We start from the raw sequence: 72,089 nt of genomic DNA on the forward strand, positions 1-72,089 counted from the left end.
AAAAGCAGTGTGTAAGACTGGTGGAGGAGAACATGATGCCAAGATGCATGAAAAAAACTGTGATTAAAAGCCAGGGTTATTCCACCAAATATTGATTTCTGAACACTTAAAACTTTATGAATATGAACTTGTTTGTTTTCTTTGCATGATTTGAGGTCTGAAAGCTCTGCATCTTTTTTTGTTATTTCAGCCGTTTCTCATTTTCTGCAAAGAAATGCTTAAAACGATACTATTTTTATTTGGAATTTAAGTTGTATGCCCAAACTCTTTTATACCACTGTATATTAACCATTGAAACCACACTATTTATTTTATTAGCTTCATCTGTCAGTCAGTGGTTTTATGAATGTCAAGATAATTAGCATACCGCTGTCTGAGTTGCACAACCTACGCAAAACCAATGCCAGTCCTGCATTCCTTTTACACATTTCTTGTGCGTGAGAAACAGGTTACTGCTTCTATTTTGGACTCGCTATGAGCTATTATTGGATGGAATTTTGCCCCCACATTTCAGACCAGGTGTTTATTAATAGCATCTGCTTTAATGTGTCTTGAACTGATTCCAAATGCACAAGCAGTTTTAAATAAAGGTGTGAGAAGCTGAACTTGAGTTTAAAGAGAAGGACCTGCAGTGGTGGGTGTGGGATCATATTAGATACATAAAGTTTTTTTTTTTATTGATAGTTTCCATCATTCCAACTTACAACTGAGGTTAATTTGAAAAAAAAAACAGACATCATATTTATATACAAAGTAAATTTTGCATGAACTGGCAAAATTCTCTGAACACTAAAGCCCCAACCTGGATGGGATTAGTTTCTCAGGGGGTTCTGGGGTCATTTTTTTTTTCTTTTATGGGTTTTTTTTATCCTCTGTGATTTTATTCCCGTCCGGAACGACCATGTATGTGTTTTTTTTCAGACGTCTTCTGAGAAAATTACTGGCTGAATTATATATTGTTTTTCGCTGAACTCCTCTTCGTGGTCCTCAGGTAATTTTAGTCCTGTCCGGACACACATCTCTGAGTTTCGTCTCCATGCGTTTAATAAAATAGCTATTTGTCCACTGCCACACACTGTAATTGCACTTTGGGCACTTGGGCGCTTCCACGGAGATTCATGTTAACAACGTAACAGTGAGTGGAAATGGAGGAGCTACTGAACGCCGCGATGTCATGTGACCGAGAAAGCCAAAAAAAAAAAAAAAAAAAACTCACTGGTCTTCCTGTTTTTTCAAATGCAGTTTGGATGCAAGTGTTTTATCACTGAGTAGAAGTGTGAAATATTTTTCACAGACTTTCCCCCTGAGCATGCCAATGCGTGCCAATGCATGCCAAGATGCATTAAAACTTGGGAGAAATGTTGTCCATAGTTTATAGAATAAAACAACAATCTTGATTTTACTCAAATAAATACCTATAAATAGCTAAATCAGAGAAAATGATTCAGAAACTGAAGTGGTCTCTTATTTTTTTCCAGAGCTGTATATATATATATATATCCGTTATTGGCTGGACCAAACAAGACATTCAACATTCAACACTCCACCTGAACCACTGCTGAACTGGAACTGAACCTGTTCTATGACACTCCACCGCCACCTGCTGTTGGAGGGAGAAGCTTGCAGGCATTTTTCACAATGTATTTAAAAACAAATTATTACTTTTTAATGTTTTTAACAGTTATTTGATGTTTTTTTAACATGTATAAAATGTATTTATATTGATATTTGTTCATTTTATTTTAGTCACACTTCAGTACCACTCAAAAGTTTATAAACAGGTTATTGTTCAATGTTGTTGTTTTTTTTTATTTCTGTTTTTAATTTATTTTCCACATTGTCTTTAATTAATAATTAATATTAAAGACATTAAAACAATTAAGAGACATATGGAATTACGTAATAAACAGTAAACAAAGAGTTTGTTTTCCAAAGGACACACACATGGTGATTTGTGATGAACTGGAGCTATATTTTTTGGGGGCTTTATATTTTACATATTCTATATTACTCTATATATAGTCTATATATCTTTAAGCACTTCACTGCTAGCTGTACTGTGTATAACTGTATGTAGAAAAAAGTAAACGTTCACTTCCACTCTTTTACTTTTAAAATAAAACAACTCACACAATTCAAACAGAAGCTGCTCTGTAATGTAGATTTTTTATTTGTACAAGTAATTTAAGGACAGTTAAACAGAATCCACACGTGAAAGAAAGCTTAGGCCTAACCTGTTCAACAGGTCGGCTGATAAAGCATTTTTTGGTGCACTGCTAATGATAAATGTCATTGATACAAAATGGCATCAACTTTTATTAAGACAATTAAATAACAATAATAAAAAAAAAAAGATTTGAATAGTTTTGCAATAGTTTTAATCAACAAAAACTGATACAGAATGTATACACTATATCAACAACAGTTCCACACTGCAACTCTTTACAATGTGTAAATTGTACAGATGTTTTTTTAGGTTTAAACAGGACTGGTTTTGTAATGGACTCTTTAAACATATCTTAGCTGTTGGTGAAAAGGTATTATTGTTTTTCATGTATTTCCAGAAAGTACCAGTTGTTCTTTACAGTCTGTTAACAGTTCATGATAAATGGACCAATAGAACGGGTCAAACCAGGTATCTCCATTTTTGTAGTTTTTCTTTTTAACATACTGTAGTTATAGAAATAGGTTTTAACATTAAAAAGACTTTTATTCTCTGACCACTGCTGTAAATTGTTTTGTAAAAGAGTTTTGTATTGTCCACAGTAAAGTATTGGAATAAAAAATACACATCCATTGAAAGTAAATTTGATAAAAATGAGTTTGTTCTCATGTAAGTTAGAATATCATTTTTCCTGTATTTATTTCAGTAATTCAGTTCAAAATGTGAAACTCATATATTATATAGATGCATTACACACAGAGTGATCTATTTTAAGCTTTTATTTATTTAATGGTTACGGTGGCCGAGAAAGCCCAACGCAGTGCAAATTGAAAAGCGCTGCAAAAGCACAAAACACATCCATCAAAATAACAACACAGGCGCAGCAAATAGAAAAACGCGCTGCAAAAAGAAAAACGCGCTGCAAATAGAACCACAACACAACGGAAGTGAGTCACAACACAACAGAATTTTCCCGGGGGACCTTAAAAGATACTGTACATACATCTTTTAAGGTCCCCCGGGAAAATTCCGTTGTGTTGTGACTCACTTCCGTTGTGTTGTGGTTGTATTTGCAGCGCGTTTTTCTATTTGCTGCGCCTGTGTTGTAATTTTGATGGATGTGTTTTGTGCTTTTGCAGCGCTTTTCAATTTGCACTGCGCTGGGCTTTCTCGGCCACCGTAAATGGTTGATGATTATAGCTTACAGCCAATTAAAACGCAAAAATCAGAGGAGTGGAGGATCAGTGGAGATGTGGATTTCATTTTCCAGCAGGATTTGGCACACTGCCCACACTGCCAAACGTACCAATTGGTCCTAAAATATAATATTCAAATTTTCTGAGACACTGATTTTTGTGTTTTCATTGGCTGTAATCAACAATAAAAGTTGTTGTAAAGAATTATGATAAATGTGAGAGACGTAGGATTTTCATATTTATAGAAAATTAGATGTTAGACGTTTTTTTTCTTGACACCACTTGTGTTTTTGTATGGGTGTGTTTAGTATATAAATGTGTATATAGCTGTATATAATATTTTATACAAAACTAGATTTTAATGCAAACAAAAGCACAGCAATAAAAAAAAGTACATCTTCATACTTAACAAATAACCACACCTCAGACTCTCCTACAAAGCTGTACTGTAGTTCTAACTAATACAGTCTGCGAGTTTCTGTACAATATAAGATGAAGTGATACTCACCAGTCTGAATATGCAATACACTTGCAGTAACAGTTTCTTTATGAAGTGCGCTAGTTACCAGGCAACAGCAGGATTTTAAGAAATGAATTTGGAGGGTTTTAGACATTTTTGAAGGCCATTAAGAGCAGAAGTACCAGTTTACTGTCTTTCTTGTCCTTTTATATGATATATTACGAGTGTTGCAATTCTTAAAGTGTATGCATGTGAAATGTGATATGTTTATACTGCATATATCTCACTGGGTCACTGTATACTCTTGAGACTGTAAAGTTTATACTGTATCACTCATGTCTGGATTAAATTAGGGTGACTATTGTAGTGTGATTTTTTTCTTTGGGGGACTATACATCATTTCTCAGGATGAAACTTCCAGTTAACTCTTCACTTCAGATTTATAAGCCATGGTAAGCTGTAATGAAGAGTATGGAGCTCCACTGGTGACCTCTTCTTAATCAATTGGCCTCATTCCCTGCTAAAAAATAATAGCCTGCCTAAGCTGGTTTAGCTTGTTTACCATCTTTGCTCAACATGGTTTGAGTTTGATGGTTTAGCTGGTATACTAGCAGGTACTACTAGGTACTGTATATCAGTCATGATACACTGAATGTCTAAATATCTAAAGATAATAAAGCATCATAACAGGGATTGTTGACCAGCCTGGTCAAACTACTCAAACCAATTTAACCAGCTTGATCATACAGGTTCATACCAGTTTAGTTTTTCTAAAAGACTAAATTGATTGATTGGTGACATCCTGTTGCTCTCCAAAAACATATTTTGTCACTGGAACTAAACACGTGCAAGACCAGGCAATGCCATGAAGAAGATTTGTTGGTTGGACATGTTGACCCTGTGCCATTCCAATGGTTATTGATAGTTTCTGCTTTTGACTCACAGTCTCTGACTGGTCCAGATATTAAACCTGCTAGATATTTGTTGGGTGAGACTGTGATTCATTGGAAAAAGCTCAGCAAATGTCTTTTAGCAGTTCACACAAAGAGTTTTGTTGGAAAACTACTGTCTACAAGTTGAAAATTGGGCTAAGATTGTGTGAACTAGGCATTACCAGCATTAGGATGTTTTCACTTGGGGGACCAGTGATTTGAAACCAGCTTAACCTTCAATAGCCCTGTAAAAAATTCAGCTCAAGATCAGATTTGGGGGTTAAAGCTGGTCTTGAGCTGGATTTTCCAAAAGATATATCTAGTTGTGATTATTTTATGAAGAAATCAGGTCACCAGCAGGGCTCCATTTCATCCCTCTGCTGAAACAGACTATTTTTGATAAAGCAATCTTGGCCTGATGCGGAGACGCATTTACCTGGGAACAAAACGCACTCTGAAAGAGTTGGCTTCTCACCGAGAGAAGTCAGCTCTTGCCTGCTTTCCGTAGAACAGACTGGTAGATTTCAGATTTTAAAAACCGGGGGTAGCAGTCCCTCGCCATGAGGCTGAAGATCAGCTTCTGCGCCGTGTCGAAGGAGTTCAAGTTGGGCTCGTGGATGTTCTTTGTGATGTTGGCTCGGGTTCCGCAGTCGATGTTAATCTGAAAAGCCAGTTACAGAGGCTGAGATGAGTTGAGTTCACAGACTTCGGCTATTAGCTATGGTTGGTCAAGTTCGTCAAGTCAAGAGACATCAGAAACATGGTGCAACATGGGAAGAACAGTACAAAATAGACTACATAAAGTGCAGATCTGTGTGTGTTAAGGAGTATGATGGCCTTTGGGAAGAAGCTGTTGCAGAGCCTGGCTATTGTGGCTTGAATGCTCCGCTACCTTCTGCCAGATTCTGAAAACTGTCTGTGGGTGGGGTCATCCATGCTCGATTCTGGATCTAATCTGGTACAAAATGTTCACAAGGCTATTATTCTTCTATTTAGTGGATTATTTTAAGGATTATCCACCTCATTTTATCGGAAAGAAATTGTATTCAGAATGGCCTTAATTGGACTACTCTTTTCTGATTGAGGTGTTCACATGGACATGCTCTATTCTGATTGAGATTTTTTATTACTGATTATTAATGTTATAAAAGCTATAAAAGCTATAAAGTATAGATACATCAGTTGATTTCTTAAAATCACACTTGCTGCATATTTTAGCTCTTTAAAAATGGTTTTTAGTTTTGGAACAGCCTTAATTGACTTAACGACCAAGAAATACAGCCCACCTAGGAAGCAGCCTAGACTTTGGAATGCAACTATGGAGCCAACTTAGCAACTCAAACAATTTCTCAATTACTACGTCTGTAGTTCATTAAAGTGTAGTTCAATTAGTCATCTCTGTACCTTCTGAGCTGGTACTGTATGTAAGTCATTTCTTATCTAACTTCACTTTAAAAGATGGTACCCCAAACACTGCCATTATAATACCATTATAATCTCCCCTGCCTCCAGACTGACCTAATGGTCTGAGAAGACAGTCATGGTGATGTTGAGCTCAGAATAAAATCAATATTAAATCCAGACACTAGCTCACGCTCCACAGATCTCGTTATTTTGAACCCAGCCGACAGTCCCGCTCATATCGATTGATCTTTCTGTGGAGATGAACCGCTGTTGTTGAACGTCCTGCCACAGTTCCTCCCCCTCAGCTGAAGCAATCGCACTGCAACCTACCTGCCTGGGGGCCTCCACCTGCACGTACTCGGAGTAGATGCGGTTGGCTGCGCTGATCATCTCGGGCGTGTTCTTGATCTTCTTGTAGTCCTCGCAGGCCAGCCAGAACAGGATGTTCTCCTCGCTGTACTCGGACCTCAGGAACTCCTGGAACGCCAGCTGACCGGCTGTGAAAGAAAGATATCCAACACACTGAGGGGAAACCGAGGAGATATAAAGTATGGTGGCTGAGAAAGCCCAAAAGACTGCAAATTGAAAAGAGGTGCAAAAGCACAAAACACATTTATCAAAATTACATCATAGGTGCTGCAAATACAGAAACACGCTGCTAATACATCATCAACACAATGAACTTCTTCCGGGGGACCCCAAAAGACCCCTAAACTACATCTTTAGTAAAGTGGGGGACTTCACTGAGGACTATTATTTGCAAACAAACTTCTGAAAAGTTAATTCTGTTGAGTTGTGAAACATTTCTGTTGTGTTGTGGCTGTATTTGCTGCGCATTTTTCTGCATTTGCTGTGCATTTCTGTATTTGCAACTCTTGTCTGTATTTTCTTTGCATTTTTGTGTTTGCAACACTTTTCTGTTTTTGCTGCTCTTTTCTGAATTTTCTGCGCATTTCTGTATTTGCAACTCTTTTTTTGTATTTTCTGTGCTTTTCTGTATTTGCAACTCTTTTTTTGTATTTTCTGTGCTTTTCTGTATTTGCAACTCTTTTTTTGTATTTTCTGTGCTTTTCTGTATTTGCATCTCTTTTCTGTATTTTCTGTGCATTTCTGTATTTGCAACTCTTTTCTGTATTTTCTGGAATTTCTGTATTTGCAACGCTTTTTGTATTCGCAACTTTTTTCTGTATTTGCGACTCTTTTTTGTATTTTCTGTGCATTTCTGGATTTTCAACACTTTTCTGTATTTTCTGTGCATTTCTGTATTGGCAACACTTTTTTGTATTTACAGCTCTTTTCTGTATTTGCAGTACGTTTCTGTATTTGCTGCGCCTGTGTTTTCATTTTCATGAATCTGTTTGCCGCTTTTGCAGCTCTTTTCAATTTGCAGTGCATTGGGCTTTCTCGGCCACTGTAGAAAAAGCCTTTGCAGGTTGATTCTAGAAAAGCCCTCTGTAATGAGATCTGTGTGACCTTGAGAAGATGGAAAACTCTACATTTGAATGCTGCTGCTGAGATTTGAATAAGCCAAAAGGGACCTTCAAGAGCAGGATTTATTTTGACTAATGTTTGTTTTGTGTGTTGTTTTCCACCAAAAATAGGCTCCTGCTGTTTGTTAGCCTAACTCTGTAATAGGAATAACCCTGTATGTCACTCTGGATAAGAGTATCAGCTAAACGGCATAAATATATACATGTAATACAGTACAAAGTTACAACATAGTCCTATAAAATCTAAAAAAAATTGTTTTATTTTAATCAACAATGTCTATAATTGACTACATCGGTCATTTAAATAATTGCAAATGATTGTTTGATACTTTAATGCAAAGTTTAAGCAAATTAGTATTTTTACTACTATTATAATAAGAAGCAGTATTACACACAGAGTGAGCTATTTTAAGTGTTTTTTTTTTTATTATTATTGATATTGTTGATGATTATGGCTTACGGCAGCCAATGAAAACTGAAAAAACATCAGTGTCTCAGAAAATTAGAAAATCATATAAGACAGATATGAACTTTTGGCTGTGTGGGCAGTGTGCCAAGTCCTGCTGGAAAATGAAATCCACATCTCCATAAAAGTTGTCAGCAAAGGGAAGCATGAAGTGCTGTAAGATTTTATGAAAAATCACTGCACTGACTTTGGATTCAAAGCAAAACAGGTACCACTTTAAAATAAGACTACCTTTATAAAGGGTTTATAAATGGTTTACAATTAGTTTATTAATGGTTATTAATTAGGTTGTAAATGCCTTAAAAATCATTAATAATCAGTTATAACACATACGTAGAAAGAGAAACAATGACCTGTTGTTTGCCAAATAGTGAGCCGTCTGTATTGTTGCCCTTTCTACGTATGTGTTATAACTGATTATTAATGATTTTTAAGGCATTTACAACCTAATTAGTAACCATTAATAAACTAATTGTAAACCATTTATAAACCCTTTATAAAGGTAGTCTTACTTTAAAGTGGTACCGCAAAACATTAAAGCGAAGTGAAGTGAGTACTCTGTGAATAAGTGAATAACATTATTTCATTACAGTGGCACCTGTCAAAGGTGTATGTACCTGTGATTGTTAACGGACCATTCTTACTAGTGTGTGTGTGTGTGTGTGTGTGTGTAGAATTGGACCATACTAAAAAAATATATATTTTAATGGGGAAATCCATCAACTTTCCTAAATTTCTGCATGAATCAGCGTTTGAGATGTAAACAGTCATTCAGGGTGGGGTTTGGTGTGAAAGGGTTGCTTGTAGAGAAATGTACCAAAAATATAGTCATTCCAATTATTTTCCACCAGTCATTAACTATCCACCAGTGATCCTACCACCACCATGTTTCTATATAAAACACCATGGATTTTTTTATGTTATTTTACCAATGGTATAATAGTGATAAATTCACTGTTTGGAACTATTTTAGAGTGGATGGTATGGTGCAGTGGATAACACCACAGCCTACCAGTGAGCTATGATGTGTGGAGACTGGGGTTCAATTCCAGATCTATGTAATTATGCTGTGCTACATCAATACAAATCTTGGGGCAAAACTCCTAACGCTACTTTAGAAAAACCTTTAAAAAGTCGCTCTGGATAAAAGCATCAGCTAAAATGCTGTAAATATAAAAGTAAATGTAAACTATTTTGACTCATGATTGTGTTTCAATACATGTGAACTTTTACAAATCAGGGTAGTGAATTTATAAACATTTATCTCATCGCTTAACATCTATTATTTATTTCTTAGAAGTAGTTTTAGAGGGATTTTGCCACCATTGTAAATTAATCGAGTTTCCCTAGGACTTTTCTTTTTTGTCTTTATGATTTAAATATGCAATTCCACAATTCAATTTTGACTGCAAATTTGGTGGAAACATCCTCCTTTAAAACATCTTCCTCAAAGCTGCTTACCTTTGCAGCCCAGCAGCCTTTCGATCGAATCGCTCCAACATGCGGCATCTTCAAGGGGGTCCTTGGAAAAGCAACACAATCTACCCTTGAAAATTACATTGAGATCTTTCACTAGTCACATAGACTGCACAACCATGGTGACCTCACACTGAAACTGTAGATTAGACATTATATATTAACAGTTAACTGTCTATACATCTATAGTGCATATTTGTATTCAGTACTGTGCAATAGTTTTAGGCACCAAAGCAAATTACACTAATTATCCCAGTTGTCTCAGGAATATGAGTGTTTTTACCTGAAAAAAAAAAGCACCACGTATGATTTAAACAGATCGGGATTTAAAATAAACAGGAAATTCTCATTTTTAACTAAGTATGTCATATCCTGTGAGCCAAGCTGCTCAGCAAGCAGGTACATATGTATGTTCAGTTCCGTCAGCAGCTCACCTGATATACCAAATTTACCAAAAAATTACCAAACCAGGTGTTGATTAACCCTTGTGTGGTGTTCGGGTCTGTGGGACCCGTTTTCATTTTTCATCAAATGATACTAAAAAAATATTTTTTCTAACTCAAACTCATTGGCATTGGCTCATTTTTTATGAAAAACATATATCAAAACACATTTTCGATAAACACACACTGTACACCCCCCCACACACACACACACACATTTATATTACATACAGTCTGTTTGGCCGAGGGCTAATAAACATTGCTTCATTTGTAAATTTGAAACTAAACAATTTTCTACTCATATCTTGAGTTTAATTCATTTTCTTTTACATTTTATTAAAAAACTAATAAAAAAAGAGTAGCACTTTTTGAAAGAAATGTAACATAAGAAAGGTAAAGGGCAAATATTAACCATGTAAGCTGTTTATATTGCTTGCAATTTAGGTGAAGCAAGCATGTGTAAATTAGCATTTTAATGTAGAATTGCTTAATTTTGCTGAATTAAATACAAGTAACAAAGTAAACGAGTAACAAAAAATATGAACACCACACAAGGGTTAATATGATAAACCAGACATAACTTTATAAAAAAACTCTATTAAACTCGGATAAGGAGAGATTAGGAGATGTTTTAAGGAATTTTAGCTTTTTGTATAATTGCTTTTTGTATTTATAGTAATGCTAATAAACACTTACTTCACAGATAAGAAGCTTCTTCTTAACTTAAAATTCCCACAGGTGCCTAAAACCTTTGCACAATACTGTATATGTATATATATATATATATATAGATATTTATATATTCTGAAATACACAGCAAAGCAAATGCATACGTGATCCATCCTCGCCGTTTTAATCAGCTCTTAAAGTTTCATCCCAAAGTTCGATAAGCAATGCAAATTGAATCCTAAACAAACTCACTTTATGGCCATCTCCGCCACTACGGTCCTCAGCATCTGGCTGCAGCCCGCTCTGCCAGGGTGTGGGACTGCGGAGGGTCTAAACTAGCTCACCTCCATGTATGGAACACATGGAAATCAACATGCAAAGCTGGGCTTGGGAGGGTCACCTCACCGCAGGGCCCTGCGCCGAGGGAAAGCCTCGGAGAGACTAAGTTAAGACACGGATGACGCCATGCTCAGAGATGAGAACAGCCGTGTCCATCAGAACGGGGTGGGGGGGTTATTAATATTATTATATTATTATTATGAGGAGAGAGGAGATAGATGAGTGAAGGAAAATGGTTTAAATAAGAGAGGATGATCCAGCGCTGAAAAAACACTGAGTAAAACGAGACTGAGGGATGCACTGGATGAATAAATGAGTGAAAAAGACAGGATAAAGTATCATTTACAGAATTCATTGAAATCACTGCTCATACACAGTACATAGAAACATCAGTAATACTTTCTAGGAATGGTGTGTCTATTAAGCTATATAAACACACTCATAATTATCATATTACAATGCATTCATAAGGCATTATAAACAAGGCTATGAATAAGCTCTGGAAAAAAAATGATGAGTTTCTTTGATTTTACCAAATTAAAAACCTCTGGAATATAATCAAGAGGAAGATGGATGATCACAAGACATCAAACCACCAAACTGAACTGCTTGAATTTTTGCATCAGTAGTAAAGCAGCATAAAGTTATCCAAAAGCAGTGTGTAAGACTGGTGGAGGAGATCAAGCCAAGATGCATGAAAAATCCAAGGTTATTCCACCAAATATTGATTGATTTCTGAATTCTTAAAACTTAAAACTTGTTTATGAACTTGTTTTCTTTGCATTATTTGAAGTCTGAAAGCTCTGCATCTTTTTTTGTTATTTTCGCCATTTCTCGTTCCTAAACAAATTGGGCAAAATGTTGTCTTTAGTGTATAGAATAAAACAGCAATGCTCATTTTATTCAAACATATATCTATAAATAGCAAAATCAGAGAAACTAATTCAGAAACTGAAGTGCTCTCTAGAGCCATCTACCCACCCAGAGAAAGCAAGGGTATTTGTGCTTTCTTAGGGCTCCGGCAGCTGATGGCAAGCCGCATGACTGGGATTCGAACCAGCAATCTCCCGATTATAGTGGCAGTGCTTTAGTCTGCTGAACCACTCAGAGCCAATAAATGTGATTTTCAACTGATATACTTTGGCATTAATGAAGTGAGGTTTAGTGTGAAACGGTCAATTATAGAGAAATTTACCAACTTAATCTGAAATATAAACCATATTCTGGTTTGTTTTACTAAATAACTCCATGTTTTTTATTTATAGTTTGAATGACTTTAGTATTAATCTACAATGCAGAACATTTAAAAAAAGAAAAAAACATGGTTGACTGGTTCTGTATGTGTACCAGCTACATTTTAAAGTGGCATCAGGCAAATCAGAAAGTATATTTCTGACAGAAACACTCTAAATATCATCATTTTTATCTCAAGAATTTAACTAATTTACTATTTTAACTTTTAGGGCATTTATTAGCATTAAAATAGTAATACAGGTGTACAGTTCATAGCCTGCACATACTGGACCATTCCAGGTGAACTCTGGGAAACCACAGAGCTTAAACAAGCCTGCTGAGAACCTGGAGACCTGAAATGACCCCTAATCTCATAATCATACGCTTACAAATTCACAACCCCCCACCCTTCACCTCACACACCCCCCTCCCATACTGTATATTCCAGCAGATTTTCTGCTCTCATTAATCACCAAGTAAGAATGCAATCTCTATTATTTTCAGATCTACTACCAACATGGGATTAAAATGCTCTGACTGGAAATAAAAGTAATCAGCGGTGGTCACGTTCGGTTGGTCGACGCACCAAAAAGCTGTCAATCAAAGAATTGAATCAAAGGAGTGATATTAAAATCGCTGAATGGAAATCTGGGCCTAGGCAAATGGAGTGGGGTTGAAATCACCCTGTCTCCTCCTATTTGCCTATTGTCAAACATCAGCCTCATATCTCCATGTCAACATGCAGCAGAGTGCGGTGTCATAAAGTATTTTCCATTTTCCGCCCATTCCTTCATAAGATTCCTGAGGACTGGAAAAATACATTCCAATAATCGTTTGTTAGTTATGGTTGGTTGATTGATTGATTGGTAGGTTGGTTGGTTGATTGATTGGTTAGTTGGTTGACTTGATTGATGGATTGATTGATTGGTTGGTTGGATGGTTGGTTGGTTGATTGATTGGTTGGTTGGTTGGTTGGATGGTTGGCTGGTTGGTTGGTTGATTGATTGATTGATTGATTGATTGATTGATTGATTGGTTGGTTGATTGATTGGTTGGTTGGTTGTTAGGATGGTTGGATGGTTGGTTGGCTGGTTGATTGATTGATTGATTGGTTCATTGGTTAGTTGGTTAGTTGGTTGATTGATTGATTGGTTTGTTGGTTAGTTGGTTGGTTGGTTGATTGATTGATTGATTGATTGGTTGGTTGGTTAGTTGGTTGATTGATTGGTTGGTTGGTTAATTGGTTGGATGGTTGGTTAGTTGGCTGGTTGGTTGATTGATTGATTGATTGATTGATTGATTGATTGATTGATTGATTGTTTGATTGATTGGTTGGTTGGTTGGTTGGTTGGTTGGTTGATTGATTGGTTGGTTGGTTGGTTGGATGGTTGGTTGGTTGGTTGATTGATTGATTTATTGATTGGTTCGTTGGTTAGTTGGTTTGTTGATTGATTAATTGATTGGTTGGTTGGTTGGTTAGTTGGTTGATTGATTGGTTGGCTGGTTAATTGGTTAGTTGGTTGATTAGTTGGTTGATTGGTTAGTTGGTTGGTTAGTTGGTTGGTTAATTGGTTATTTGGTTGTTTATTTTTTTGGTTGATTAGTTAGTTGGTTAATTGGTTGGATGGTCATTTGATTCAAATTATTAATTTTACTGAATTTTGCTACATATTAACACCAATTCACTTTCATATAGCAGTATGTGCAATGGACAATTGTTTGATCTGATGTACCGTGTCCAAGTAGCATTGAATTCTTTATACAGATCTTTTTTTTCTATTGATATGATTGGGACACAAAAAGATTATGCTTTCTTCTTATTTCCTAATGATACAACTTCACTTTAGCAACACCCAACTAACCACTTGTGCTACCAGAACAACCACTTGTTGACTTCTTTACAGCCATCAGGGATACCATAGCAACTGTCTAAAAACACTAAGCAATATCCTAGTGAACTCTTAGCATAGAAACACCATAGCAACTACTGAATAACTAAAATCTCTGTTGATTAACCGTATCTCTGCAGGTTTCCTGGGCATGTAAATGTCTGCAGGCAATGGAAAATACAAGGCCGGTCGGGATTTGCATGCATAATGACCGACACATGGCCTGGAGAATTTGATTTCCAAAGAAGGTGGTGGTTCTGAGAAGCCCTGAAGTTTCTCAAAACACATATATACACACACATTCTCTCTCCCTCTCTCTCTCTCTCTCTCTCTTTCTATTATACTGTTCCTCTTCCTTTTATTTCTGTAGAACATTTTCTTGTTAATAATTCCATAATTATGATGCCATTTGTGTCTTACTGTCCTTATATGGAAAAAAAATAAGAGACCATTTAAAAATTATGAGTTTTTTTGATTCCACCAAATTAAAAGCCTCTGGAACCTAATCAAGAGGAAGATGGATGATCACAAGCCATTAAACCAAGCTTAAATTTTGCACCAGGCGTGTTAAAGCATAAAGTTATCCAAAAGCAGTGTGTAAGACTGGTGGAGGAGACCATGAACATGATTAAAAACCAACCAGGGTTATTCCACCAAATATGAAAGATTTATGACCTATTAAAACTTTATGAACATGGATGTGAATTGGCAACTGCAGTCTTAGGTGTGAAATACTGAATTTATTTATTTAAATTTAATCCTAATTTAATTAGTTTAGTCTTCGTGCATTTTTTTTCCTCTCCAGCAGTGTTCATTTTGTTGTCGAAAGACGAAAACGAGACGAAAACTAAATAAAAACAGCATTTAAAAAATTAAAATGAGACAAAATTAACTGACATTTTCGTCAACGAATAAAAACGAGACGAAAATGTTTGGCAGGGACGAAATCCAATCAGAACTGATTTAGTTCTGTGAAAGGTAGGGACCAGTTAGGAAGAGATCCAATCACTGCTACTTTAGCGTAGGTGGTACGCTAAAATAGTTACGCTTTTGGTATTTGTATTTTTATAAGTTTTGTTTTATTTTGTCCTTTCTAGTTACTTTTGTTTAAGTCTATCTATCTATCTATCTATCTATCTATCTATCTATCTATCTATCTATCTATCTATCTATCTATCTATCTATCTATCTATCTATCTATCTATCTATCTATCTATCTATCTATCTATCTATCTATCTATCTATCTATCTATCTATCTATCACGTAGACCCAGGCAGGGAGACGAGGAAAGCGGACACAAGTGCAGGTAAGAACAAAAGGAAATATTAAATAAATAAATAACAAAGATAAACAAAGAAACAAGTAAACACGTAACAAAGATAATAAACCAAAATAAACGAGGGAGACTAGAGAACATAAACAAACTAGAGATAATAATAATGATAAACAAACAGGGAATATATATAAGGAGCAAAACTAGAAAATAAACACAAAGCAGGGTATATACAAGATAATAACAAGGGAAACTAGAAATAAACAGGACTAGGAAGACTAAACTGAGCAGGGCAATAAACAGGGAAAATAACAGGGAACAGAGGCTATGAAAAACGGAGAAACTACGAAGCACAGAGAGACAAAACAACAGGGGAGGGTGCAAAGACCGACGGAGACAAAGTGGTAGACGAGGGCTATTTAAAGAAACAGGAAACACTATAATTAGAAACACCTGGGGAAGGGGCGGAGCTACAAATGAGAAACAGGTGATGGAAAACTACTGACAGGAGACACAGAGGGGCACAGGTCACGTGGCGAAGACACACAGAGACATGAGACAGGGCTAAGACATGACACTATCTATCTATCTATCTATCTATCTATCTATCTATCTATCTATCTATCTATCTATCTATCTATCTATCTATCTATCTATCCTTCCGTTACATTTTAGTCGACTAAATTGACTGTAGTTTTAGTCGACTACATTCTTGTGATATTTAGTCGACTAAAACTAGACTAAAACTAAAAACATTTCAGATGACTAAATTATGACTAAAACTAAATGCTATTTTCGTCACAAGACTACGACTAAAACTAAATCAAAATTTGTTTATTTACAATTATCACCGCTCTCCAGTTGATTTTTTCAAGTCTCTGATTTTAAGCTTGATTTGCAAGTCAGTCAACATTTCCCTCAAGTGAGACTCGGTATGGTCTGAGCCACCGACTGCAGACTCTGTTTCTAGGTACTACGTACTGATGATCTGAAAGTGTGATGGCTTTCATATTGTGTTTTAATCTGATTTGGAATCTGCCCAGCCGCTTTGTTGCTGTGATGTATGACTGAAAGCGGTAATCCTGTGTGACATTCAGGTTCGGAGAGGAATTTGGGCTGTTGAGCTCAGACACCCTGGGATAAAAGCTCGGTGGAGGAAATCTGGCTTATTTGGATATGGATTTGTTTACAGCACCTGTGTGTGTGTGTGTGTGTGTGTGTGTGTGTGTGTGTGTGTGTTTGTGTATATGTGGGAGTGTTTGAGTGAATGAGAGAAAAAAAAGAGAGAGAGAGAGGGAGAGATTTTCTCTTTTTTCGCTTTGCCAACAGAGAGATGAGTCACTCCATTGGATGAGCTCTGAAAAAAAAAGAAAATGAGGCTTTAGGTGATTTAGAAAATGGGAAATGTACTCATTTCCGTGTTTCCGGCCAACACATTTGTCATATGGAACCTTACAACAATGACTCGTCACAACGTAATTCCTCTGTCAGGCATTAGGTGGAGCTGTGGCTCTTCTTTCAGCTTCTCCACTTGGTCGCCCATGGTTTGAGGTGTCCAAAAACCCTGCAAAACCCTAAAAATACCTCCTTTTTCCTACGGAACCTTCCTTCTCTCCTCCGTGAACCAGAAACTGATTTTGTGGCGCTATCTTGCCACATGTTCAAATACTGTCTGAGATAATAGAAGTATCTTAAACTTCTTCTTAAAAAAGGCTTCCAACAATATATCACAGTAGGGCTCTTAAGGGCTGTCACTATGATCGCGTGATTGAGTGGTTCGAATCCCAGCCATGCAGCTTGCCATCAGCTGCTGGAGCACTGAGAGAGCACAGTTGGTCTTGCTCTCTCTGGGTGGGTACAGTAGATGGTGCTCTTCTTTCCCCTCATCACTCCTAGGGTGATGTCGATCAGCTGCACCTGTGAGCTGCTGTATCAGAACCGAGTTGCTGCGCTTTCTTCCGAGTGTTAGCGCTGTGATGCTACTCGGTAATGCTACAGGATCAGCATGTGCATCACATGTGTCAGAGGAGTTTAAACATCCAAACACTTGCTGACTGTTTGCAGCAGCTGTGATTGGCTGGACAGTGTTAAAGGATCTGAAAGGGAGGGTTGTAATTGGCTCAGTTTATCAGTAGTCAACATCCTATTGAAAGGGATCAGTTGTCTCATTTCCCCAATTACTACTGGTCCTTCTCTCCTTTCCTCTTCTTTTTTCTCCTCCTCCTCATCCTCCTCCTCTCCTCTCCTGGTTTCCTCCACCTTCTTCCAAGATAAAAAAAAGGAGGAGTAGCAAAAGTTTCTGGAGGCAGACTACCTAGACTTCTCTAGGCCTTTCTCTAGAGTTGGTAATGGATTACAGCCAGTACCCGTGTGCAGTACTGGACTCCGAAAGATCCACAGCTTCATTCATACATCAGCAGACCCATCCAAAAACAACCGAGTGAACTGAGAGGGAAGATGATTCTTGCGCTTCTCTGCCAACAGCGCTATCCAGCATCTCCCCAGTGTGTTTTACCTCCATTTGAAATGTCTCTGTGAATGCTTCAGTTTACAAATGTTCCTTTGATACAGGTCGATTTCGCCCTAAGCAAGGACACAGCGCCAGATCTGACGCTCGGAACAAACTTTGCTCAAGTTCTGATCAGAGAGACACACACTCAGCTTGTGTTGTCTTGGTTCTGTCAACTCCCGGTGTTGTAAGTGGGTTCAAAGGGACACCAGAGTATATGAACAGAGCCTGTACATTGTTTTAGTCGCTTTATTGCCAGCTCCTGCTTGTTTTAGTCCTGTTACTGCTCACTCCTGCTTGTTTTAGTCCTGTTACTACACGCTCCTACTTGTTTTAGTATCGTTACTGCCCGCTTCTGCTTGTTTTAGTCCTATTACTGGTCGCTCCTGCTTGTTTTAGTCCCATTACTGCACGTTCCCGATGGTTTTAGCCCCGCTACTTCATGCTCCTGATGGTTTTAGTGTCGTTACTGCCTGCTCCTGCTTGTTTTAGTCCTGTTACTCCCCGCTCCTGCTTGTTTTAGACTCTGCAGCTTGTTTTAGTCCTGTTACTGCCTGCTCCTGCTCGTTTTAGTCTCGTTAGAGCACGCTCCTGCTTTTTTTTAGCCCCCTTACTGCCCGCTCCTGCTTGTTTTAGTCCTGTTACTGCCCGCTCCTGCTTGTTTTAGTCCCGGTACTGCCTGCTCCTGCTTGTTTTAGTCTCGGTACTGCCCACTCCTGCTTGTTTTAGCCCCCTTACTGCCCGCTCCTGCTTGTTTTAGTCTTGTTAATGCCCGCTCCTGCTTGTTTTAGGCCTGTTACTGCCTGGTCCTGCTTGTTTTAGTCCACTCCCGTCGTTACTGACCACTCCCGCCAAAAATTGTTTTAATCCCGCATCCACCCGCTGCATAAAATGCCAATCAGCAAAAGTTCTGGCCTTCAAAGACCTGTAAGTAAAAGACCTGCCACTAAAAAGTCTACCTACACTTATTATTCTTAATTAGAAACATCTGTTTGTTTAAATGTGCTACTTAAAAGTGTCTAAAGTACAGAATAATTCTGCATGTGCTCCTGTATAGCTTTAATAAAGTCTTCAATATTAAATGTTCAAAACAAAAGAACATAATAAAAAGAAAGAAAACACATTGAATGAGAAGAGGTGTGTCCAAAATTTTGACTGGTATTGTACATATCGTATATATTCACATTCTGAATGCCTCACCTATATTTTTGGTTTTATATAAAAAACACTGTACTGACTGTACTAACTCTACTACACTGTACTGACTGTGATGGAACAGTGATGGAACCGCAAACATTCATTTGAAGGACACAAAATGTCAAGAGGCCAGTTAAAAAAATAATTAACTCTGCTTAAAATTCAACTCTGCGCCAACGGCCATGAAGTTCTCCATTTTATTGAATAGTTCTTTCTTCAGGGTTAGTTTTTACAGCTTTACTGTAAAATCCCCAGATTAATAAAACATTCATATTTCTGTTCATGTTTCTGGCTGAGAGACTGAAGTCAAGTGTGAAGTGGGCCATTCTTACATAAAGTCGAGGCAACTGTGCATGTCAAGGTGGTTTTAACAATAAGAGAGTGTTATATGTGATATCTGAGAAAAGTCTTAACCACAACAGTTTAACTTAAAATGAAATTTATGCCAGATTTGGCTATTACACAACAGCTATGCCTGAAATAGTCTACATCATTTCAGATGAAGAAGTGCGTTCAGTTTATCTCAGAACATTAGAATATTATATGAGACCAATTGGTAATTTTGGCAGTGTTGGCAGTGTGCCAAATGCTGCTGGAAAATGAAATCCTGCATCTCCTCATCTCCAAACCATCATTGACCATCAGTAAATTTGCATTTTATTTGAAAAAAATCAAGGGACCAGAGTCTGCTTCAGGTCTAGTGTGAAGTTTCCACCAATCAGTGATGGTTTGGAGAGACATGTCATCTGCTGGTGTTGATCCACTGTGTTTTATTATCAAGTCTAAAGTCAGTGCAGTTTTGTTTTCCCACAAAATCTTACAGCACTTCATGCTTCCCTCTGCTACTGATAACTTTTATGGAGATGCAGATTTCATTTTCCCGCAGGACTTGGCACACTGCCCACACTGCCACCAAAAGTACCAATTGGTCTTAGATAATATTCTAATTGTATAAGACTCTGATTTTGCATCAACAATAAAAGAAAAAACACTTAAATAGATCACTCTGTGTGTAATACATCTATATATTATATGATATATTATTATTATATATTTTTAACTGATGGTCAGTAGATGTGAACAAAGCAGTTCAAAACAGGAGCATCCGAGCCTCCACTACTAGACTCTGCAACAGCTTCATCCACTAGGCAGTCAGACGCCTTAACACACAGAGACAGAGCTGAACCCCACCCCAAAAACCACACACCCAACACACTCACACAAAACTGAACTCTTTACCTCAGTAACTGCTGTGATTATATATGTTCTATATCTTACAGTATGTTACACCTCTCTGCACCTTATCCTCACTATACACTTTATTATACACTTTATTATACCGTATCGGTACTGCACTGTCATGTCTTTTAAATTGTCTCGTCTTTTGTATTTATTGTATTTATTGTTATTTAGTGTTATAATTATGTTGTGTCATTTTTAGTATATAGTGTATATTTATTTTTGTGTATTTAGTGTCATTAGTTAATGGTATATTAATGAAAGTTATTATAAAATAAAACCAATCATTTTAATAAAGTAACTTTTCAATATTCTATTTTTTTGAGATGTGTAGCACTTCTGTATAACCCTGGTGGTACTGTGGAAATAAAGCTCTATATAAATATATATTGGCCAAGTATGATTAAAATATCTGTCTCCCCGTCTGATTTATTCTGCTTTTCTTTGTTTCCTACAGTTAAAGGTGCAGTTGAAGATCAGTCTCCACTAAAAGCATCTCCAAAAGACAACCTTGATCAGCCACTAGGGTTCAGTACTGATCTCTCTTCCACGCTTCAGTAGAATGGGCTGTTTTTAATTATGCTTGTTTTTAAATCTTTTATCTTTTTCTTTTTTTTACACAGCGGCATCTTTTAATCACATCTACCTTTTTTACTTTCTCATCACGACATCTGATCAAAAAAAAAAAGTTTCCTTCATACAGGAGCAGTTTCTCAGGATCTGTGGAAACTTCTGTTCTCTGAGGGACAGAAATATTAAACGCACATTATTATAAAAGATCCAAATAGAAGTCAAGGCTTTTTTTTTTAACAAGTGGGAACAGGATGAATGCACAGGGGGAAAGGTGAGAATTGAAGATTGAATTAAAGATGTTTAAAATGCTGTGAATAATGCGATGTTAAAGTTTTTTTTTTTTTTCATTTTTAGGATTTTTAAATATAAAAGCTGCTATAACTTTTTAGAGGCCAATTTTCTTTCTTTTTTTCCCATTTTCTCCCCAATTTTACTCAGCCAGTTACCCAACCCACTCATTAGGACTGCTCCCCCTACTACTACAGGCTTCAGACTCCGCCTCTTTTTGAACTGCTGTTGATGCTGTAGTATTGCCGAGTAGCATCACATCGCTAACGCTCGGAGGAAAGCGCAGCGACTCAGTTCCAATACATCAGCTCACAGACGCAGCCTTGTGCTGATCTGCATCACCCTTTGGAGTGATGTGAGGAAAGAGTCCAATCTACTGTACCTACCCAGAGAGAGCAAGGCCAACTGTGCTCTCTCAGGGCTCCGGCAGCTGATGACAAGCTGCATGAGAGGGATTCAGACCAGCGACCAGCTGGACCCCTTGGTGCCCATATAGGACAATTTTCTAACAAGTATTTTTGTACCTGTAAATGAGGCAAAGGGTCCTAATCAAGGTTTTTCTGTATGTGTATCTGGACTGGTTAGTTCTGCAATTTAGCGAATGCACTAAATGATTTCCCATAATATACTGTAGCTTTCTTCTGTTTTCATCATTTTTGCAGAGCATTGGCTGGACATGGATGCGTGCATGTGCGTCCTTGGATTTTAGGTCTTTGAATGCGTGAGCAGCATCCTTGGATTCCTTTTATTTATGATTATGAATAAGGTTTAACCTACAGTTACAGTTTATCTATTAAAAACTGGAAAATTCAATAATGCTCTGCATATGGATGTGAATTCAATGAGATGATAGTAAGATGACCTTAGCATTTTTTTAAACAGACATTCACTGAAAAATGAGTTTGAATCGAGTCAAAAAGTCTTATTTTGTCTCTGTTTGCAAATTACTCTAACTGGACCATGGGTCAATAAATCTGAAGCAAAACCACCTCTTTTGTAATGCATTGGGATGTGCATTTGGAATGTGGTTTCTAGCCATATACATGTTTTTTTTTTCATTTATACAATTTAAATCTAAAGTTTTATGAGGCATGAAAGTGTAGCATATTTTCCACAGCAATAGCTCTCCCACTTTACTGTTTTCAACCATGAAAATCTGTCTAAACCAGCGCAGACGAAGGCCTTTAACATGACCATTAACTCCATATAAAACACTCATTCTTTCTCTCGCACTTTCCTTATGTGTTCTGACAGCTTTTACTTAAAATCAGAGCGGGAAAAAATGTCTCCTTCATGCGAGCTGATCTTAAAGACGGACATTAAACATATTCGTCCTGGTTTTGTTCTAAAAAAAATGAGGATTTACAGCCGTTTAGAGCCATAAACAAGCCTGCCGTGCTTAACAGCTTTCAGCTCTGCTAGTTTAAGAGTAATGAAGTTTGTGTTTGGCGATGGATTCCATGAAGTAGCTTTACACGTACCGTTTGTCTACAGCATTAATATTGTATCCGAGACTGCTTCGCTCATGAAATATAGATTTGTGCTGTGGCTTAATGCCTTTCTTTTTTTTCTTTTGAGGCACAGTAGCCTAATACAGTATCTGAATACGGTAATGCCGCCTTTGTTGTTCTTCTGCTTTCTGAATAAAAGCATCTTATTATATGCATCCATAATTGATGCCCTCCAGCCTTGGTGGCTTGAATGATCAGGCTATCAGTCAGGATCAGGAGAAGCCTGGGTCTCCATGTGTGTCCTGATGATCCAGATTAGGGCACAAAAACAAAGTCAGGTGTGGGTCCCTTCCAATCACAAAGAGAAGAGAGGTGTGCAAGAACTGTCAGTTTTTACGTAAGCTAATCTGACTGAGAGAGATTTCAAAGCTAACAATGGCGTATTAGCCGAGCGAACGCGGCGTTTGTAGGAGAAGGTATAAATTTGTTAGCATGGCTCGGGCTTTGATTTGCAGAGCGCCGGCAACCTTACATCATCTTTAGAAGGGTGGAGACGCCGTTTGAAGTCTGTTATTGCCGTGCGTTTGATTCATACACACACACACACACACACACTGGAATCTTTTATTTTATAGAAGCACCTGCCCTGCATAGAATACACAGCCTCCAAGTGAGTCTCCAGACAATGTTCTCACATGAAGCTCCTGTGTGTGGGTGGAGCGTGGGCTATGTGTGTTTCAGGTGGGCTTTGGATGTGAGTGGGTTTGTACATGTACTGTAGATGTTTTCACTGGGATCCAGTTGGTTAAACTTCTTAAATGGACCTCATAATTACAGCCCACTTTAGTCTCACATTGGTCCCATCCAGACCCCTAGCTGTGCGAGGTACAACCACTTCTTGTGCCATGACTTTCATAAAATTTTGCTTGTATAACGCCTTTTTTTAGACAAAAGTTACTTTATTTCAGTAATTTAGTCTGTTCAGAAAATTAGAATGTAAAATTAAGACCAACTGGTACTTTTGGCAGTGTGGGTAGTGTGGGCAGTGTGCCAAGTCCTGCTGGAAAATGAAATCTGCATCTCCATAAAAATTTTCAGCAAAGAGAAACATGTGAGTAAAGTTTCCTAAGAAAACATTGCACTGACTTTGGATTTGATATAAAACAGTGCATCAACACGGTCCTAAAGTGACAGGTCTAAAGCGCTGCTACTAAGATCGTGCAATCGCTGGTTCGAATCCTGGCCATGCAGCTTGCCATCAGCTGCCGGAGCCCTGAGAGAGCACAATTGGCCTTTCTCTCTCTGGGTTTTCCTTCCACTAGGTGCGTGGGTGGAACCATTGGGCTAGCTAATTTGGAAATTTGGAAAAATGTAGAAAAAAAAGGAACAAACAAATAAAAGCTTTGTGTTGAAGCAGAAAACGAGTAAAAATGCATAAAAGAGATGCTGGCAACCAGCGATAATTCAATATATTTATTGAAATATATTTTATTTTACAATGATTTATGACACAAGGTTTTATATATACAATTTACAAGTCAGAGGAAAGACTCTAATCATGTAGGCAGAAATAGCTTAGCATGGAATCTCCAGCAAAGAGAAATCAATTAAATAATTTATGGATAATGTTAGTATTTTGACATGAAAATGCTTCCTAATGCTGTGAATGTTAATGTACACATGTAGCAGGCGTCTGTCAAGTCAATGATGGTGCAACAGGGTCTCCTGACAAGCTACAACCAGGGCGTAGTGGCGTCACCCCGCTCGTTAAAGACGAAGGATCGGGACCTCCTCCTGGTCATCGCTACAGGACCCTTCCTCTTGGTCAGGCTCAGGTAGATGTCCGAGGCGAGGAAGCGCGGGTAGCAGTCCTTCTTCATCAGGGCGTAGATTTTGGTCTGTGCTGCATCAAAGCAAGACTGGGTGGGCTGGGCGATGTTCTTTTGAATGGTCTGCTTGGTCGAGTGATCGATATTAATCTGTAAAACATGAAGAAAATCAAAAATTAAACTTGAAAACAACTCGGATGTGTCTGCATTGGTAAAAAAAAAAATAGTGAAAACACTGGTTGGTTAGCAACTGAATACAGGTAATAGTGTTATGTATTCAGTAAATTTAAGCCACAAAATATATTTTAAAACTATGATTGTTTCATTTAGTTCAGACTCTTATTAAAAAAAACAAAAACAAAAAAAAAAAAAAAACACTAAGCATGCAGCAGAACCAATCAGAATCTCTATTTTATATGTGGATAGAACAACATTTTAGAGAATGAACCAATCAGAATATCTATTTCCACTGGGGGTGGGACAACAGAGAGACAACTTTAGAGAATAAACCAATCAGAATCTTTATTTCCAGGGGAGTGGGACAACAGAGAGTCAATTTCAAAGTAAGAACCAATCATACTATCTATTTCCACTGGGCGTGGGACAACAGAGAGTCAATTTTAGAGAATGAACCAATCAGAATATCTGTTTCCACTAGGCGTGGGACAACAAAGAGTGAACTTTAGAGAATAAACCAATCAGAATCTCTATTTTATATGTGGATAGAACAACAGAGAGTCAATTTTAGAGAATGAACCAATCAGAATCTTTATTTCCAGGGGAGTGGGACAACAGAGAGTGAATTCCAAAGTAAGAACCAATCAGAATATGTGTTTCCACTGGGGGTGGGACAAGAGAGAGTCAATTTTAGAGAATGAACCAATCAGAATCTCTATTTGCAGGGGGTTGGGTCAACAGAGAGTCAAACTCAGATTCAGCACAAATCAGAATCTCTATTTTAAATGGTCAGACAACAGAGAGTCAATCAAATACCGACTGACATAAAAAAGAAAAAGGAGAAAATTCCAAAAAAGGAGCTTCAGGGAAAAAAGCTGAGGGTCCAAAAACTCCTCAACTACTGGGGTCCCTAAAGACCCAAAGAGGACCTTCTCAGTACATCCAGCATCTTTCAGTATAAGAACTGTTCCTCTCTTTTTCTGCGATCCTTTTGATCTGAGAATCTGTGAACAATGAAGCTCCAAAAAGAGAGAGAACCTGTCCTGAGAGCTGAACCTGCAGAACAGAACGAAACAACCTACATACTAAATATACTTGAATAGATGTAAATGCTTTAGAAAATGACTAAAGTTGTCAAAATTGTGTGTGTAACACTGGGTGGTGATCATCCACTGCAATGACCGAACCAGTGCTCTAATTGCTGGAAGTAATTAAATCTTAATAGCATTTTTTTAATTTTCCAAAATATAGTATAAGAGCTGTCCTGGACAATAGAGATTTTAGTCAATCACCTGAGTATTGATTTCATCTGTTCGCCTCACTATATATACAACATATATACATGTTTGGTTTATGCACTTCACAAAGCGTTTTTTCTGAACACTGTGGAAGACCGGAGGTGTGCTTTTTATCAAAGATAAGTATTTTATATCATGTTTTACTACAACAAAAGTCAATTTTACACCAGAGTTCTCCTTTAAGGGAGATGTAGTAATAGTGTTGTTGTACTTTCCTGCATTGACCATCACAGAATTTAAAGGGGCGCTCACAAAGTTTTTCGTTGCATTGAGTTCATAACCAGTCATTGTATGGTGGCCCCAGGGAATTGCTTGGTTTGCTTGCCTTGTTGCGACGGGCCTGCAGAAAAGCCACCATGGTGTAATAACGAGAGCGGTTACAGAGCCAAACTGGGTTTGTTTCTAAAAGCTATTTGCATTTCTCTTTTTTTGGCTTACTCACTGGTGTGTTTCTCATGCTAAGAGAGAGTGAGTAAGTGAGAGAGTGAGCGAGAGTGCGCGAGAGCGTGGGTGGCTGAGTGTAGAGGTTGGGTGGGGGGGGGGGGTTTCGCACCACCCAGCTGTGACACATGCAAGCAGGAAAACCACACGGTCACATCTTTGCCTCAGTCATGCGGCGGTGCAGCGCTACGGACGCTGTGCGGCCAGCCACACGGCTCAGTGCGTTCTACACAGTCATGCAGTTCCGGTGGGCTTTGCTTCGGGCCCGTCTCCACAGACCCTGCAACGACTGTTTGACGAGTAAATGAACTGAAACTACAGTTCTGAGTCCCGAGGTTTCACATCACTAACACAAAACAATACAAGGTAGGCTTTAGTGTAGCATTAAGGCTGTGAAGTTTCAGACAGTTCATACTTCTTTCTATTTCCTATAGTATCTATAGCCTGTATATTTTCAAATGTATGCATTCTTATGTACGCATTCACCATCACAACGTGACCCATACATCTGGGAGTACAAACACACCAGACAGTTCTGGGAGAGAATTGCAAAACCATTTCTCTCAGGCAATGCATTGGCATTTCAGAATGTCTAAAGCGAACTTTAAAAATCTTTACGCAAGAGTATAAGGTAGTATAGTGTAGTATAGGGGAGTAAATGGCATTATAAGGTAGTACAGGTGAGTGTATGTTTGTATAAGGTAGTATATGTTAGTACAGGTAAGTATGATGAAGTATGATAGGGTAGCATGGGGTAGCACATGCAAGTATACGGTAGTATAGGGTAGTACAGGGGAGTATAGGGAAATATAAGTAGTATAGGGTGGTACAGGCGAGTATAAGGAAGTATAAGGTGTTATAGGGTAGTACAGGGGAGTATATGGTAATATAAGGTAGTATAGGGTAGTACAGGGGAGTATATGGTAATATAAGGTAGTATAGGGTAGTACAGGGGAGTATAGGGAAGTATAAGGTATTATAGGGTAGTACAGGGAAGTATAGGGTAGTATAAGGTGTTACAGGGTAGAACAGAGGAGTATATGGTAATATAAGGTAGTATAGGGTAGTTCAGGAGAGTATAGGGTAAACTAAGGCAGTATGGGGTAGTACATGCAAGTATAGGGTAGTATAAGGTAGTATGGGGTAGTACATGCAAGTATAGGGTAGTACAGGTTAGTACAGGGGAGTATGGGCTAAACTAAGGCAGTATAGGGTAGTAAAGGCAAGTATAGGGTAGTATAAGGTAGTAAAGGGTAGTACAGGCAAGTATACGGTAGTATAAGGTAGTATGGGGTAGTACAGGCAAGTATAGGGTAGTATAATGTAGTACAGGGGAGTATAGGGTAAACTTAGATAGTATAGGGTAGTACAGGCAAGTACAGAGTAGTATAAGATACAGTATGGAAGGGTATTAAAGAGGAGTATAGCGTAATATAAGGTATTATAGGGTAGTACAGAAGAGTATATGGTAATATTAGGTAGTATGGTGTAGTACAAAGGAGTATAGGGTAAAATAAGGTGTTATAGGGTAGTACAGAGGAATGTAGGGTAATATAAGGTAGTATGGTGTAATAAAGGGTAGTATTATAAGGTGTGTATACCGTAGTATTACATGGTATTATAGTATAGTACAGCAAAGTGTAGGGTATACGGGGTATAGGGATGAAGCATAGGGAGTATGAAGGGTTAAAAAATTAAAAATATATGTGTATATGTATGATATACATTAGACATGATTCTAATGACACAGAAATAGAGGAAATTCTTTTTTTTTTTTACAGGTTTTCATTCAGTTTTCCACTGATGTTCTTCCAACATGTTAGCTACATGCTAACGACAAAGCCCCAGACAGTTTGCCTGTGTTGAATCAAGGCTCACAGTCCGAGTTTAACACTTAGAATATCATCCTCTACAATCTCTCACCTCTTTGGGGGCCTCTGTGTCGATGAACACGGCGTACATCTGCTTGGCCTTGGACTGCAGTTTGGTAGTGGACTCTGTGCTCTTGTAGTCCTCACACGCCAGCCAGAACTCAATGTTCTCCTCACTGAACTCGGTGCGCAGGAACTTCGTGAAAGCCTCCACTCCATCTAAAGCAGGAGAGCAGCATACGGTGATTAGCTTATAAAGTTATAAAGTGATTTAGCTGGAAAAAATCTGATTTCTGCATAGTCTGAAGCCTTTATATGATAAAGAAAATAAAAAATCCATGTCATTTTGTAAAAGTTTAACTTTTGGCAAGTTTTGAGGAACAAATGGCACAAAATTCTGATTAAAACTTATTAATTGCACATAAAGTATTTTAAAAATCAGGGATTTGATGAAGTTGTGCAGCGTCTAGAGTTCAGAGGGTCTGGAGTTTCTCAGTGTTGCTCAGTTCTGCTCCTGTAATGCTCATGAATCACTCTGGTGTTCCACCTGATGGAACTTGTCAGCTAATTAGCAGGCGCTGGGTTTTGTTACAGTAGAGGGAATGCTAAGCTAGACTGAGCTGCTCTGGTCAACAATATGATGTCTTATGAAGAATGATGTAAGAATGGCCTAAAAAGCTGTAAGGACATTATTTTAATTATTTTCAAGTTCTAAAAGATGATAAATTCCATCCAAAAGCTGTTGTTGTTAACTTTTATTGGATATAAACTTTTTGTCTTTTTGCCTTTGTGTGTCTTTGCTATCATAACGATGGGAAAAGTACACTGTGCATGTCTCAAAATGACCTAAAAGCATTTAATAATTATTTTAATTAATCCTGGGTATGTTGCGTATCATGCAATAAACCAATCAGCCTGTCATTTGCCATTCCCTTTAAAAGCCAGGTGTGCTCTGACTTTGGCAGATTGCTATTTCTGGGGCGCAGCTACCTGAAAAAGCCTGAAACTATGTCCAACACTGCTCCAGGGTGGACAGCTTAAGTTTTACCTTAAATAAATATATACAGATAATATGACAATAGAGATTGTCAGTATATACAAACAATATGAGAAGTACTAATTGAAATTAAAATAATTAATTGGCTAAACATGCAGCCACTAGTGTATTTAGTCCCTCAAAAAAAAATAAAATGGCGTTAGTACCCTATTTTTTTAGACTATAAAGCACACTTAAAATAATTTAATTTTCCCAATAATTGACAATAAGTGCATTTGGTGCACCTTATGTACCGTATATAAAGTCTACCAGTCAGGTATTAAGGAGCAGTAAAGCCACTCCAGTGAAGTACAGCATTATATAAGGGTGAGTTTTCAGTGAAGTTTCTCCAGCTCTAAGGCTGGGTGCAGCAGCATTAGCATTAACCGCTAACCACGCTAAGCGGTAGCGCTTTCACTGTTCAGCGGCGAGCATATTGGACTGTAGTGTTCTAACTGCTATGTTAGAACAAGCTACATGGGACAAACCGCTAGCTGATAGCACCCTGGTTTACCAGAACATTCAGGATTCCTCAGTCTTTGCATCCTGCTAGCACTGCTGTTAGCGGCTAATGCTAATGCTGCTGCACCCAGCCTTAGTATTGGAGAAACTTCACTGAAAACTCACCCTTAGACAACATACTGGAAATCGAAGCTTACTGTAAATAAATGGAAGCGCTTTAATCACCCAAATAAACAGGTTTCAGGAGAGAAATCTGTGTAGATTAACATCCAGTGCTCATTTTACTTTGAAATAATTATGTTTTTATAAGAATTATTATAATTCTTGTTTACTTAGGTACTTCCTCCAGCTTTCCTATTAGAAGGGAAACATGGTGACACCCTTGCTCACTTCAATGTAGGCATCCTAAGTAGTGATGCTTAAAGCACCTTATAATCTGGTGTGTTTTATATTTTGAAAATGAGAAGTATTTGATGTGACGTTCTTCTTAAAGCCCAGGATGACAGGGTGGGATTTATTAAAATATTTTAATGCATAATAAATCATTTATAATAAATTATTTATGTACTAGGACAAAACTGAACCTTCCTACTTTTAAAGGACATGCTGGGTACATAGTCAGGCCTGAAAAAAGCCAGAGTTTTCAACCCAGCAAACCGTGACTGTGTTATTTTTTTTTTGCATCAACCCGACAATGCAGAAGTGATGATGAGCGCTGGTTTGTGTGCAGACAGGCCTCCGTGCGAAGAGGCAGGGCGAGCTTCCTCACGGCAGGGCCGTTTCAGTAAATGTTATCTTTGTTTGCTGCTTGTACAGCGCTGAGCTGCGCTGAGCAAATGTCAAACTACCTCAAAATGTCTTGTGCTATCCTAATCGAGTCCCCCGGACCTTCAGCTCTCCACAGGGGCACCGCAGACCCCCACAAGCTGGACCTTTGTCTTTCGTTTGTTAGGGAGCACCAAACAGTGGGGTTCGGTGGTCTCAGATCAGGCTTCAGAACATCACTCAAATGTTAAGCTCCAATGCATGACCGGAGTTTACAGAATCTCACCTGGATGACCCAGCAGATCTTCAAAGGAATCACTCCATCTCAAAGCCACCTCAGGTGGGATGCTGCAGGTCACAGGAATAAGAAGTCAGTCAGTTTGTGTCTTGTTAAGTCTGTGGCTTGTTAATATGGTACATTATATATTAGGGGTGTGACGAGACACTAATATCACGAGACAAGACGAGACACAATACTGGTTTCACTAAAACGAGATGAGACGAGATTAAAAAATACAAATTTAAAGAAAACGTCAAAAATGAAAAATGGCTTTTTATTTGATAAAAAATTAAATGGCCAAAATGCAGCCAGACATACAACTTAAAAAGGGGGTTTGCAGCCTGTGCGACACATACTGTAGGGGCGCTGCACTAAAGGGGGGGCCAAATCAAAGCCCCAAATAAATTTTCTCTCGGGAGAAACAGCCAATCAGCTTGCTGGTTTTGCGGAGCATACACCACAAACAGTACATAGTTGCACTCCTGCTGTGTTGCCAGATCCCGCTTAAAAAGTCCACACTAAACTATTTTTTCCCGCGAGACAGGTTAAAGCTTGACGAGAAATATTGTCACGTTTTAATCTCGTCACACCCCTATTATATATATATATATATATATATATATATATATATATATATATATGTGATTATTACACACAGAGTGATCTATTCTAAGTGTCTATTTATTTTATTCTTGTTGATTATGGCTTACAGCCAATTAAAAAAAATAATAAATAAACCAGTGTCTCAGAAAATGTTTATATTATACAGTATAAGACCAATTGGTACTTTTGGCAGTGTGGTCAGTGTGCCAAGTCCTGCTGGAAAATGAAATTCTGCATCTCCATAAAAGTGGAGGGAACAGAGGGAAGCATGAAGTGATTCTGTAAGATTTTGTGGGAAAACAAAACTGCACTGACTTTAGACTTGATAATAAAACACAGTGGATCAACACCAGCAGATGACATGTCTCTCCAAACCATCACTGATTGGTGGAAACTTCACACTAGACCTCAAGCAGCTTGGACTGTGTGTCTCTCTACTCTTCCTCCAGACTTAATAGATCCTTGATTTACAAATGAAATGTAAAATTTACTGATGGTCAGTGATGGTTTGGTGTCCAAGTCCAAAGTCAGTTCAGTGTTTTTCCAGAAAATCTTACAGCACATAACATTTCCAGCTAGACCAAAACTAATAATATGGAAACATTAAAAGTAACATTGTCAAAACTAAATATTCAACCTTTGACACAAGTGATGTTTCAACAATGTTACCAGAATGTTTTAAAAATGTTCTAAGAAAATCCAGGAAACTTTACAGAACTTTCTAAGAAGTTCTAAGAATATTAATTGTAACATTCAGAAAATGTTCTACACTAAGCAAAAACACAAAGCCGGGCAGATACAACATACAACAAGTGAGCTGGACTTACTGGTTGGTTTTAGCTGGTGGATTTTTCTCAGGGCTGACGTTTTCATGAGATCCAGACCTGGCCAGCAGAAGACTCAGTCTGCTTTTTTTGTCCTTCTCCTTTTCTTTATCTTTATTTCTACACAGAGACAAACAATAAAGCACAAGGATGAGAATGAACAGTACATTGTATGTTTGGTCCAAACCAAAGCAGCCAGTTTAAAAGGTGCCACAAACTATGTTGCAACTCGAAGAACAAAAAAAACTAGATCTACTGAACCGTGATTCAGTTTGATTGTAGTGTGAAAACGCGATTCTGGATGGTTTGGACTATGTGGAGTCTATGTATATATGTCTATGTCATTATCAGTACAGTAATGGCGGCGCTTGGAGCTGAAACTAGCATTATGGGATGTAAACAGAGGTTTTTAATAAGCTTCTTGTGCACTTTTTAAGTTATTAATGCCTCGTTTTAAATGTCAGGGCTCTCCAGATTTTAGCAAGGAGGTGTGGAGCTACTTTGAATTATTAGGGCAAATTACGGGGCACAAAATTTCTGAATCTCAGAAAGCTGTGGGAGAGCGATGGTGGCATCTTCAACAAAGTGAAGTACTTTTTTTTTATTTTAAAAGTCAATTTTACATCAGAGTACTTGTTTAAGTGTAGGCTTACATAGAGTGTATAATGAGTTAAAATGTATTTTTTGCTTAATCAACTTGATAAAAATAGTTGTCAGGTTAGATTTGTTTGTTACGTTTTTTTTGTTGTTAGAATGTTTAGGCTGATATGAAGCACTAATAGTTGTTTGGCACATTCACACAGCCATGAAAAAAAAATCTGATCTAAACAAACCAAAGCAGATCTGAGCAAAAAATCAGATTAAATCCACTTCAGATTTGTAATGTGAACATAGCCATTGACTACACTGTACAAAAAACTAAAAAAAAAAAAAGAAAAATGGTTCTGTTTGACATAAGCTAAAAGCTTTTTTTTTTTTAGATTTATGGCAAACACACGTCCTTTAAAAATGTGTTTCAATGTGTATCAAACACAGGGGTGGCTTGTGACAAATTCAAGAGTGTGGACATACTTCCCCTTTATAGCTATTCTTCTTTTAGCTGCACTTAGTGAACTAGCACTACTGTGCTCTTCCAGTTGTGTGCAAAGACGTGCACATTGTCCTCCAGTTAAAATTAAAAGTCTCTTTCTGAGGCTGTTTTTAAGAATATTTTAGGTGCTTCTATGAGTTTTAACCTGGGCTAAGTCATTTAATCTAGTTAAAATGTCTTATTGTATGCTAGCTATAATCATTATCCTAAAAAAAAAAAAAATACATAAATCAAGTAAAAATAAGTAACTTTTTTTCTAAATAATTTTAGAAGGATATATATTACATACAGTACCAGTTACAAGTTTGGACACACCTTCACATTTCACTGTTTTTTTTTTTATTTTTTATTTTATTTATTTTCTATATTTTAGATTAGTCAATTATGTAGAACATATGTCCTAATGCAATGTAGTTAATCAGCCATTTATCAACTATGTATTATTTGTAGTTGTAGTCTGATTGAAGTGAAACCAGGAGTAAAGGCATTAAGTTATCCAAAAGCAGTGTGTAAGACTGGTGGAGGAGAACATGATGCCAAGATGCATAAAAAAACTGTGATTAAAAACCAACCAGGGTTATTCCACCAAATATTGATTTCTAAACTCTTAAAACTTTATGAATATGAACTTGTTTTCTTTGCGTTATTTAATGTCTGACAGCTCTGCATCTTTTTGTTTGTTTGTTTTGTTATTCCAGCCATTTCTCATTTTCTGCAAATAAATGCTCTAAATGACAATATTATTTTTTGTTTGGAATTTGGGAGAAATGTTGTCTGTAGTTTATAGAATAAAACAACAAAGTTAATTTTACTCAAATATAAACCTATAGATAGCAAAATCAGGGAAACTGATTCAGAAACTAAAGTGCTCTCTTGTTGTTTGTTTTCTTCTACTATTGCTCAAGTTAAATCAGCAATAAATAGCAATAAATAAAAAAAGAAATTTGGTACCAAGTTTTTTTTTTTTTTTTGCAAATGGTACATTCAGCATGAATCACATTGGACAGCAGGTGACAAAGCAAAGCTTCCTTCCGGCTTTGTATCGTCTAAAACTCTTTTTTTTCCTGCATCATCTCCATATCATGATGTGTTTATACACTTCCAGTAATAAGCAGCATAGCCTGGATTCTAAAAACGTGCTAAATACTGTCATTGTGATGAAACCAGTCTGGATTAGCATTGTTTTTGCTCAAGTTGAGTCAAATGCGAATAAAGGAAGCTTCTCTCTTCAGCTCGTTCTGTGCATTAACAATGCATTAAGCGATATCAGCCTCACATACAACGTTCTTATCAGTCCAGTATCTTTCTATCGATGGACGTCAGCGTTTGATTTCGTTGTAGGTAAAGCAAGCTTTAAAATAACGTACCTTGAGTTGCTGTCTTTCATTCTGGAGGCGCGCAACTCGGTCTCGCCGAGCATTTTGAAATACGCTTCCTCCTTGGGGGCAGAGAAGTTGAATTGAGGAAACAGAAAGACAAAGGTCTCCATGCTCTTCCTCTATCTGGCTCGCTCGCTCTGACTCTCTCACTTTCTCTCTTTCACTCTCTTTCGCTCTTTCTCTCTCTCTCTTTTATGAAGGTAGACGCCAAGACATCGAACTTTTATAACTGTGCAAACTTCTGAACCCTGAGATTGGCATCAAGTGTGTTAGGAGGTCATTTCCCATACCTGTGACCATGACTTCCTGTCGAGGGAAATGCCCCAGAGTTTACCGTCAACCTGCTGTGAACGACTTTCCAACTCATACAGCTCTAAAGTGTCAACAGAAGGTTTGAATGCAGCTGAGGAGATACAGGAGATACAGTTGAAGATGCTGATGTTGATGCTGTAGAGCTCTGTGATGAGTATTTCTCAGTCCTGGTCTTCAATGCCCAATTTTTCTGAATATTGTTGTGTTTTTCCTGCTTTAACACATTCACTTTAACTCAATAGACCCTATTTTAGTGAACAATCAGTGTGTCTTTGCTATCGTAACGTCAGGAAAAGTACAACTTGCTCGTCTTGAAAAGGCTCAAAAGACATGCACTAACTTTCTTAAGTAATCATGAGTGTGTTTTGGGCGTAATGTGAAATAAACCAATCGGCATGTCACTAGACATTCCCTTTAAGAGCCAGGTGCACTCTTGTAAGTTTATTTCGAATTTTTATCCCATTTTCTCAGCATTTTAGAAGGCCAATCCCCCTATCCCCTATCACTAGCACATGCCTTCTCCAACGCATGTGAAGTCAGACTCCGCCTCTTTTCATACTTTGCCGAATAGCGTCACAGCGCTCTTGGAGGAAAGCACAGCGACTCGGTTCTGATACATCAGCTCACAGACGCAGCCTTGTGCTGATCGACATCACCCTAGGAGTGATGAGAGGAAAAAGCTCCATCTACTGTACCCACCCAGAGAGAGCAAGGCCAACTGTGCTCTCCCAGGGCTCCGGCAGCTGATGGCAAGCTGCATGAACAGGATTTGAACCAGCGTATGTCTCCCGATCATAGTTTCAGGACCACTCAAAGCTTATGGTGCATTGGTATTTTAACGATGCAACGCGTTCATGCTGTGAAGGTGCAGCAGCATGTTATTAATATGTTATGTTGGTAATGTTATTTTATTTGATATTCTGTTTATTGCTGATGTTAAATTCTGGTTTTGCACTGCTCTGCAATCATGTGTGTCTAGTGAGGGTGTATGCACGATAAGTGAGTGTGGCACACCTGTGTTGCCAAGATAGCAATAAATGTCTGACGGTCGACTGTTGTCAGGGTTTTAAACAGTCAGTAGTGCACCGGTGTTTTGCTTTGCCAAGATAGCAATACACCTGAAATGTAACTAAACACACTTTATAGCAAACCCACCACAACCATCAGCGTAGATATATTCACAAGCACAGCTGCTATATTAGCGATGCAGGCGCAAGGCATGGCAATAGAGTGTTCACTGTGTTCAAAATAGCAATGCGCATCACAACGCACAAACAGTGTAAGAGAGAGCCCAACGATGGTGAGAACCTTTCTGTGTCATAAGTAATGACATGTATTCACCCCTATGGATGATGGTTTCTTCTTTTGGTGCTAATGCTGTATAAGTAGAGTGTTGGGTGTGACAATAATTCCATTAAAAAAAATAATAATAATATATTTTGTGTAGATATTGTGCAAGTTTGTTGAAAGTTCAAAGACAATTTGGTACTTTTAGTTTGGTACTAAAAATTAAAAAAGGAAACTTTTATATATATATGTATATATATATACTGTATATATATATATATATATATATATATATATATATATACATATATATACATGGTGTTTTCAAACAGGTAAAGGGCAAGGCAAAAAGAGTAGTTTATAACACAGAAAATAGGTTTGGTAACAGTAAACAAACGATGGAAAGGACAAGGCAAAACAGTCAAAAAGTACAAAAACTACAGTCGATAACTATAGTAAATAAACTAAATTAACGCTTAGTAAAAGAGCTAGTAAATTAGATTCAATATTCGGTGAGGAGCATAAGAAACCGAAGTGTCTTTATACTAAAATAGACCAGGTGTGGGTAATCAGAAGCACGGAGAGCGTGAACACCGTAGTGTCAAGTGATCCGGAAGGTCCGGAGAGAGTGCATGCTGGGAGTTTGAGTCTTTAACGTAATGAAACAGAGTGTATATAGACTTTTGACCACTACTGTATATCTTTATTTTATTGATCTTGGTTGAAGCATGCTCGTGTTTTCTACTGAACATATATGATTATTACTGATCGCTTCTTAAGGCTTTTCTGATAGAGAAGTTGCTTATGTTGACATGTGAAACGTGGTGACCCACTGGCCCACTGTATTTCAGTCGTGTTTATTGCGCAAAATGTTGGTGGTGTGTTGAAATCTAGATCAGTCTAAGTAGGTCATTATACTGTTTTTAAATGCTGAGTTTACTTTAAGCACTTAAACTAGACTAGAAAACTGATTAAGTAGCTTTTACCTGTTTTTTATGAATTGCTAAAACACTTACTGTCAATGTTTTTTTTTTTTTTTAATCTTATTTTCTCAAAACAGCAAATACAAAAAATGTCCAACTAAATGTTAGAAACAATGCATTTTTTTGCATTATCATTATTTTTTTTTTTAAATGCATTATTTGCATTTTCCATACTGTCCCCACTTTTTCTGGTTTAAGATTGTAACCCTTAATCAAAATTGAACACTCCTCAATCAGATTATCAGATATTTCCTCGTTAATTCATCATCAGTTAAAACTGTGCTAGGTGTATGATTCTCATTTTTCAGTTTACTGAATTCTGGAAGTTGTGGCTTGAGGTGTAACACTGGTGTCGTGGTAGAAGGACTTTCATAAACAAACCATAATTTCCACACAATGCCTCATGAAACACCAGTAAAACCAAAAAAAAAATATATATATATATATAAAATATATATATACTTCAGCTAAATGTTATAAGGCTTAACCGGACAAACAGAAGCCACTAAAACGCATATGAACATTTACCTGATGTTTTATCATTAATAATTTGTTATTAAACAGGAAGGGGTTAAAAGTGTAAAGATATGATAGGTGGGAAATGACTGCAAGGTGCAAACTGTGAACCGAATCTTTTACTTTAACAGGAAGTACAGTGATGTGGAGGATACAGCTGGTAACAGAGTTTACAGAACATTTAACAAAAACACAACTAAATAACGTAGTTTTCTCTTTCTCAAACTCTCTCTAAATTATTATCAGTCTATCAATCTCTATTGCTCTCTCTCTATCTTGCGCTCTACCGATATGTATTGCTCTCTCTCTCTCTCTCTCTCTATTGATATATATTGCTTTCTCTCTCTCTCTTTTTCTCTCTCTCCCTATCGATATATATATTGCTTTCTCTCTATATCTTTCTATCGACATATACATATATATATATATATATTGCTTTCTCTCTATATCTTTCTATCGACATATACATATATATATATATATATATTGCTTTCTCTCTATATCTTTCTATCGATATATATATATATATATTGCTTTCTCTATATATCTTTCTATCGATATATATATATATATATATATATATATATATATATATATATATATATTGCTTTCTCTCTATATCTTTCTATCGATATATATATATATATATATATATATATTGCTTTCTCTCTATATCTTTCTATCGATATTATGGCAAGCCAAACAGGAAATATATAATAAAAGCTGATATATATATAATGAAAGCCGATATATATATAATGAAAGCGATATATATATAATGAAAGCCGATATATATATAATGAAAGCCGATATATATATAATGAAAGCGATATATATATAATGAAAGCGATATATATATAATGAAAGCGATATATATATAATGAAAGCCGATATATATATAATGAAAGCCGATATATATATAATGAAAGCGATATATATATAATGAAAGCCGATATATATATAATGAAAGCGATATATATATAATGAAAGCCGATATATATATAATGAAAGCCGATATATATATAATGAAAGCGATATATATATAATGAAAGCCGATATATATATAATGAAAGCCGATATATATATATAATGAAAGCCGATATATATATAATGAAAGCGATATATATATAATGAAAGCCGATATATATATAATGAAAGCCGATATATATATAATGAAAGCGATATATATATAATGAAAGCCGATATATATATAATGAAAGCTGATATATATATAATGAAAGCTGATATATATATATAATGAAAGCTGATATATATATATATATATATATATATATATAACGAAAGCTGTTAAGACCCTTTAAGAGGTAAACGGGTGGTCCGCACAGTCAGCCTGAGAGACTGAAGGTGGCGTTGTGGTTCAGCCGGCCGCAGCTCCTCGCGCAGGGGAGGCCGACCACCGGCAGTCAGCGCGGCGCATTCTCTCCACGGAGGTGCAGCGCGACCGGCCTCGGACTGGCTTTAAAGTGTCAGGGGGCGAAGGTGGCAAAAAAGCACCGGCCCGCGAGCTGCTTTCACTTTCCCCGAGCCGGGGACGGTCTACCAGCGTTCATTATATATATATATATATATATCAGCTTTCATTATATATATATCAGCTTTCATTATATATATATCAGCTTTCATTATATATATATCAGCTTTCATTATATATATATCGCTTTTATTATATATATATCAGCTTTCATTATATATATATCAGCTTTCATTATATATATATCAGCTTTCATTATATATATATATCAGCTTTCATTATATATATATCGCTTTTATTATATATATATCAGCTTTCATTATATATATATCAGCTTTCATTATATATATATCAGCTTTCATTATATATATATCACTTTCATTATATATATATCGCTTTCATTATATATATATATCAGCTTTCATTATATATATATCAGCTTTCATTATATATATATATCGCTTTTATTATATATATATATCGCTTTCATTATATATATATCAGAGTTTATTATATATATATATCAGCGTTCATTATATATATATCAGAGTTCATTATATATATATCAGTGCTATCCTTACTTCCTTTTCCTGATGATTTAATTTCCTGTTCCTATTTTTCCCCCCAAGCTAGCTGCTGTTGTTAAAAAAACTTATGGAGTGTTATTTGTAACAATATCATATAAATAAATGAATAAAGAAATAATTGCTTAAAATGTTAAATAAATATTTAAAATGAGATTTAATTAATTAAAAAATAATTAATAATTAGTTTCCCAAATCCCTATATTTCCCTATATATATACGGAAAAAATAATTAATAATTAGTTTCCCAAATCCCTATATTTCCCTATATATACATATATACATATATAGGGAAATATAGGGATTTGGGAAACTAATTATTAATTATTTTTTCCGTATATATATAGGGAATTATAGGGATTTGGGAAACTAATTATTAATTATTTTTTAATTCCTATATGTATATATAGGGAAATATAGGGATTTGGGAAACTAATTATTAATTATTTTTTTCCGTATATATATATATATATATATATATATATATATATATATATAGGGAAATATAGGGATTTGGGAAACTAATTATTAATTATTTTTTAATTCCTATATGTATATATAGGGAAATATAGGGATTTGGGAAACTAATTATTAATTATTTTTTCCGTATATATATATATATATATATATATATATATATATATAGGGAAATATAGGGATTTGGGAAACTAATTATTAATTATTTTTAATTAATTAAATCTCATTTTAAATATTTATTTAACATTTTAAGCAATTATTTCTTTATTCATTTATTTATATGATATTGTTACAAATAACACTCCATAAGTTTTTTTAACAACAGCAGCTAGCTTGGGGGGAAAAATGGGAACAGGAAATTAAATCATCAGGAAAAGGAAGTAAGGATAGCACTGATATATATATAATGAACTCTGATATATATATAATGAACGCTGATATATATATAATAAACTCTGATATATATATAATGAAAGCGATATATATATATAATAAAAGCGATATATATATATAATGAAAGCTGATATATATATAATGAAAGCTGATATATATATAATGAAAGCTGATATATATATAATGAAAGCGATATATATATAATAAAAGCGATATATATATAATGAAAGTGATATATATATAATGAAAGCTGATATATATATAATGAAAGCGATATATATATAATGAAAGCTGATATATATATAATAAAAGCGATATATATATATAATGAAAGCTGATATATATATAATGAAAGCTGATATATATATAATAAAAGCGATATATATATAATGAAAGCTGATATATATATAATGAAAGCTGATATATATATATAATGAAAGCTGATATATATATAATGAAAGCTGATATATATATAATGAAAGCTGATATATATATAATGAAAGCTGATATATATATATAATGAACGCTGGTAGACCGTCCCCGGCTCGGGGAAAGTGAAAGCAGCTCGCGGGCCGGTGCTTTTTTGCCACCTTCGCCCCCTGACACTTTAAAGCCAGTCCGAGGCCGGTCGCGCTGCACCTCCGTGGAGAGAATGAGCCGCGCTGCCTGCCGGTGGTCGGCCTCCCCTGCGCGAGGAGCTGCGGCCGGCTGAACCACAACGCCACCTTCAGTCTCTCAGGCTGACTGTGCGGACCACCCGTTTACCTCTTAAAGGGTCTTAACAGCTTTCGTTATATATATATATATATATATATATATATCAGCTTTCATTATATATATATATCAGCTTTCATTATATATATATCAGCTTTCATTATATATATATCGGCTTTCATTATATATATATCAGCTTTCATTATATATATATCAGCTTTTATTATATATATATCAGCTTTTATTATATATATATCAGCTTTTATTATATATATATCAGAGTTCATTATATATATATCGGCTTTCATTATATATATATCGCTTTTATTATATATATATCAGCTTTCATTATATATATCAGCTTTCATTATATATATATCACTTTTATTATATATATATCAGCTTTCATTATATATATATCGGAGTTCATTATATATATATCGGCTTTCATTATATATATATCGCTTTTATTATATATATATCAGCTTTCATTATATATATATCAGCTTTCATTATATATATATATCAGAGTTCATTATATATATATCGACTTTCATTATATATATATCAGCTTTTATTATATATTTCCTGTTTGGCTTGCCATACGATATATATATATATATATATATATTGCTTTCTCTCTATATCTTTCTATCGATATATATATATATATATATATATATATATATATATATATATTGCTTTCTCTCTATATCTTTCTATCGATATATATATATATATATATATATATATATATATATATTGCTTTTTCTCTATATCTTTCTATCGATATATATATATATATATATATATATATATATATATATATATATATATATATATTGCTTTCTCTCTATATCTTTCTATCGATATATATATATATATTGCTTTCTCTCTATATCTTTCTATCGATATATATATATATATATATATATATATATATATATATATATTGCTTTCTCTCTATATCTTTCTATCGATATATATATATATATATATATATATATATATATATATTGCTTTCTCTCTATATCTTTCTATCGATATATATATATATATATATATATATTGCTTTTTCTCTATATCTTTCTATCGATATATATATATATATATATATATATATATTGCTTTCTCTCTATATCTTTCTATCGATATATATATATATATATATTGCTTTTTCTCTATATCTTTCTATCGATATATATATATATATATTGCTTTCTCTCTATATCTTTCTATCGATATATATATTTTTTGCTATATCTCTTTCTCTAGAGAGCTATATTGCTCTCTCTCTCTACTGATATATATATTGCTCTCTCTCCATCTCTCTCATGCTATTGATATATATTGCTCTCTCTCTCTCTCTCTCTCTCTCTCTATCAATATATATTGCTCTCTCTCTCTATCTCTCTCACTGTATAGATCTATATTGCTCTCTCTCGCTCTCTCTCTTACTTTCTCTCTTTATCCATATATATTGCCCTCTCTATCTCTCTCTATCTCTTCCTCTATCTCTCTTACTCTATCAATCTATATTGCTCTCTCTCTATCTCTCTCTCTGTGGTACATTAATTAACACTGAATGTTTCAACTAATTATTAATTAACACAAGTTAGGACATTATTAATTATAACAGATGTATTTTCAATCGTTATTATTTACAATATTCTTGACCTACAAGAACCCAGACCCAGTTTTCAATATTGATTTAAAATAATTGAATCAGTAATATTAATTGAGCTGCTTATTAATGTTTTTGATCATTTGTTCTTATTGTGATTAATGAGGTCAAATGGCATCTTTAAACATTTTAGTTCAAGTTAAAATATAACAACAAAAAAAATAATTAATGAATTCAATTTCAATTTAGTCATAATATCTGAAATATTTAGAAAACCGGAAACCAGTTCCCTAAAAAAAACTAAAGTTAATTCAACTTATCCAGGCTTACAGTGTCCCATGCCATTGGGCCATTCAGATAAGAAATTAAAATGTATTATAAACACAACCAAATATTCCCGGGACATTCCAGGATTTCTGTACATTTCCTGTCCCACCACTTAAATTTCAAATGTACGTATCCAAAATACCCAAATGACTATTTTTTGTGAACAATGTACTTGTTATGAGACAAACTGTAAAATATGGTGGAAAAATAAGCTCCTTAGATATTATTCAAAAGACCGAATACCTTTGGACCACCTCAAAAAATGGCCATTTTCTCTTGTCCCACTCATTGGGTGACCAACTCCTTTAGCAAATTTAACAATTAAAATAAGCTCTAAATAAATGACTTCCTCTTGTATATTGTTGATCTGCATCTCCTTTACTTATGAAAACAACTTCTTTGGTCTACATTGTTTTGCATGTTACAGTTTTTATGCTGTTAAGTCGTGTCCCACAACATGCGCTCAACCCTGTTACCATAAGGAATTTTACCTGCAGAGAAAGAGTTAAAAATATTTGTCTACTGGCACAAAGGAAGTGACATCACAAGGACATTTTCTGCCCACATGGGAAGACCAAGAGTAAGTGCTCTAACAATTTTCAAGTTTTTTTTCCAAATATATTTGTCCAAGTTGTGTGAGTCACTCAGTGAACGCAGCCTGTTACTCATATTGTATCAATTTTTTTCTTTATATACTTATATAACCATGTTTGTCCTTGATCTTGTATACATAGCTACATTTTACAGTTAGCATCTGTTCCTGGGTTAAACCACAACTTAGCTTAGATTTGCAACCCTGTTACTCGCAACCCTGTTACTGTAAGTTACCAAATATATTGCATAATCTAATTTAAAAAACTGATTTGATACCTGAGCTTGACGAATCAAACTTTTTGATAGTCTATTACCTGTATTTAATAAATATATGACTAAAAATGATCAAATTGAAGATCAAATTTTCAGAAGTGACCACCCCTGAAATGTACCAAAATCCTGGAATGTCCCTCCCGCATATAAATTCTAATATTGTCCCCTTTTCACTCTGAGACTGTAATTACCAGTAACAAATCGCTATCAGAGAGAGTCTTTGACTTTTTTGACTCCGTTCTCGTCATTAATTTCATGCAACAGCGCTTAACTACACATCCCATTACTCCAGCGACTTCATCAAAATACAGCCGTGCTGACGAGCTGCTGTCTGGAGGCCAGACTCAGACTCAGGAACTTCTGAGCTCTACGTTTGTCTCGGCCCCACCAGCACACTCAGAGGTCAAACTAATTGAAGGAAGAGACGCTTCCTGAATTCCCCGTTCCCGGCCGAAGCCTCTGCAGCTGCATCGTAATCGGAGACAAATGGGTTTGGACGGAACAAACGGCAGCGGGGAATAGAGGCATCCTCAAACTGAGAGGCAGGAGCGGCGTCTCAATCAAAACAACCGCGCCTCCGTCAAACAGGAACAAAGACCCTGCAGAGTAAACCACAGCCTTCTAGTGCCGGCGCTGCAGGAGATCCTCTGAATGATAAAAACGCTGCTTTATAGCACGTCTTTATTGGTATTTAGGCGCTTTAGCTTATGCACTGAGAATAGAGAATATGCATGCTGGAATTTTAAGCCGTTCATGCTTCTATATGCTTTGATATTCTTTGATATTTGTGAATTCTGTCTGTTCTGTTCAGATTGCAGCAGTGATAACAACTTAGCATGCAGGCCCTGCTGCTGATAAGATGAGCTGATGTCTTTCAGTGGTATTGTCAGGCCGCTGTAATTGTTTACTCTGTTGTTGTGTCAGACACTAGTGAATACTAAAAACACTTGAGTAAAGTGCATTTGTGCATTTTTTTATAGGAAAAATTATGTTTTTCCTTTAGGTTCCTATTGAAAAAAAGTAGATTTAAGTATACTAAGTATTATTATGCTATAAAAGTGCAATAAAGTGTTTTCTTGTAGCCACATTATTATTAATAATCAGTATATTTAAAGAGTGCTAAAATGGACCAAAGTCTTGCTAATATTGTGCTAAGTGTACTTAACTGTACTAAAATGGAACTATTTTAAATATACTTAACTAAAACATTTAAACTAAAACTTATACTACTTCATGTATGTAACCACATGTTTTAAATATGTGCTTACAGCAAAATCATAATAATAAATTATAATATATATTTTCAATATACTGTACTACAATTTTTAGCGTGTTACAAATTTACTTTACATTTTTAATTTAACATTTAAATGTGTTATTTAACACGGTAACCTATACTTTACTTATATTTATATTTTCCTCGCTATATTTACAGAGCATTGAAATACATTTAAACTGTTATGTTAATTTATGTTAGAAATACCTAAATATATATTTTTTTGTATTATTTACCAATGTAGTAAGTTAACTTACTTTCTAAAACATTGTCCAAGAATGTACAAAAGTATATTATATCTATAGAATCTATATATTATATATAACATGCTGCTGCTGATACGTTCTGAGCTGATGTCTTTCAGTGGTATTGTCAGGCTGCTGTTATTGTTTACTCTGTTTTAGGCAGTAGTGAATACTAAAAACACTTGAGTAAAGTGCACTCGAGAGTCGCAAACATGAGAAAACTGCCTTTTATATGGGAAAAATGTTGTGTTGCCTTTAGATTGCCCATTATTGCAATGTATCATGATGATGTTCTCTCTACAGTAAAATAATCTGTGTAAGAAATATGTTGTGTTAATCTGTGCCACTAATATACATTAGTGTAAAAAAAGTATGTTTTTTTTTTAGTTTTTGCATTTTTTGTCTCTTAAATGTTTAAAATCGTCAAAAAAAAAATCTAATATTAGTCAAATACAATACAAGTAAACACATAATGCAGTTTTTAAATGAACATTTTTATTATTAAGGGAAAAAAACAATCCAAACCTACTGTGGTATATTAAAGTTCAATTTCTCTAGCCACACCCAGGCCTGATTATTGTAAAATAAAAGTGTTTTAAGTATATTTTTTAAAGTATACTTAACATGGAAAAATACAAACTTTTTAAAAATATATATATATTTTTTACTTAAATACATACTAAATGTACTATTTTGGAACAACTTAAGTATATTTTAGTTGTAATTATGCTATATTTAAAAACACCATAAAACATTAAATTGTGCAAACTTAAGTAGATTTAAGTATGTGTGTTTTAAACACCTTTTTAATACACTTGAAGTATATTGTAAATGTACATATTGATGCACATATTGTGTACACCTTAATGCTACTGGAAAAAAATACACTGAAGTGCACTTGAAGCAGTATTTAATTTCACTATATATATATTTTTTCTATCAACACAATGTTTAATTTAAAGCATATTGCTTAAAAATACATTTTACGAAAATACAGAGAAAGTAAATTTAATGTGTTTTAAGTTGAAAATGCACTTTTACCTAATACACTATTCTTTACCTAATTCTAACATACTTTTAATGCACTTAAGTATACGTATACTTTTCACAAGGGATCAGTTAAACAGAACCTGCTTGACAAAGGGAAGTAGACTAAAAGATACTCAAAAGTTTAGGCATATGTGAAAAAGACAATAATTGAGATCTATCAGTCTGAAAAAGGTTATAAAACAATTTCTTCTCCAGAAAACCACAGTGAGAGACATTATCCACAAATGATAAAAAACATGGAACTGTGGTGAACCTTCCCAGGAGTGGCCGGCCAACCAAAGTTACTCCAAGAGTGCAGCGGCGACTCATCCAAGAGGTCAAAAAAGAACCCACAACAACATCCAAAGAACAACAAGCAGGCCTCACTTGTCTCAGTTAAGTTCAGTGTTCATGACTCCACCATTAGAAAGAGACCAGGCTAAAATTGGCCTGGCTGGCACAGTGCCAAGACAAAAACACTAGCTTTAAGCATAAAAACATTAAGGCTCATGGAAAAAAATCCATTCATTATTATAAACATTTCACCCTGTCCGTTACTTTAGAAACCACTCTGAATCTCTATGGTAACCATTTGTTTGCATCCGTTTAATTATAAAATAAGAGAAATCCTCTTTTTTACGAGGAACTCCTACAGATCACTGTTGTCTGAGACGGTTCTCCTAAACAGAGATAAAATAAACAGCTGAAGTTCAAGTATTAGTCAGAACAGAAAGGTGGAACTGCAGCCAAACTTCCTGTTCTGAACATCCAGCATCCTCCAGCCTGAAACAGATGGTTAAAAGCCTCTATTCTTGTGTTTTTTTAGAATACTGAAAAATAGTGGAGGTAAATGCGGGTTTACAGGTGTAAAAGTCTCATTCAAGTTTCATTTTCCAGCAGGACTTGGCACACTGCCCACACTGCCAAAAGTACCAATTGATCTTGTATAATACTGTATAATATTCAAATTTTCTGAGAATTTCTGTTTTCATTAGCTGGAATCCATTATCATCATAATTGTGAAAAAAGTAGATAAAAGTATACTAAGCTAATTATTATGCTATAGTGCACTAAAGTGTTCTTGTAGCCACATTAATATTAATCAGTATAATTAAAGAGTGCTAAAATGGAACAACTTTTTTTTTACTTATTCTACTTTAATTATATTATCAAAATAGTACAAAAATCTTACTTAAATTGTGTTAAAGTGTACTTAACTAAAAAGTACTAAAATGGAACTATTTTAAATACACTTAAGTAACATTTAAACATACTTCTTCATGTACAGTATGTAACCCCATATTTTAAATATGCTTACGGTAAAATTATAATACATTTATAAAATTATACACCAGGTATATTAGAAATGTACTAAAAATTGATGTTAAAATATTTATTATGTATTTTAGAAGTATATTGAATTACATTAAAGTAAAAGTATATATTTTAATATACTACACTACAACGTTTAGCATGTTACAAATGTACTTTAGATTTTTTATTTGACATTTACATGTTATTTAACACTGTATTCTATAATTTACCTAGATTTATATTTTCATTGAGCATTGAAATACATTTTATATGTTAAATTAATGTAATACCTATATATATATATATATATATATATATATATAGCAAGTCTTTGTGATGTATCAAGAGCCACAGTATCCAGGGTAATGTCAGCATACCACCAAGAAGGACAAACCACATCCAACAGGATTAACTGTGGACGCTGTAAGAGGAAGCTGTCTGAAAGGGATTTTCGGGTGCTAACCCGGATTGTATCTAAAAAACATAAAACCATGGCTGATCAAATCACGCAGAATTCAATGTGCACCTCAACTCTCCTGTTTCCACCAGAACTGTCTGTCGAGACAATAAATTATTATAGTCTAAAACCAGGTTTAGTTTCATTGTCCAAACTCCTCTCTATATATAGTATATATATATATTTTTGTTTGTTTCACCAGGGTTGGTCCACCTTTGCACATGTGTTGGTGTGAAAGTGAGACTCTGGTCCAGTTCCTCTTTTAGAATGGGGTGTCGGCTGTGATGCAGCTCTATTACTGAGAGGTTCTGTGTTATTGTCTGAGCAGATCCTTAAACCTGCAGATATTCAGAAGTTTCTCCTCCAGAAGCTTTTATTCATTACTCGCTCGCATCAAAGCTGCAGTCAGACGCCATCCATTTGCTAACGCTGTCAAACGTCTTCTTACAAATGAGGCCCAGGCAGAGCGGGGGAAAAAGGGGAAGTGTGAGATGGACAGAAATTGAAACTGAAATGTGCTGACGCCGAGAGCTCTTTCCTGTCTCGACAGCTCGTTAAAGCCACGCCGCAGACCTCGTCTCGGATCCTCCGGCTCCCTCCGTTTGTGTTCTGGCGGCGCCGGTGCCGGCGTTAACCTGTCGGACTCCGAGCGAAAGGCTCTCGGCTTTGCTTGAAGAAAGCCGTCGCGTTGTGCTGAGTCTGGGAACGCTCTCACAGCTGGGTTTTATCTGTCAGCAGAGCACCTTCCTCAGTGCAAAGAGAAAGAATACAGGCTGGAAATGAGTGGCTCCTCGCGGAGAGGCATCTCTCTCAGAGCTCTGAGCTCTGAGCCGGAGCGTGCCCGCTATCATCTTTTCACAAACGCCATGGTGGCATGCAATTAGGCCTCCTATTGTGCCTCTCTACCCATAGCTGCTTTTTCATCATCCGCAGTGGGAGATGTTCCCTCTCGGAGGGCTGGTTTTACATGCTGACTGACATCAATCCCAGAACACCAAAGGAACATTGCGCCATGCAGTGTTTATAAGGTTAAAAAAATGTAAAAAGTGGTTCTTCTTGAAGGTGTGGAGGAGCTACAAACACCTGAAAGGCCTTTATGGGCTACGAGCTTTAGGGAACCCATAGAAGTTTTCTCAATTATATTATTGCAGTTTTTAAAAAAGACAATACGAAGACAAAGACTAAAAGCAAATGCTCGCAGCACAGGTTCAAATACAGCGTCCGCAAAAAGTATTAGTGGGCTCTTGGTCCTTAAAAAAATCACCATTTAGAAACTTGATGAACGATGAATGAACTTTCACTTAAAATGAAAAGAGAAGAAAAAGTCTTCGAGACAGATTTATAAAACATAACTTTTTACTTTACTTATTTTATATTTTATACATTTTTTATGTTTATGTCAAATTTGTTTTTTATGGTATTTTAGAATGTTCTGTTTTACATATATATTTTTATTAAATGTTGATTTAAAATGCGTACTTTTATTTTTTTATTTATTTATTTTTATTTTTTTTTTTACTATTTTATTTTATTTTACTAGTGGCATCACTAGTGATAGGAGTATATACAGCTGACTAGCAGCTGGTTGGGACAACTGGCCTAGCTAAATAGATAAAGAAAAATAGAAACAAATTGAAATAAATTACTAATAATCTGGAGAAATCTTTGTGCACAAGGTACAAGGCTCACAATAAATATTGGGTGCTGGTGATCTTCGGGCCCTCCGGTGGAACTGCATTAAAAACAGGCATGATTCTATAGTATACTGGAAATCACTGCAAGGGCTGAGAAACATTTCCAAAAAATGCAATTCTCAAAAGAATGGATGGATGGATGGATGGATAGACACAGAAGGATACCATATAATAATACAGATAAAGAAAAAGAAAAAAATGCAATTTAAAGTATAAAAACATAAAAGTAGAGTCCCTATTGTCTGTGTAAAACAACAATGTACACCTTTTGCTATGCATATTGAAAAGATGACTGATGTCAGTCATACAGACAGTGCAATTATGCAGTTATGTAATAATTTACCAGTGCAAATATGCAAATATGTGAACAGTGCACAATAAATGCAGGTTAAAGCTGTAAAACTGCTTGCAAAGAATAAAACAAATGTCAACACAATCCATAAATGCAGCCTTCAGTCTTCTCAGAGCCAAAACTGGACAAAATGGACAACGAGACAGATTCAAAATGTCAAAACTGTTCTGTGGTCAGATCTAAAATAATCTGTAAAAAAAATCGGTAACACTTTCTACGAATGTCATCTCTATGAGACTCTATAACCACATTCATAACATATTATAATGCATTCATAAGGCATTATAAACATGGCTATAAATATTTATAAAAAAATAACTCATTACAACCATGTTTATTAAGAATTATAACTTGTGATCATAATACATTATAAGCTGTGTTTACAATATATATGTTAAAATAGTGTATATATATATATATATATATATATATATCGTTAATAATATAGTCCCACAATGAAAGTGTGGCACTTTACTGAGAGCGCACAAAGACCTGTTATAATACTTTATAACTGACTATAGTTAATATTATACTCAAGACCAGAATACTTTGAGTTGTTAGAAATATATTTATAGGATTATTGAGGGTGTGTTTATAAGTTGGAAGCTTTTTAGTCATAATACAGTCTGTAAACTGGGACTGAGTTCCTTGGTATCGATGTATAACATGTTATAAACACAGCTATTAATGATTTATAATCACAGTTCATGATGCGTAATAAACTTGGCTATGATGAATTATACATTTGTATATATATATATATATATATATTATATATATATATATATATATATATATATATATAGATATATATATGTATAGCCATGTTTACAATGCCTTATGAATGCATTATAATGTGTTATGAGTATGTTTATAGAGTCTTATAGAGATGACATTCATAGAAAGTGTTACCAAAAATATTTAATTGTTTAAATTAGCTTTATTAAAGAGAAGACAGCAGCAATTTTATATGAAATTGACTTATGGCTTCTTTTTTTTGTATGATGCTGATTTAACTTTGCCTGCAGTTTGTCCTAATATACGTCCATCATGCCAGAAGATATAACTTAATGAAGATGCAACGACACCTCTAATAGATTTCCGATTAGTCACATTAGAGGACGCAAAAACACACGATGTGTAAATGTGCACCCCCTCCTTACTGATAACTGCCTTCCCCTTTTAATGAACCTGTTATCTATAAAAGCATCAACAGCATTTCTCATAATCAGCTGTTTTCTGATACTACATCTAAAGATGTTTATCTGCCGGGTGACAGTGTGCGGATGTTACGACTGGGATCTCTCGACTTCTGCAGCTCTTACAAGAAAGCGAGAGGCTTCCTGTAAGGCCTTTTTCATTTCCCATACCGAGCAACACAGCAGCGCGAGAGCACAGCCTAAAAGAGAATTGACTTCAGATGATGTCACTTCCTTGACAACAACGTTTTAGCACCTATTGAGTCTGACTGCAAATGAGGAAACAGGTTGAGCTCGAGGTGCAGCTCCGGTTAGGCCTAAATATATTTACTGTATATTTATAATGCATGTTCCAGTCATTCACGCATGGTGACTCTAACTCTAAAATACTGGTAAAGTGTTTCTTAAGGTGTTTTAAATGCATTCTGGGAAGTTTTAAAAAACTTTAAATACAAGGGAATACAATATAAAAAAGCACAACTTGCTGCTCCCAAGGCTTTTTCACTGTCTATTTTTTTTTTATGTTTTATTTCAAATTCTATACTTAACACACTTCCCTTATCACTAGTAACCCCCAAAACACCATGAGGGTGAAGACTAGCACATGCCTCCTCCGATACATGTGATAGTTTAAACATTGTTAAGGAGCATCACAGTGCGCTCGGAGGAAAGCACAGCGACTCTGTTTCCAATACATCAGCTCACAGATGCAGCCTTGTGCTGATCTACATCACCCTTTGGAGTGATGAGGGGAGAGAGCACCATCTACTGTACCTACCCAAAGAGAGAACAAGGCCAATTGTGCTTTCTCAGGGCTCCGGCAGCTGATGGCAAGCTACATGAACAGGATTCAAACCAGCGAACTTCTTCTCTGATTAACCAATAGCCAGGCGATATGTTTGCATGTATGAATATTCATGAGCAAGAACCGAAGTTCTATCACCCTCCCCAAATCCCCTCCACTCCTCCACAGGAATAAAAAAGCAGCATTATATCGAATCACCGGAGCACTTTTTTTTCACGAAGAATAAATGCTCACATGACATTTATTCATACTAGAGACCAGGAGGGTGAAGACTAGCACATGCCTCCTCCGATACATGTGATATTTTGAGGAGCATTGCAGCGCTAATGCTTGGAGGAAAGCGCATTAACTGGGTTTCCGATACATCAGCTCACAGATGCAGCCTTGTGCTGATCTACATTACCCTTTACACCCTTTACTCCCATCTACTGTATCCACCCAAAGACAGAGCAAGGTCAGTTGTGCTTTTTCAGGGCTCCAGCAGCTGATGGCAAGCTACATGAACAGGATTCGAACCAGCGAACTTCTTCTCTGATTAGCAAATCAGAGGGTGATATGTTTGCATGTATGAATATTCATTAGCAAGAGCCGAAGTTCTGTCACTCTCCCCATCCCCTTCACTCCTCCACAGGACTAAAAAAGCAGCGTTATGTTGATTCACCGGAGCACTTTTTTTTTCACAAATAATAAATTCTCACATGGTTTTTATTCATACTAGCGACCACAACTAGACACAACATTTAAAATGTAAAATATATTTAAAAAAAAACGATGGAATAAGGCTTTTAATGGTCCTTTAACAGTTTTTTTAAACCTGGTACAGGTTGGAATTATTTGCTACACTTTTTGTTTAACCCTGTTCTGTTTATTACTACAGTGCTTTGTAACATTTCAGGGGCTTTAGAAGCGAAATGCTGAGCCCAAAATCAGCCTGAAGACACGTTCCCCTTCATCAGCACTTCTGCTTAATGCAGGCAACAGTGATAAGTGCTCAGTTCAGACAGTAGTGCACAGCAGGCCTCGAGGCCGCCTCCCTCTGTTTACACACAGACGTTACACAATTGAACTCTCGAACTTGATGTTGCATTAAGAGCTTAGTCAGGCTGTTATTACCAGTATTAAAGACACATTGAGGTTATTTGAATTTAATTGTTGTCTATAGGCTTAGGCTTATTCGGCCCACAGGCAATAAGGCGAGTGATTAGATCTTTTTGTTATTATTTATTTATTTTCAGGCCGATTAAAACGAGGCATTAAATAAAAAGCCATCTTTTTTTTTTTATCAGCACGCTGGATTTTATAATGGTTGTGTCTCCAGCTCCTTGGAAACTCTATTCTATCATGCTGCTGGTTTTGATGGATGGCTGTACATTTATGATTAAACTCTGATGAATCTGCACTTGTGACAGTGCTGATTGATTGAGGGTTACAGTAGATTCAGATATATTGTTTAAAGCTTGACAGAGACATATACGCAAGGTCTGTGACAACATTGCTAGGCAGTGTCGTCCCCAGTTAAAGCCCAGTCTAAGCACTTTTGAGTCAGATCTATCTAAGACCACCATATTTATCTTGATATGTGAGCAAACTGCAAGCTACAAGGCAAATTCAGTGACACAAAAAAGTATGAAGTCGTTGCAAGTCAATCTGTGACACGGCCTTGAAAAATCAGAATGAATTAGATGCTTTTCCCCATTTTATTGTGTATTTTAAACAGTGACCTAATTCAAGGACTATTTTAGAGTCGGACGCAGCTCCCTTGTCAGCAGCTCTAACTCTCTAACGCAGCTCACTGGGCTCTCCAGAAACACTGTCTATGTATTGACACAGTAAAGCAAATACACAAGCAACTACACATCACATTAGCCCTAAACACTTTGGCCCTACAATTTTTTTTTTTTTTTAGCTTTTTACAGCTACTGCATTCGCGCAGTACAGCAGTAAATTTTTACGAGTGAAAATAAGAAAATTAACCAAGGGTTGCATAGTGTGCCTTTTAACAACACCAGAGCATATTTCACCTCAACCGAAGTCACATATATAATAAATATACTGTACATTTACATTTAAAGCATTTAGCTGTTAGATGTTCTTATCCAAAGTGATCCAATATAGCCACGAAACTTCCCACATTAAAATGACAAGTAATATTTATTCTTATTTAATATGTATTATTCTTTATGTCCATAGCAGTGACATTATTTGTTTATATATTTGTATATATATTTTTTTATATTCTGTATAACTTTTATATAAGTTCTTTTATTTCATAAAGTATTCCTAAAAAGTAAAATAAGCATTTTAGCATTATGGAGCAAAGAAATGTGGTTACTCATTATCTGGGATGCTGCCATGACTTAGTTCAGTTTGCAGATTTTTTATTTTTATTTTTTCAGATTTTTTCTTTCATCTTTTGGCTAATAAATGTCTATTCTGATGGACAATAGGTCTCAATCTGTGTTATGTGCAATAAAACATCATTTCCGGGGTCTAAAAGTGTTAAGACTATCAACATTAGCATTAGCAGTGCTATGCACTCCAGTAAGATTTGGAGCTAAAGGCTAGCATCCTAACTCGACAGCCTAAAGTAAGGTGACTCTGTAACGGCGGGGTGCTGTCGCGCCGCGCTGAGTGATGCACTAGCAAAGAGGTCGAGACAGTTTTCTCTATCGCTGGTCTATAAAAACGCTGCAGTCCCGGCGGTAATCAGACCCAAGTGCCAATAGTGATGGATTCCTCCAGCCAAGAGGCCCCTGGGTCGGACCACCCGCCCATACGAATCAGAATTTACATGCCAACTCTCCTTGATCAATGCACATTTTCTCCCCTAAAACAGCTCCCCGTCCCCCTTCCACTCATTTCACTGGAATTGAAAACCACTTTAGCGCAAATCGAGTTGACTCGCCAGTCGGGTTGCTCATTTAGCTGCTCGTGAATGAGCTGTGAAAAGAACTGGTCGTGTGAAAATCTCATATATATATTTATATATATTGGCAATATATTCAAATTCAATATTTCAAATATATGACTTATTATATAATATATATGTAATTACCAGTACATCCAACACTTATTTGTCGAATATTAACATGTATTTACACTGTCTGGTCCAGTTCTAAGTCTAGGTCAGGTTTAGGTTCAGCAACAGTATGTGCTGAAAGAATGAGCTGGTCAGCTGACTACCTGAATATACTGAATATAGACCAGGTTATTCCTGGATCAATGGATTTATTTTTTCTTCCCTGATGGACGAAACGGGAATATTCCGAGATGACAAAATCAGGATTAATGGGGCTCGAATGGAAAAAGTGAAAGAGTTCAGGGAGAATGAGATCATCATTTCATTTTCACACATGGATTGAGAGAGAGTTCACCACAGAGTCCAGATCTTAACCTCATTGAGAATCTTTGGGATGTGCTGGATGGAGAAGAGCTGCTTTGTGCAGGGGTCAGACTCTACCATCATCAATGCATCAAAGATCTTGGTGGTGAAAAAATAATGCATTTAATGTGGCTTACATGCCTTTCTTATTGGCTCTTGTTTAAATATGAGGTGCGTTCCATTCTGTAGATAGCTAGATAGCCTAGATAGTCATTGCCTTCTAAGGCAGCTCTGACCGCCTAATGCTCCTAGCACTAGTTGGTCAGTAGCCCAAGTAGCTTAGCAGGCTAGCGGGGTTAGCTTAGCACGCCAGTGGCGTTTGATACTTGGTAATCCCACTAGCACTAGCACTCACTGGCACTAGCACTGGCTTACTCTGCATATCCGCTGAGACGCTAAGCTAACAGTAGCTTCAGACTGTCAGGTCTTACTTTAAATTAAGTACAGGCGAAAACAACTCTTGAAAATGACTTAAACTCGTCTAAAATGTACCAGTTTAGTTTAATAAACACACTCAGCAGTAAGTAAAAAACTAAAATTGAAGAAAATTATAATAATTACAAAATGAATTACTTATATTATGAAACACATTGAATGAGATAAAGAGGTATGTCCAAAATTTGGTGTGCTACTACATATGTATGATTTATTTATTATGCATAAGTCATGGTGCATGTACATCATCTGTTACTAAGAGATGCTCATTATAGGTGCATTACATCAATTAATAAATTAACTTTTCATTAATATTTCATCTATTTTTATCTATTTATGTTTTTTTATAATTGATGTGAGATTTCAGTATCTGGGGGTTGTTACTCTTCTTTTCCAGCACATTTTGAAGCCCAGCAGAGTTTATAATAATAGTGTTTAGTGTTTAACTCCCAGTTTCGTCCCTCCAGTACATTAATGGGGAGCACACGCTGGCAGGGGTCCACTGCAGTAGAGCCAGGCCGCCGCTTCTCAGCCATTTCAAACAAATGGTCTCTCTCTTGCTGTGTTTACACCCTTCTGTATCTTCCACGCAATTAAAATTTGATTAGGCCATTTCTGTTCTCTGACGATCTCGTGTCACACTGTTCGGCGCCTCAAGCGCTTTTCTCTCTTTCGGGAGGGAATTACAAGACAAGCGTTCAATTAGAGCAAAAACGGCACTCTGGTTCTGGAGGACGCACGGTTGAAATTGGTCATGGGCCATTTCTCCCTTTAATGAGGCTCAAGCAAACAAACAGATCTGCATTGTGTGTTTTTTATTATTATTATTAGTATTCCTCTGGGCGTACAGTGTGGGGTTTGCATATGTTCTACAGGGTCTTTTTTAGGGATTTCTGCAACTTCAGTCACTTTGGCTGGGTTAAATTTTGAAATTAAGCATGAAATTTACCATCAAGTATTGTAGTCAAACCTCCTCATATGTGCTGAATTCTTTAAAAAAGAAACAGTGTGGACAATTGAGGTTTTTTTTTTGCAGTATTTACATTCACTTATTTTCCACTGCAGACAGTATTAACCCATATTTTATTTGCTCAACTTCATTCCATTTATTAATAAATCACCAGTCAAATGTTTGGATACATACTTCAAAGAGCACTTACTCTCCTAACACCTCTAACAAACTACCTTCTACTACCAGATCAGGAGAATCTCTCACTATCTTTAATAAACTCCTGAAGACAGAGCTCTTCAAAGAGCACTTACTCTCCTAACACCTCTAACAAACTACCTTCTACTACCAGATCAGGAGAATCTCTCACTATCTTTAATAAACTCCTGAAGACAGAGCTCTTCAAAGAGCACTTACTCTCCTAACACCTCTAACTAACTACCTTCTACTACCAGATCAGGAGAATCTCTCGCTATCTTTAATAAACTCCTGAAGACAGAGCTCTTCAAAGAGCACTTACTCTCCTAACACCTCTAACTAACTACCTTCCACTACCAGATCAGGAGAATCTCTCACTATCTTTAAGAAACTCCTGAAGAAACAGTACGGACAATTGAGGGTTTTTTTTGCACTATTTACAGTCACTTATTTTCCACTGCAGACAGTATTAACCCATATTTTATCCGCTCAACATTATTTAATTTATTAATAAATTACCAGTCAATTGTTTGGACACACCTTTTCTCAATCCCATAAAATCCCATAAAAAGGTCAGTTTCCTCTGCTGAGAAGCGCAGTAAGTAGAGTTGCGCCATTAAAATAGCAATCCGCCAAAGTCAGAGCTCACCTGGCTCTCAAAGAAATTGTCAAGTGACATGCTGATTGGTTTATTGCACATTATGCCCAAAACATGCCCATGATTAATAAAGAGAATTAGTACATACGCACAAGCCATATTTTTTTGCGTCCATACGATACCAAAGACACACAACCACACCCTAAAATAAAGTTGACAACTCGCCTATAGATCTCTAAAATAGGTACCCTTTTATCTATACTTCTATCTACCTGAGTAATGAACGTAAATACTTTTGACACTTTTTATTCTGCAGTCAAAGAAACACCATAACATTGTCTAACCTTTGAACACTTATGTTGTAGAGCTGTTTGAAGTGTCACAGGATATTGATTATTAATTATATCAGTTTTATATCTCTTTTTATCTCTTTAATTACCAAAATTACCAGACCTGTGAGAGCCGTCCATGCTCAGTCTTGTTCAAGGGCAGACTCACTTCGGGTCTTATGTTGCTGCCTCATCATTTTTGACAGTTCAGCGCCTCCACAAAGTAACGCCCCGAGACGCCGATGCCCCGAAACGTCCATCTGTCAAGCAGAGCCTTCCCCGATCGACAGGGTCATCCCGGCAGATTGAAATCGCTCCATGTTTCACACCTTTTCAGAGAGAGATGAAATGGCGGGGGTCAAAATGTGACGGCTATTCTCTTCACTCCAGCGCTTTTCATCGCTGCGGCCGGGTGGAGGGTGGTGGTGGTGATGGTGGTGATGGTGGAGGGGCTGGTGGGGGAGGGGATGACACTGTTTCAGAATGGACGCGGGAGATGATGTGGAGATCAGTTTCATCTGAGCGGTTCCTGTCCTCGCGGCGTCCACTTCACAGAGCTTCTGAGAGACAGATGGGTTTTGCTTTATTTTTTCAAGAGCCTGGGAAATTTGGCCTCTTCCATTACAAGCGTTTCCACAGCAGCAGACACATCTAATCTCACTCTGAAACGCATGGCGGAGTTTGGAGTTTGGAGATGGGCTGGAACTCTATAACAAACGTGAAAGACCAACAAAAGCTTCCTTTCCTTATGAATAAAGCCGTGGCATGAAATACTGTAGAACTGAATCCATTTGAAACAGCAAGTGAATCCTAAAGGCTTTTCAGCAGGAGTGAAGAAGGAATGGTGGACAAGATTTTCAGCCAAGCCCACCTGATTAAACCCATTATAACTCATATTTTCCACTTCAAACAATCATTGGTGTGTTTTAGGCGAAGTGTGAAATAAACAGTAAATCAATCAGTCAATCAGTCAGTTGTCATTCCCTTTAAGAGGCAGGTGAGCTCTGACTTTGGCATGTTCGTATTTAAACAGTCTAAAGATACTGCTCCATTACTCCACGTGGTGGCGCTATTGAAATGAATAGGGTAAACCTGCAGTGAAGAATAGAAATTTACACTCTTGCATCATCTTTAGTCTTCATCATGCCCATATTTGGAAGCTGAATTTCCTAAGGGCAGAATGAATTTCAATAGTTCTACCTGAAAAACGTTAGGTGCCGCCCAAGTTTCTTAAAAAGCGCAAAAAGAAGAGTTGCACCATTAAAATAGCAATCCGATAAAGTCAGAGCTCACCTGGCTCTTAAAGGGAATGTCAAGTGACATGCTGATTGGTTTATTGCACATTATGCCCATTGAAAGTCAGATGAGGCCAACTTTTTGGTGCAAAAAATGCAGAAAAATATATGAAAAAAAGTATGAAGACTTTTTAAGGCACTTTTCGTCTCAGTAAAACCGAGTGGCCAAATGACCTGAAGTATTATTTTTATTAAACATAGAGTATCAACCTGTCGGACACGCCAGGAGGACTGTGTGACTGTTCACTTAAATGGTTTATTTGAATGCCAACTTTTTAATATTTTGCGTAATCGTATGATTGAGGCTGAACATTTAGTTTCACAATTATGTTAAGTTGTGCATTGGACATTTATCATTATTCAAACCACAGTGTCCCATATGTACTGGGAACACGTTAGAGGTTATACATAAGTCATTACCAACCCCAGTGGACAGCACAGTGCAGCAGTGCAGTGGTGGAGTGTGCGGTAATGATCGTGACTGGCAGTATCTTTCTAAAATTGTCCATGTGAACAGACAAGCGACTTTGGCAGAAATGCCATTGCTTGGGACCTGGCAAAAGTCATGGGACAGGAAAATAGTTGATGTTTCATCACATATCAGGATTTTAAAGACACACACACACACAATATAGTACTTCAACCAAGGCCTAGCCTATACTTCAAGCCCTACTTCCTAATTAAGGCAAACACTCAGTTTGTGCTCAGCGTCCTCATCTTCTGAACTTTAGAAACCAGAATATAGTCCCACTATCTTTCTGAACACACTGTCCAACATTTACACTCACTGTTGAGTCTCAGCATTGCTTGTTTTCTGTAAGAACAGCAGAGGACACAAAGCAGACCAATTTATCAAGACTGGAAGCAGCAATAAATGACTTGTTACAACAACTGTCCCACAAAAGCACCCAGCACTTAATCAGTTTCAGTTCCAGTCCCATTTCAATCCGTTTAACACACGTCACGTACGTCCTGTTCATAAGTACTAGTTAACTCCTGAACATTTAATATAATGGGATATTCTAATTTTTAATGGCTGTTTTAGACAGGTGAGCAACAGGGGCAGAGACAGACCAGAGAGACACAAAACACAAAAGAGACTGTGACACTTTATAGTGTGCTTAATGTCTTAGAATACAGTCTGAGTTCAAAAGATGACAAATTGTTGGTGCACGTCTTGCTGGCGCATCTGTGACCAAGAAAGCAAGTCTTTGTGATGCATCAAGAGCCACGGTATCCAGGGTAATGTCAGCACACCACCAAGAAGAACCAACCACATCCAACAGGATTAACTGTGGACACTGTAAGAGGAAGCTGTCTGAAAGGGATGTTCGGGTGCTAACCCGGATTGTATCCAAAAAACATAAAACCACGGCTGATCAAATCACTGCAGAATTCAATGTGCATCTCAACTCTCCTGTTTCCACCAGAACTGTCCGTCACCACAATAAATTACTGTGCTCTAAAACCAGGTGTTTCAGTTTCATTGTACAACCCCTGTACATTTACAGAAGGCGGAGATAGGTCCAAAAAAAGAGGACTTGTCCAGAAAAAAAGCGTAAGTGTCGTCATCCCCAGAAATGCTAGAGGTGCTTAAACTGTTTGATGGTTCACCAAATGCTCCACCTTCAACCTAACCATCTGTTAGATGTTGCTATAATTTGTCCGAGCTCCCCAGGAGATCCCAGTTGGTGGTTTGCGGAGCTGGTGCATTGTATTTATGACAGTGATTCATACGGCCTGGCATTTTCCTTCCTGCGTCTTTTAGGAACTGGTGCATGTTCCAAATTTGTGGGATGAGAAAACAGCTGCATAGCAAAGCATTGTCTTCCCCAGGCTTCATTTCCACCATTCCTCGTAAAATAGCACAGGGATTTCGCTCGGCCCAAATTCAAATCAATCGCTTTACCCTTTTGTTTCTTTTTATTAATGATTGCGTCTGTAAATCCCAAAATGTCCAGAATATTAATGAAGACCTGCCTGAAAGAGGACAACAGTGCATACAACCAGAAAAGTAATTTCCTGAGGGAAAAACAGAACAGTTGTTCAGCTAAAGTTGTTTCTACATGCACGGAGTTGCTAAGGTGTTCCTATTGAGTCACTATGGTGATTGATATACAGTAAAACATCTGGGGGTTGCCATGGCGTTGTTTTAGGTGGCTGCTTTGCAGTTGATGTTGTATAACATGTGGTTACTATGGTGTCTCATGTGATTGATGGCTATAGTGTATGTTTGAAAGGGTTTGAAACTTGGTAACATTACATTACATTACATTTAGTGGACGTTTTTTCCAAAGTGACTTACAAATAAATGGAAATAGTAGGATAGAAGAGGAAAGGAGGGGAAGAAGGAAATAAGCACTAGTAGTGGAAGGTAGTTTGTTCCACTGTTGGGAAACTACAGCTCTAGACACAAAATGAAGAGACCCCTTAAAAATGATGAGTTTCTTAGATTTAACCAAATTGAAAACCTCTGGAATATAATCAAGAGGAAGATAAATGATCACAAGCCATCAAACCAACAAGCTGAACTGCTTGAATTTTTGCACCGGGAGTAAAGCAGCATAAAGTTATCCAAAAGCAGTGTGTAAGACTGGTGGAGGAGAACACACCAAGCTGCATGAAAACTGTGATTAAAACCAAATATTGATTTCTGAACTCTTAAATCTTTATGAATATGCGAACAGAGCAATCTAGGGCTTAAATAGGCAGAACATATATAAATGGAAAGAAAAGAAATGAAATGAAAAATGTAAAATGTATATATAATAATGTATCTAAAACAAGTTGATGTTAAAGTTTAAAAAAGTTCTCAGGCTGTTTATCGCTTGTCATTTACGCTATGCTAAAAAAATAATAAAAGTTTTTAAAAGACATTCAGCCCCATCCCATCATACTGTTATACCTATGTAATAAAAATAATATTTCAGGCCATACTGATTTTTTATTTTTTATTTTTTGAACAAGATCCAACATAAAGAGGGCAGCCAGATCAAAAAAAAAAAAAGAATGCATCTTCAATATTTGCGCATAAATCAGTCTTCAAGGGAAAGTAAACAAAAAACAGGCTATTCAATTAAAAAAAAGGGATTAAAAAAAGAGGTCATGTAAAAGCGAATGAATGAATGAATTATGAGTGTTTCGGGTTCATAAAGCCACACAAACACAAACATAAGTGACCCTCAGGGGGGAAAAAATACAGGAAAAAAGAAAGAAAGTAGGACGTGGTTCCTTTAATCTCTCGCAGCACAAAAGGAAAACCAGCCTCTTCTCGAACTAAAAGCACCATATTAACATGCGCGCGGAGTCCCGTGATAGGATTTCACAACCCCGGCGAAGAAAACATAAATCACACGGCGAACACTGACTTCCTGCCTGACAAACACCGGCTCCACATTCTAATCTATACAGTTCGAGCTCAGAGGCTGGTGCTGCTTATTTTATTATTATTTTTTTTAATAAGTCTTCTCCAATAGCCTTTATACACTGTGGGTCAGTTTCCCAGACAGGAAATAAGCCTAGTCATAGACTACAGTATCTATCTTTTTTGTAAAAAGATTTATTTTATTTTTTTTTCCTATTTTTATCCCTATTTTAGCTACGCCAATTGTTCCACCCATTCAGCTGCTACTCAGCTCCATATCCACCATCACTTGTGATACCTTAACACCAGGAGGGTGAAGACTAGCACATGTCTCCTCCAATAGCACACCTCCACAGCGCTAACGCTCGGAGGACAGCTCAGCATCTCGGTTCCGATACATCAGCTCACAGATGCAGCCTTTTGCTGATCCACATCACCCTAGAAGTGATGAGGGGAAAGAACACCATCTACTGTACCCACCCAGAGAGAGACCACTTCAGTTTCTGAATCAGTTTCTCTGATTTTGCTATTTATAGGTTCATATTTGACTAAAAATGTACATTGTTGTTTTATTCTATAAACTACAGACAATAGACAACATTTCTCCCAAATTACAAATAAAAATATTGTCAATTAAAGCATTTGTTTGCAGAAAATAAGAAAACAAGTTCATATTTATTTATTCATATTATTTATTAACAAGTTCTTATTTAAGTTTAAAGTTCAAAAATCAATATTTGGTGGAATAACCCTGGTTTTTAATCACAGTTTTAATTTCATGCATCTTGGCATCATGTTCTCCTCCACCAGTCTTACACACTGCTTTTGAATAACTTTATGCTGCTTTACTCCTGGTGCAAACACATATATATAGCATATAGTATATATATATATATATAGTACCTACTCTAAATTTTACTACTCTAAAATTTTATTTCTGTGTTGTTCCATGCTCCATGACTATGGAGGACCAAAAATGACATAAGTATAAATCAATAAATGCACATATAAATGTACAAACAGATAAATATATAAATAAATAAATAAATAGATGTTGAAACAAATATATATATAAATAAATACATACATGCTTAAATAATTGTATAGGTAAATAAATACATAAATAAATACACTTCTTATATATTTATTTATTTATTTATATATTTATTCATTCATTTATATGTGCATTTATTTATTTATTTATTATATTATTTATTTATTTTTGGTCCTCCACACATGACAAGATATAGTAATATAAAAAATATTTGTAGAGATGTACAGAACATTTGCGAGATACTGTTTGTTGGGTCATGATAGGTATGTAATTAGACATTTATTTTTCTTTACTGTTTTTTTTTTTACTGTTTTCATTGTATTGAGTGTATTGAACTCGTTCCCATAATGTGTATAATAATATGCACTCGTTTAGAAGGTCAAATTCATGCCTATATCAAACTCTAGTGTGGATTATAGGCATGTAGCATTGCTGCTCACCTCCATTTGCGAGAGAGAGAGAGGTGAAGCATTAGATGCTGAGATGCTGCTTGCATTAGCCGCCTCGCCTGTGGCTTGTTTTTTGTTTTTTGTGTAAAGCGTTCTGTAGAGTGCCCGTAATGTGAATATGAATCATTGTCAGTGGTTTCCTTGTTCACTTACTCAGTTGAACAGGCACGTACAGATACACCCACCCACACACACACACACCATTACATACAAACACTCGCTGCTCAGCTGGATGTGAAGAGAAAGAGAGAGAGAGAGAGAGAGAGAGAGAGAGAGAAAAAGAAAAAGAAAAAAGTCAAAACCTTACCATTTGCCCAGCACTGCGAGCTGCAGCAATCGCCTCATTAGACGAGAGCCCGTGTGAAAGGCATCAGCTCTGTTTAATGAGGCTGTTACTTATGAAATCCCATGGCCTTCCATTGGCGCGCCAAGCACCGCGCGATATTAACATGCAAGCAAACCAGGTCATAACAATAAAACTCCTAAAAAGGCCAGATACATTACAGCCCATTTTCCCCGAGCGCCGCGAGCTTCGCTGGATCAACTAATCAATGCTTCAGCCAAACTATAATTATTACTGTTGCACGAGCCAGATAACGACGCACTCCAGTATTGGCACCAGGCTTGGTTCAAGCTAACGCAAATTGATCAGGCCCCGCCGCCGTGCTGACTGTGTACCGCGCTCATTAAAAACAGCGGCTCACGTATCGGGCACGGAGAGAGCAAGACAGCCGAGAGCAAGACAGCCGAGCTCCGAGTGCCCCTGCAAACCCCGGTGGGAGCCCCCAAACGAGGAGAGCCTGAACACGGCGCCTCAAACGGTGCGCCCGCTAAGCCCATTCTCTAAGATTAATAAGTCATGAGCAAAGAGACAAAGTGGGGCATTGCTGTTGTAACAAAAGCCATCTGAAGACCAAACACATGTTCAGGGTTCATTATTTAGCTCCCAGAGCAGATAGCTAGCTCTCAGCTATACCTACAATACAGAAAGTTCAGGCTGGGTGGAGGAGGTGGTGCATTTCCAGCAGTCTGAAAGAAAGTGGTCAGATTTGATGGTGGGAAAGGTTAAAGAAAGGTGTACGAAGGTGAGACAGTTGCACCAGCTGTATATATATATACTGTACAGTTATAGTCAGAAGTCAGTTTCATACACTCAGTGTCTGTCTAGAGAGTATTAGCTTTAGCTTTCTGTGCTCCCTTTGAACTGTTCTTTTTCTGAAAGCAGAACAAAAAAAAAACAAGAGTAAAAAAAATATATATATATGTAAACAGCTCTGAAAGAAATCAAGAGACGTCACTTCAGTTTCTGAATTAGCTTCTCTGGTTTTGCTTTGTATATGTATAATGTTTAAGAAAAATGAACATTGTTGTTTTATTCTATAAACTATGGACAACATTTCTCCCAAATTCCAAATAAAAAATTGTCATTTAGGCCATTTGTTTGCAGAAAATGAGAAATGTCTGAAATTACAAAAAAAGACGCAGAGCTTTTCAGACCTCAAATAATGCAAAGAAAACAAGTTCATATTCATTAGGTTTTAAGTTTTAGTTCAGAAATAATCAATATTTGGTGGAATAACCCTGGTTTTAAATTACAGTTTTTTATGCATCTTGGCATCATGTTCTCCTCCACCAGTCTTACACACTGCTTTTGGATAACTAAATGCTTTACACTCCTGGTGCAAAAATGCAAGCAGTTCTTCCTCTTGATTATATTTCAGGTTTTTAATTTGGCGAAATTAAAGAAACTCATCATGGGCTTATGATCAATAATTAAGAAAATAAATAATCTTAATTTTCCCTCCCTCCATGTTATGCAATCTACCAGTTCCACAGGCAGCAAAATAGCCCCAGAGAATGATGCTACCACCACCAAGCTTAACAGTTTGTGCAGTGTGTTTTTGGGGTTAAATGCATTATGTGCATTATGCCTCCAAACATAGTGTACTTCTGCTCATTGTAGACCAGTCTTTTCAATTGCTTTATTTTACTATAAAAATCTTTTATTTTACTGTAAAAACTTGTTTTTTTTATGTGGCTAGCTGACAACTTTCTCTTTGAACTCTTCTTCTGTGATTCTTTCTGTAATTTTCTTTTAATGTGGGCACAGAGAAGATACCAGCTGTTAAAAAAAAGTTAAAAGAGATTTTATAACTTTCAACACCACTCAATGATTACTTTATGTGAGTGTTTTTTATACATATTAGTATATCAGACCTGTGAGCAAATTCTTGAGTTTTTAGTATATGTTGCAACTTTTTCTGCCCTAGAAGAAAAGAACAGTTCAAAGAAATCACTAGAAATAAAAACCACCTGATCCAACTTTAGAACAGCTGTAGAACAGAAAGTACGCTTTGACGAGATTTGGCAACCTCTGATCCTGGATAATCATCACCTTCTGAAAAAAGAGACAGACGTGGAGAGTTCCAGTCATTTCTGAGAACTCTGAATTTGATCTGCTCTCTCACAAGAGAAGCACACAATTTTGTTACCTGCTCTCTCCCACAGAATTTGGTTAAAGTTCCTTCAAAATCCAATCAAACGAGACTTCAGAGGACCTCAGAAGAAAAGTTGTCGAAGCTCGTAAGACCCGAGAGAGTTCGAAAAGAATTCCTAAAGACTCGAGCCTCCGTCGGTCCACAGGCCAACTGATTACAGACTGAAGCAATCCAGCACCCCGGTCGCTCTTTGTAGAAAGTGGGCGTCCTCCAAAGATCAGAGCGAAGGCTCACTGTGGAATCCTCAAACGAGCGACAGTGAACCTGCGGTGATCTGCAGGCTTCTCTCACTCTCCTATCTGTGTTCATGAGTCAGATAGAAGAAAAAAAACACTGGAGAAGAGTGGAGGACATGGGAGAATTAACACAGAGAGGGAAATGATTCAGTTCTCCAGCAAAAACAGCAGAGATGCCCACAGGATGTTAGGATGCCTGTCTTTGGTCTGTGGTTTGGGATCTGAGCTTTTTAACCCAACTGCTGTCTAATGGGGCCCTTCAACATTGGTTTTACCATGACCCAAAGACCACAAGTCTGACTCTTGAGAAATGCTGTTTCATCATCAGAAGCTGGAGCCAGAGATTATGGCAATTTTTTGGCAACTTATACATTATACATATACACTTGGAATTTTGAAGACAATCAATAGATGATAGACTTTGAGCTCTGATAGTACCAGAACTGAGCCACACAAAACCCCCCATACACCCAATTCTTAGACCGAAACTTTACTATAGATATAACTATGCATGAACATAAGGAGAAGAATAACAAAAAAAAAAAAAAAAAAACAAGTGCAATAGAGAACGTATGTCCTTAAACTATATTTTTATAGCCCCTCTAAATGTTCCAACTAGTGTTGCAGTCAAGACCAAGACTTTTAGTAGTCTAGTCCGAGTCAAGAACAAGACCGTGAAAAAACATCCAAGAGCGAGACCTGATTAAGATTTGGAAAAATATATATTAATTTTTTTAACCAAGGTTAGCTAGCTCATCAATAAGATTAGACACACAGAAAAAGCACTAATTTGGCTCTGTTTGAATGAATTGTTAATGTTCAGTAACAATAGAAAAAAGTATGTTTCCAAATGTGACATTGCATTTTCCCCTTCTTTCTTCCTTCTCATGAGTACTAAAATGCTGTATCTGTATGCAGCCTACTGGATTATTTTTTGTTTGTACTTCACTCCTGTACTTAAGTACTAAAATACTGTATCTGTATCTACTGGAGTATTATTTTTACTTCACTACTGTACTTAAGTACTAAAATACCGTATCTGTATCTACTGGAGTATTATTTTTACTTCACTACTGTACTTAAGTACTAAAATACCGTATCTGTATCTACTGGAGTATTATTTTTACTTCACTACTGTACTTAAGTACTAAAATACTGTATCTGTATCTACTGGAGTATTATTTTTACTTCACTACTGTACTTAAGTACTAAAATACTGTATCTGTATCTACTGGAGTATTATTTTTACTTCACTACTGTATTTAAGTACTAAAATACCGTATCTGTATCTACTGGAGTATTATTTTTACTTCACTACTGTACTTAAGTACTAAAATACTGTATCTGCATCTACTGGAGTATTATTTTTACTTCACTACTGTACTTAAGTACTAAAATACCGTATCTGTATCTACTGGAGTATTATTTTTACTTCACTACTGTACTTAAGTACTAAAATACCGTATCTGTATCTACTGGAGTATTATTTTTACTTCACTACTGTACTTAAGTACTAAAATACCGTATCTGTATCTACTGGAGTATTATTTTTACTTCACTACTGTACTCAAAATACTGTTCTTAAATTTTTTGTAACTGTCTGTAATGGAGTAGATACTTTATTAGTTTTTAGATACTTTATCTACTATTTTTAGTAGATACTTATATTTTCTGGTAGAACTTTATAAAGTTTTAAAACTACTGATTTTTTTTTTAAGAAATACGTTTAGGTGCCAATTTAGGTGTATAAAATGAGATACCTTATTAATTATTATTATTATTATTATTATTATTATTATTATTATTATTGTCACACAATAGAAAATCTGCATTTCTGCAGTAATTGCAGGATAACTTCTTTCAGCAGCTACATCATAATTTCATCAGACAGCCTTCAGTCCCAGCTTTTTTCAAGAGCTGCTTGTAATTAAGTTAAATACTCTTTTCCTATTGCTTTTCTTGTTTTTTATATTAACGTTTCTGAAACGATTTTGTGTAATAGCTTTATTTCCTGTGAGCTAATGAACAGCAGGTCTGATGAACCTGGCCCACGCGGTGACCGGCTCGGCTTGTTTGGAAAGTCCCAGGAGACGCAAATCATCATCAAAAGTGAGCTCTTCAAGCGTGAGCGAGGGGGACGGGAGTGTGTTGAGAGAACACAGATCAAACAAACAGATCATTAGCTCTATGCCCTCGCTCGTCTACGGGGGCTTCAGCCTCGCCCTGCGCTGCGGAGTTAAGACAGAGTTTGTTGGTGCGTAAACAATTATATAAGGCATGATATGGAGGATCAGGGGCCCTATTTTAGTGACCTATAGTGCACCGGTCAATTGAGGATCGTGCAAATGAATTTAGTGCGTGTCAGTGTGTCTTTTGTATCGTAAAGTCGCAAAAAATACATCTTTCACAGCTTAAAATGCACAAAAGGCATGCACTAAATCACTTTATTAATCATGGGTGTGGTTAATTTTGGGTGTAGCGTGAAATAAACCAATCAGTGTGCCAGTTGCCATTCTTCCCTTTAAGAGCCAGGTGAGCTCTGACTTTGGCACGTTCGTATCTTAAAGGAGACTTCCAGTATAAAATTGACTTTTGGTGTAAAAGTAAAACATGATAAAAAGTGCTTACTTTTGATGAACAACACACCTCCGTTCTCCCATTGCGTTCCGAGGTCCAGAATATTTTGTAAAAGCTTCAGACTCAGTGACACGGGGCATAATTTTCCAGCGATAAATCGCTTTTTCCACCGTTATCCAGCTTAAAGTAGCTTCACACCTCCTTGCTAGAATCCCTGACATTTAAAACAAGGCATTAATAACTTAAAAAGTGCACAAGAAGCTTATTAAAAACCACTGCTTACATTCTATAATGCTAGCTTCAGCTCCGAGCGCTGCCATTACTCCTGCCACCGGCTGCTATGCTATGTGGAGTCTACATCGACTCATAGTTCATGCTGTGAAGATACTCCACAAGCTCATTTAAGGGAACAGCAATGTTAGTTTATTCTTTACTCTGTTTATTGTTGAGTTAAAAGTCAGGTTTGTGATTGACTGTTGTCTAGGTTTATTTCAGTCAGTGGAGCACCCGTGTTTTCCGCCGCCAATATATATAGAAACATACCAGAAATTTACCTAAAAACACCTCACTTCCACACCACCACACTTTTTATTTTCCTGAAAGAGAAATCATTATACAAAACTATGCTAAGACCTAAGACAAAATTGGGTCTCAACTGCCCCTATAAACACGCCAAGCATAAAAAAATCCATTCCTCCGTTTCTCTAAATCTGTTTCTCCACCACCACCAGAGCCCCAGCCACTAGCCAGAAGACTTTGTCTGAGAGAGGGATCTGTACCTACTGTCTGTGGTAAGTCAGAGTAGAGCCCTTTTTACTTTATTATAAATCAATCGTTTAATATCTAGTTAAAAGTTGTTGAGTTTAACTGAGTTTTAATTTAGAAAATTCAAAAGTATACAGCAGTTTAGCTCTATATTCCACATTCAACAAATTGAGAGAGACAGAGAGAGAGAGGGAGCAACAGAGAGAGAGAGAGAGAGAGAGAGAGAGAGAGAAAGAAAGAAAGAGAGAGGGACACTGCAGAATCAACTTAACCTACTAAATCATGTTACAGTATTTACCCTCATATCGCACATATAACACCAGTTCTCGCCTCACTTCATTGGCTACCTGTCGAATACAGAATTCAGTTTAAAGTGCTTTTAGTAGTTTTTAAAGCATTAAATGGTCTGGCACCCTCTTATATTGCAGATTTGCTTACCTCCTCAGTCTCACAGCGCTCTCTGAGATCATCAGCACAGAATTTGTTGGTCATTCCTAGGGTTCGTTTGAAACTCAAAGGTGATCGTGCATTTTCAGTGTATGCCCCAAGACTTTGGAACAGTCTGCCACTAACTATTCGTCAAGCTACTTCTGTCTCGGTTTTTAAATCAGGTTTAAAGACTTACTTATACAAACTTGCTTTTGATTAGTGAGTTACTGTGGAAATTGAGAGGTCGATTTATCCTTTATATATTGTTGTTGTGCATTTTAGTTTATGTGTATTTTTAGCATTTTTTTTTTTTTATTTTATTTTTTTTTTTATTTTATTTCTGTTTTATGTTGGGATTCTTATTTTAATATGTTATTTAAGTGATTTCTTTTACCTAATTTTTGGTTGTATGCATGTGTAGTTATTAGACATTTTGTGTACAGCACTTTGGGCAGTGGAAGCTGTGTAAAGAGTGCTTTATAAATAAAGCTTACTTACTTACTTACTTACTTACTCTGAGAATTCTCCTCACTTCTGCTGGCTGAACAATAATGTCTATTAATTGCAACATAAGAACAACCAATTGAAACAATGGCTGGGAATTGAATCTGTATTTACATATTCAATATATTATTATATTTATGCCTGGATTGGCAGATTCCCAATCTATTGTTCAAAAAAAAATTTAAACACGGCCTTAAGTCTAAAAGTGTGTTCTCAGCTATTAAAAGCAGTTTAGATAAATTGAGAATGATGATGGATAGAGTATTTTTGGTGGTAATGGAATATATCACGCCACATAAGGCTGTTAATTGCTGCTTGTTTTTGGGTCCATCT

General features: G+C 36.4%; 2 protein-coding genes across 2 annotated transcripts; both read right to left on the reverse strand.

The window, feature by feature from the left end:
* Positions 1-3,349: 3,349 nt before the first annotated feature.
* rgs1 (regulator of G protein signaling 1) lies at positions 3,350-11,005 on the reverse strand. The gene is made up of 4 exons (XM_022677869.2): positions 10,953-11,005; positions 9,574-9,653; positions 6,487-6,653; positions 3,350-5,413 (listed from the first exon to the last, which is right to left on the reverse strand). The coding sequence occupies exons 1-4, from the start codon at positions 10,985-10,987 to the stop codon at positions 5,237-5,239; spliced, it is 459 nt and encodes a 152-aa protein (XP_022533590.2). The 5' UTR covers positions 10,988-11,005; the 3' UTR covers positions 3,350-5,236.
* A 13,145-nt stretch (positions 11,006-24,150) lies between these two features.
* Positions 24,151-35,016, reverse strand: rgs18 (regulator of G protein signaling 18). The gene is made up of 5 exons (XM_022677867.2): positions 34,736-35,016; positions 32,282-32,398; positions 30,858-30,919; positions 28,361-28,527; positions 24,151-24,671 (listed from the first exon to the last, which is right to left on the reverse strand). Exons 1-5 carry the CDS (start codon positions 34,855-34,857, stop codon positions 24,426-24,428), a joined length of 714 nt encoding a protein of 237 aa, XP_022533588.1. The 5' UTR covers positions 34,858-35,016; the 3' UTR covers positions 24,151-24,425.
* Positions 35,017-72,089: the final 37,073 nt, after the last annotated feature.

The sequence above is a fragment of the Astyanax mexicanus genome, chromosome 8, assembly GCF_023375975.1.
Source record: "Astyanax mexicanus isolate ESR-SI-001 chromosome 8, AstMex3_surface, whole genome shotgun sequence".
NCBI classification, from domain to species: domain Eukaryota; kingdom Metazoa; phylum Chordata; class Actinopteri; order Characiformes; family Acestrorhamphidae; genus Astyanax; species Astyanax mexicanus.

What these genes read in the sequence shown, in the direction of transcription:
- rgs1 (XM_022677869.2), bottom strand. Translation starts at nt 10,987, where the DNA reads ATGCTGAGGACCGTAGTGGCGGAGATGGCCATAAA. An exon ending in GTGGCGGAGATGGCCATAAA is followed by an intron (nt 9,654 to 10,952) that starts GTGAGTTTGTTT and finishes TTTCAAGGGTAG; the next exon opens with ATTGTGTTGCTTTTCCAAGG. An exon ending in AAGGCTGCTGGGCTGCAAAG is followed by an intron (nt 6,654 to 9,573) that starts GTAAGCAGCTTT and finishes TTTCTTTCACAG; the next exon opens with CCGGTCAGCTGGCGTTCCAG.
- rgs18 (XM_022677867.2), bottom strand. Translation starts at nt 34,857, where the DNA reads ATGGAGACCTTTGTCTTTCTGTTTCCTCAATTCAACTTCTCTGCCCCC. An exon ending in ATGAAAGACAGCAACTCAAG is followed by an intron (nt 32,399 to 34,735) that starts GTACGTTATTTT and finishes GTCTCTGTGTAG; the next exon opens with AAATAAAGATAAAGAAAAGG. An exon ending in AGATCTGCTGGGTCATCCAG is followed by an intron (nt 28,528 to 30,857) that starts GTGAGATTCTGT and finishes CTCCTGCTTTAG; the next exon opens with ATGGAGTGGAGGCTTTCACG.